The 56686-nt window shown below is 43.4% G+C and overlaps 2 protein-coding genes across 2 annotated transcripts; both read left to right on the top strand.

Moving 5' to 3' along the window:
• Positions 1-6912: 6912 nt before the first annotated feature.
• On the top strand, positions 6913-30178 carry WDFY1 (WD repeat and FYVE domain containing 1). Its single transcript, XM_063166803.1, has 12 exons — positions 6913-7076; positions 12958-13025; positions 13764-13837; positions 15003-15057; positions 16406-16556; positions 19196-19308; positions 21635-21761; positions 23275-23380; positions 24706-24807; positions 25479-25609; positions 26564-26672; positions 27353-30178. The coding sequence occupies exons 1-12, from the start codon at positions 6940-6942 to the stop codon at positions 27410-27412; spliced, it is 1233 nt and encodes a 410-aa protein (XP_063022873.1). The 5' UTR covers positions 6913-6939; the 3' UTR covers positions 27413-30178.
• A 6976-nt stretch (positions 30179-37154) lies between these two features.
• Positions 37155-54358, top strand: AP1S3 (adaptor related protein complex 1 subunit sigma 3). Its single transcript, XM_063166804.1, has 5 exons — positions 37155-37190; positions 50345-50523; positions 51702-51810; positions 52779-52916; positions 53876-54358. The coding sequence occupies exons 1-5, from the start codon at positions 37188-37190 to the stop codon at positions 53909-53911; spliced, it is 465 nt and encodes a 154-aa protein (XP_063022874.1). The 5' UTR covers positions 37155-37187; the 3' UTR covers positions 53912-54358.
• Positions 54359-56686: the final 2328 nt, after the last annotated feature.

The raw sequence follows: 56686 nt of genomic DNA, 5'->3' as shown, positions 1-56686 counted from the left end.
CACCTTTGGGCTCTTTCCTCCTGTTCCCTTGGTGCAGTTTATATGCACATGGGCATCTCTTCATGCCCCTTGCAGGACTCTCCTGAGTACCAAACTCTTTCCAAAAGATAAGCAGCAAATCCCTTTGGCTTGTCACAGATGGTTCTTTGTTGTGCTGCTTCTGTGGCAACCGAGGGACTGGGGTGGGTGAGGGAAATCTTTGGCAGCTCTGAAGGGCACGCTCAGGGAGAAGAGGCTGCTGGTCTCGGGGAGAAATTCCTGCAGACTCAGCCCTGGTGGAAGTAGGTGACTGCAACATGTGTCCATAAAGAGTGTTGAGCCTCTTGGTCAGGTAAGAAAACAAGATGAAGAGAAAATGCTTCCAGCTGAAAACACCTGAATGTGTTGTGCATAGTCAGTCCTAACCCAGTCCAAACCCCAGGCTGAGAGCTCATTACATGCTGCCAGATATTGAACCAATCTGCTAGCATCCCTTTTTCTGCTTGAGTTGAACATTGCAATCATCAAGAAGAATAAATCTGTCGGTGATTTATGGGATGTGTTAGCTGCCTACCACCCAATCCATGTAAGCTGGGGAAGGGATGCTCGTGCTTTGTCCTGAGGGCTGGGTCTGCAGTAGGTGAGTGGAGAAACTTAGCATGGCCTTGTTGTCTTCCTGTCTTGTTGAAGAGAAAGTGAACCCTGCAGTGGGGAATGAAAAAAAGATACACTCAAAAGCAACAACCAGAAAATAAGTATGGAGATCATGTAACTAAAGATTCCAGTGCTGAGCAGACCTCTCCTGGCTAACCCAACCACATCTGCCTTCAGTTCCTTGCATCTCATGGAGGTAAGGAGCACAAGTAACAACAGAATAGTTACTGGGCTGTAAACAATTACAGTGACATTTGCATTAGTTTATCTTGCATCTGTTTTGAATATGGTTTGTCCTGTAGGAATAGAGAAATGTTGCCTCACAGAAACTACAGAGCCAGGACCTGAGGTGGACTTAATTCACACACAAATTGTATTTTTTTGACTACTGGGGTGCAAGACGTCATCTTTGGGCTCTGGAGTGGTGCAGGATTGTATTTCAGAGTAACAGCTGCTGTTTTAATATCAAAATAAAATTGCAATATGAAAATTAATTTTCCAGTTACTTCTATTTAATGTTTGTGTTAAGAATTCAAGTATTTCAGGGTTGGCATTGAAACTGAACTCCCACAGGACTTACACACAGCAGCAGTGTCTGCTCTGGGCAGCAAACATTTGGGATTAGGTTTGGGCAAGAAAAAAAATGCAGTGACATGAGCTTTCAGGTTTGCTTTAGCACAGTTTCTGTGTAAACAACTTTCAGTCCCTTCTGTTAGTCCTGAAATAACTTGTAAAATAAGATGATTGCTTTAGAGCACGAACAGTGAGTAACTGGGTATTTTGTTTTTTTCCCCAAAAGTGGACAGTGAAGAGGGTGGCTTGGCAAAGGTGAACAGGATTTTTTAGCCTGCTGGAGCCAGGACTACCTGCCCAAGCTGAGCAAACTGAGGGGGAATACTACACGTTACAGCTACTCCTGGTGAGCCTCAGTCTTCTGCAGTACACGGGTGAATTATGTCACCACTCAGAAGAAGGGGAGTTCAGCTCTGCCACTTCTAGGCAGCACTGTTTTCCTTTTTTCAATGCTGGAAAAGTTTAAATGCAGGTTTGAACGTAGATGCTGGTGGTATTTGCCTGTGAACTGGGTGGAGGAGCTTGGGGTGAAAGGAAATGAGTTAAAAGCCTTGGAAGGTGGGGGTCAGCTTAGCTGCTAAAAACTTCCTCTTCAGTAGTGCTGTAAAACCACTGTGCTCTTCCATCCTGGGAGCTGAATAATATCAAATTTCCAGTCCTGCTTGACAGAGTAATGAGTTCAGTGTGAAGTTTTTGCATTAAGGCAGAGTTTAATGTAGTCTATTAACCCTTAGTGTAGCAGTCTGTTAGCTGCTCTTGGAAGGCTTTGGGCAATCTGATTGCAGTCGGTAGAGGTGGCATGTTAATTGTTTCACAGTCACCTTTGTCTCTAGGACTGTCAGGTCCAAGGAGAATGCTCACACTGCTTGGTTCAGCCTACTCCTCCTTTACTCCCAGCTGCTTCACAGTTGAACTTTGTCAGCCTGGCAAAGCTGAGCTGGTTTTGGGCCCCTGAGCCGTTCAATGATTGAGGGTAGGAGAGCTGGGATGGAACCATCCTCAAGGAAGAACAGAGACTTGAATGTGAGAAGCTTAACTTATCATAGTAATGGATGGGTAACTTCAAACAAGATTGCAGAATTGCTGCCCAGATGGTCTCATTGTCTGCTGTTCCTGGCTGCTCTCCACAGACACCTCAGTTTCTCAGTCTTTAAAAGCACAGATAACACATCCTTTGTAAACCTTTCTGAGGTGGAAAGCCCTGAGAGACTGATTGCTCTTCAGACTGAGACTGAAACCCTGGCAGGAAATGACTGGAAAATGCTTGTGATTACAGTTGCTTTAGCCTAGAGAATAAGTAGAGAGAGAGTTTGGTAGACCTTGCCATGCATTTTCTGAGCCAGGAACATAATGAAGAAAGCAGTTAGTCATGAAGTAATTAACAGGTAAAATAGCAGGCTATTAATCTGCCAAACCATGTCTTAACTTTGTTTTTCTAACTTGAGAGAGCTCTAAAAAGGCTGATTTTCTTTTACAACTTCCACATTTCATTAAGATTGTTGATTTCAAATCCTGTTTGCTGGACAGAGTGGAGAGTGTAGGGAAGGGCCAGTTCCTCAGCACGTGTACAGGGACAACTGCAGGTCACCCTTTGGCATCACAGCACATTCCCTGCTGGCAGCCTTCTTCTGACAGCAACCTCTCCCTTAAAAACATGGCTGCATTGCATCCCAGCAGCAACGTGGCATAATAAAGATGAAAATGAGCAAGAAGTTGAAATATCTCTTTTGTAAGCAACATTTTAAAAACTCTCCCTCATATTTCAAAGAAACTAAAACCCAAAGAGCTTAGCCCCACCAGTTTAAACTGTGTGCATTTATTAGTAGTAATAATATCAATACCTGCAGTGGCTGAAACTTGTCTAACATTAATAATTTCCATTGTTATGTGGCGCAAGGAAGCTGTGATGTTGTTGTATTGGATGTGACACCCAGGAGGAGACCAGCTCCTATCAAAGGCTGTAGGGGACTCTAAAGGTGGAAGCTGCAGTTGCCCTCCTCCCCAAGAGGGTGGTGCTGGTGCCAGAGTGCATTCTCCCTGCTCTTGTTTCTGGGCTTGCTGCTATGGCCAGGTGGGCACTGCTCACTCACTCGGTGACACTCTGCTGTGCTGCTGCTGCAGTAGTGATGGCTGTGTATTGCCAGCTCACAGCGGATGGCAGCTCAGTGCTCTGCTGTCCTCTCTTTTCTTCAGATCGTGCTCAAGTTCCCAGGAATGCTAATTTTTGCTTTCAAGATCCTGGTGAGGATAATTCGTACAGACTGGAAGAAATATTGGGCCCTGTCTGGGACGCATGTGCTGTGCATGGTGCATTAACACAGTGTCATTTCTATTCCAACGTGCTGCCAATGCACAGTCAACCCTGATGAGAGGATTATCTTCCCCAAGCCTTTTGGTAAGTCCATGGCATCTCCCCTGAATGCTGGATCTGGGCTCCTAATGCACCACATTCCCTGTAATTAAGTGTATAAGCTCCTGAAGGGTGTTTGTGCAATAGAGGGAGTGAATCAGATGATTTTTCTTTGGGGCACTGAGCACCTGGAGCCTGTGGCCATCAGTTAATTACACTGGCTGTGAGCCACCCTGTCCTAGACAGAAGGGCTGGGTTTGTCTCCTTGGATCACAGGCAGCATTTGTTCCACGTCCAGACTAATGTGTGCCGGCTGCTTTGGGATCGGAACAGGTGGTGGACAAGGGGGAAGGCAGGGATGTATTTTCTGCTGTATCTGACCAACCTGGGCTATTCTCCCTTCCTGAAAGGGCTGAGGTGAGGACACTGCAGTTGGCCTGTTCAAGGCTCTGCTGGCAGCTGCGTTCCTATGGGAAGCACAGCCCTGTGTCCCCTTTGTCCCTTCTTGCCCCAGGACCCAGCTGGCTGCTGGCTGTATCCAGTGGCAATGGGGCACTGTCAGTCCCTCTGAGAAGCAGTGGGAATGCTCCACTTTGGGCTTAAAAAGCACCCAAACCAAAACAACAACAACAAAATCATCATCCAAAGAAAAGCCCCCAAACCCCACTAAATCCATTCTGAGGCAAAATGATGGCGTTTGAACAGTTTTGTTCTGGGGTTTTTTGTTTGTGTTGGGGGGAGGGGGTTTGTTTTGGTTTTTGGGTTTTTTTTTTTTGTTTTTTTTTTTTTTTTGTTTAGGGTTTTTTTTGGTTTTTTTTTTTTTTTTTTTTTGGTTTTTTTTTTTTTGGTTTTTTTTTTTCTCCTGTTGGTAGCTCTTAACAGTGTCCTGTAAGCATCATGGCTAAGCAGAGGGGCTGAACAGGTGACTTCCCTGCCTGGCTGCCTCTGCACAAGGCAGTGATTCAGCCGGAGGTTCCTCATGTCCTCCTGTCCCCATATCCCCCTGTTCTATACCATACTTCCCCTTGTTCCCTTCTCCCCCTGTCCCCATATCCTCCTGCCTCCCTGTCTCACTCTCCCCAGACCCCCTGTCCCCATTACCCCATATCTCCTTGTCCCTCTCTCCCTGCCCCGTATCTTCCTGTCCTTGCCCCTATAACCCCCTGTCCTCATATCACTCTATCCCCACATCCCACTGTCCTTGTTACCCTCTTCCCCTCTCCCACTGTCTCCATCTTCCCATATGTCCATATCCTGCTGTCCCCATCCCCATCTCCCTTTATCCACTCGTCCCTCTCTCCCCCTCTCCTCCTTCCCCACATCTTCCTGTCTGCACCCCCATTTCCTCCGTACCCCTTTCCCCACATCCTCCTGTCCTCATGTCCCTCTATCCCGCATATCCTCGATCCTGCTGTCCCTATATCCCGCCGTCCCTATATTCCCGCTGTCCCCCTATTCCCTGTTCCGGCGGATCCGTCCCTCAGGCGCGGGCCCGGCGCGGCCGCAGCGCCCCCTGGCGGCCCGGCGCGCACAGCGCAGCCCGGTGCCGGTCCCTCAGCCGGTGCCGGTCCCTCACGGGGGGCGCGATGGGGCCCCGGTGCAAGAGCAGGAAAACACCGGGGATCAGCACATCCCCCGCTCCTGCGGGACGGAGGTCCCCAGCCACGAGCCGGAGGAGCTGGTAGAAGGATGTAACCCCCAAGCCGAAACACCACCATGCGTCCCTAGCCAAGGTCAGCAGGATGATGAGTAGCAGATGATGAGGCCAGAGGGAATGTCTCATGTGATAAGAAAGGAAGGTTAAAAAAAGCTCGTAACCACTAGTCATCAAAAAAAGTGTTTGGATAGTAGTTCTTGAAAACATTTCCCCGTGGATGTGCAATCCTAGAGCTGCATATTTGTTCAGAAACCCTGCTGTGAAGCCTCTGTATCTGGAGAACACCATCTTCCCCTCTTTGGGCAGAGAGCCAAACTCACCTCTGACAACTGGCAGGAGCTAAGCAGGTCAGGCTAAAAAACAGAGGAATAAGTGCATACAAGACTGAATAACCAGAGCATTGGGCAACAAAGTGCCTTTTGGTGTCTGCTTGGATCACAAATTATCATTCTGACTATGGATATGTCCACTGGGCCAAGCACTGCATTGCTATTCACAAGCACAGGGAAACCTTGCACAGAAAACATGGTCAAGGCCTGAAACACTATGTTTGAAGGATTTTAGATCCAGCTATGCCACATATTTTGCTTAAGTGGTCATTGCCTGTTGTCTTGACTGGGATGATTTGTTAGGCCAGACCTGGACTAATACTTTGTCCTCAGTGACCAATTCATTCTGGAAATATAAAGGAAAAATAAGGAAGCAGGGAAAAAAACGGAGGCAAAACAAAGTCTATTTAACCACATGTATCTTTGAAGCTTCAAGCTGGACCCGTTCTTCCTGTGCCTGTTTCCTTTGCTATATAGCCAATCTCCCTTACTGGCTTTCTCAGCTACAAAATTCCTCTCTTGGGACAGATCAGAGGAAAGACAATTGCTGTCTGCTGCCCTCCCCCAGAGTCCTGGGGAAGCCTCGTTCACCCTCCCTGACTGCAGGTGTGTGACACAGTCTGTGACAGCTTATCAAATGATACAATCCCCAGCACCCTGCTCGAGGAGGTTTGTCTGCACCTCATCTTGGAGCTCATCTCTTTGGGCTCAGCTCTGTCTGGGAGTTTTCAGTTAAGCCCAGTGTGTGATGGGTACACACAAAAGCTGGTATTTAGATATAAGACTAAAAACCAAGCACCGAGGGGTATTTAGATATAAGACTAAAAACCAAGCACCGAGGGGAGGAATTCTGCTGTTGGTTACCCAGCTACGTGGCCAACATTCCCATGCAGTGAACACAGAGAAAATAGCAGCACAAGCCAGCTGCTTAAGAACTTATAGGATGAAGGATTACAGCTGCTTTAACAGACAGAAAGGAGCTAATGTATTTCCTGTGACTACACGTCCTGCCTGAGCCCATATCCCTCCGTTAATTCCCGCAGGGGAGCAGCCTTTCCTTTGCCGCCTTGCGGTGGCCGCATGCCAGCGGGGACGGGCAGCGACTGGGCTCCTTCAGCAGGGGTCACGGCGGCGGCTTTTCGTGGTCAGAGCCCACGGGAGAGGCACAGAAACGCGTGTTTGAGCCCGGGGACACCGGAGGGGACACGACCCGCCCCGGGCAGGCGGCAGGATTGATTCCTCCGCTCTTCCATGAAATACGGCGCGGTGCCCCTCTATTCCAGGGAGTACGGCTGGCGGCCCGCCCCGCCGTGACGGCAGCGGCGCGCGTGGGCTGCGCCGCTCCTCGGGACTCCGCGGCGGGGCGGGCGGCGCCGCTGCGCGCAGCCGTGCGGGCCATGGCCGCCGAGATCCACTCGCGGCCGCAGAGCCGCCGGCCCGTGCTGCTCAGCAAGGTCGAGGGCCACCAGGACGCCGTGAGCGCCGCGCTCCTCATCCCCAAGGAGGACGGCGTCATCACGGCCGGCGAGGACAGGTGACCCGGGGCCCGCTCCCCGCCGGGCAGGGCCGGGCCGCGGGGCTGGGCTGGGAGCCGGGGCAGCGGCGGCTGCTCACGGGAATGCGGGTGCGCGATGTGCCTTTGCCGGGAGGCGCAGGGACTCCGTGCCTGCCGCCGTGAGGAGACCCGCGGAGCCGCGCTCCCGGGGAGGAAGATGCCCTCAGCTGTGAGGGAGGATCGGCTCGGCCCGGTGCGGGACGCGGGCTGACACTTTCCCAGCGGCGGGGAGAGGCTGCCGTGCTCCGTGCGCGCTGTCCTGCCCCTGTGTGTGAGTGGGTCCTGCGGAGCTCACGAGCAGAACCAGCAGTCAGGGAGTGTGTTTGCCTCGGCCTTCCGCTCTGCTGGCTGAAGCACTTGCAGGGTGTCGCTGCCTCCCCTGCCCGTCGGGAGAGTCGGAGCTTCCCGAGCTGCTCCTGAGGAACGAGCCCATGATAGTGGCTCGGTGTGCGGGTCCCAAAGCCGCTTCCCTCCGGCTGAAGCCGCTCAGGGAGTGAGTTGGCAGATCCGAGGGGAGAGGGGGTGATGAGCTGCTGTGCACGGCGCTTTCTGCTTGGAAGGGAAGGTGTCTTCGCAGTCTAGCCCTGGTTCTCGGCGCTGGCTCGTCTGCCACAGAAGCTGTAATGTCGGTAAACTCAGATGAAAGGAAAGTGGAAATGAGGAAGCAGGTAGTACCGAGGTTTGTGGCCAGGAGAGTGGTGAGGAATCTGCACTGTTTATGACAGATGGAATTTCACCTGTGCCACGTGCAAAGTGATGTTTAAATGTGAAGAGGGATGGGAGATGCTTTTTAGGAAACTGTGGCTCCATTTGAAGCAACTTTTAAAAGTACAAAAGTGCATTCTTTGAGATGTAGCTTGGTGCGGGGATAATTTTACTGTTATACCATAAAACTTTTAAAACTAAATTTGCATTAATATTTGCATGAATTTTTGTTTGAAAAGCTTGACCTTGTGAGATATAGGAGGGTATGAGTGCTGAAAATCATCAGAGCAGCAGTGTTATCTGAACTGGGTTTTCTGGCATTTATTTTTAGGTCAAAAAGTGCAAACAGATCACGTGTCTAGTTGGTCTGTGTCATCCCTTCCTCTGGAGATGGCTTTGTGCAGTACACGTTGGATAACAGCTTTTGGATGGGAATGGGCAGCTTCCTTTCATTCCTGTCACTTAGGTGTGATTGTTTGTGTTCAGTTTGCTTTGATGAGCTTCCTGAAAGAGACAAGAGGAAATGATGATTTTTAAGACTCCATATCAGGGTTCTGCATTCACATTTTCCTGGTGGAGGTTTGCCAGTGGGCAGACAGTGCCAACATTTAAACTCAAGGTCTAATGCCAAGGGTTAAGCAGTCTGCATGCTTAGACTGCTGATAAGAGCCAAGGATGGAGCTGCATTTTATATGGGCAAGTTTTGATGTCACATACACACCCGTGCAAGCAGAGAGAGGCCACCACCCACCTCTGGTGTGTGTAATTTCCAAGTGGGTCTGTGGAATTGTGGCTGAGTTTGTGTCACCCACCTTACTGTGAGAAATTAAATCTTTAAACTTTCAGAAACCTGTATTTTCTCTAATCTGGGACACCTCCCACAGTTCATCAGAGCTTTCACCTGCAGTTCAGCATGTTGTCAAACAGTGCTCCCCTGTTTGCTCGCTGCAGGTGGGTGTGGGTGTTAATACTGCCTGACTGCTTGTGCTGCTGGCAGCAGAGTGCAGAGTACAAGGAGCACAAGAGCTGCTGTGTGTACTGAGAGCAGGGCTGAAGTATTTTTTATTGCATCTTAATGCAGCTAAGGCTGTCAAGTATTTCATAATAGCCAGTCAGAGGAATGTGTTTACAAGTTGGGTAGTGAGGAAAACATTGGTGCACAAACATTCCCTGGGAATGTTGTAGATTATTTCTCATTAGAGCTACTCATTGTAGTTCTTCCTATCTTAAATTATATTTCCTAGAATGAAATGTAATGGTTTTATTTTTTCAGAGGATACAAAATATTTCATAGTCGATCTGTGAATGCCAACCAAATTCTACTATTTTTTTTAAGTTTTAAAGAGGAAAAAAGAATACCTGCAGGAGACAAGGAGTTAATTTTCCCAATGGGATTTTTCAGCAGGACACTTGCCATCTGGGAAGCTTTCTCAGAACTTATCTAGAGAGGATGATTAACTCTGTGTCCCTGTTGGCATCTTGTCTGACCCTGGCTGCAAGACAATGTTGGGAATTGTTGCAGTGTCCCTCAGCACACAGACAGCTCAGGCAGGAGCAGTGTTTCCCAGCTGCAGCTGGGAGTGCTGGGGCATGATCAGCTGTGTACAAGACCCTAAATGCAAAATGAAGGTTGTGTATTCACTACAGGCTCACAGGAGCTCTGGAGTCACTGGCACATTTCAGTGCTGCTGTTTGGTGACCATCACTAGCTGCTTAAAGTACAGTATCAGCTTTTGTGAGATTTTTGCTAATGAAACTTATATATTGGTCAAAACATGGTTTAGTTTTAACAGAAATTTGATTAAAACTATCAGCTGTGTCTTTGAGCTTCCATTGCACTATGATTAAACCAGATTCCTAATCCTGTTTTGGGAACAAGTTTGATAACAGTATAAATATTTTTTATTTAAGCTACCAGAAAGAGGCAGTGTTCTGTCCTTGCTAGGAAAACAGCTGCCAGTGGCTGATTTTGGTAGGGAAGCAGTGGTGGTGGTTTGGTGGTGGTTTGAAGAGTCAGGAAGGTGCAGTGCTGGGAGCAGGGCTGGTGTAGGTGTGCAGTAACCTGCAGCAGTGGTGGTACTGTAGCAGGGTTGGATTTGGCTGTTGGTGTTCCATCATCCTCCCTGCCCTGGCTCTCAGAGGGCAGCTGGTGGAGCAGGAGCACAAACACTGCTGGAACACAGCATTGTCTGCTCTCAAACCCCTGGCTTTTTCTCCAGCACTGTTGGGTGCTTGCTCACTCTCTAAATGAAACAATGATTGAGAACAATAAAAACTCTTAGAAATTGGTAAACACAGTCAGTGTTGCTTAAAGATGGCTTTTGAGTGTCTTTCTTTATATTACATTAAAAATCTTGTGCCAAAACCCCTTTGAGTTGTGCTTTTATAAATGTGCATGCTGCCCTAATGAAAGCAGCTTCTGATTCAGTACTGAATGACAGGGAAGTTTGGAGGTAATTTCTAATATTTTTTAAAAAATGTTTTGCTTCCTCCTGCCACTCTCAGAGACATGAGTCTAGAATTTTAAAATCTCTCTCTGGGTGCTTCTTTATGAGTTTCAGCATTTTTACATCCTTGCTGAGACTGCTGTCAAACAGGGAATGCTCAAGGAGAAGTGAGTGGTAGCCAGCTCTTCTCAGGTACTGAGCCCAGGATTCTTCATTAAATACAGACCAAGTTTTGAGGAAGGTGCTACAGACTCTAAGGCAGTTGTCATAACAAAGACATAACAATGAGTGGTTGAAGGAGATTGTGGGAGCAGCATTACTGGAGGGCTTCTCTAGTCCTTTAAGAAGTGGTATTTCACAAATTAATTTATCCCAACATAAGGAGATGCATGACAAAACCAGGTCTGTAGGAGGGAGAATCAGGGAGAAGTGGCATTTTGGCAGAGGTCACTTGCTGACTACTATGAAATGATCTCTTCAAATTTTGCTCAGTCAGAGCTTTATATAATTAGATATAAAGCTGTCTGACAGCTTATCTTTGCAAGCATGAGGCGAGCAGAGTATAAATCTTACTTAAACCAAAATAAGAAGCTTTCAGAAGTTAATTTTGTTAACTCTTGCAGCTATTTGCTTAGGCTCTCAACTCACTGAGGGGCTGTACCATTGATGATCAACACAGAAGTTACACTCCCATTAAATAATTTCTTAGAAAAAACAAATCTTTGCTTCCTTTATTCTAGTTCAGTACAGTTAACCACAATACTGAGAGAAAGCTAAGTCTGCTTTTGAAAAATCAGCAATGCATGACTTATCATGTAAATTTTAAAAATAAAAGATGATTACATGGCTTTGCCTAGAAGTGAAGAATTGAATTAGTAAGGATGGAAGCCACCATCTGAAATGTTCAGAACAGTTTGAGTATGATGGAGCTGCTTTAAAAAGCAAGTTAAAAAGCTGATAAAGGTGCTAACCTGTGCTATTAGGCTGGCATCATTAGAATATTTTGAAAACATTGTTTTTCCCATATTCTGTTACCAAGAAATAGCAACTGCTCTTCTGAAGTGGTGACTGCCATAAGGTAGGCTGTTGATTATTGTAGAGAGGAAGTGATAGCTTTTGAGAGACAGTCTTCATGCAAAACATTTAATGACTAATAATTACTAGACTAATGTACATATGCCCCTAAACTGGTCAAAAAGTAACTTGGTTTAAAAGCTGAGAATTATGGTTTTGGGGCAGTGTATGCTCACCTGTATTGCTTCAAGTTTTCAAAAAGTAGTTCATTAAGGGTGGGCATTGTCTGCTTTGTTTTTGAGCGGTCTTTTAAAGAAAAACCTTTAAATGGATTGCAAAATTAGAATGCTGCTGTTGTCTCTTGAGCAGTAAAACTTCTGAAAAGTTCTTGTGGTTGTGGTGCAAGACACTGGTGCCCTTCTGTGCTCTTTTTGTAAAACTTTTTACTGTTGATCCTCCACGATGTCTAACTCATCACTCCCCTAGTATTTTTCTAGAGAATTCTAAATGCCAGAACTTTCATTAGCTGACAGCAAATAGAACAGCACACCTCAGGGAAGCCTCTTGACAGTGTTTCCAGGTACATTATTTACAGATCATTTAGGAACGAGGAAGTTGGATTTAAACAGTAACAAAAAGGCAAACAATGGTTTGGAGGTGAAATTTCAAGAGGATTTAACTTAACACTGTCTACATGTGTGCTCTTAACTTCTTAATGTAGAATCCCTTCAATGTGTCTGTTGTAGGAATGTTTTTAATTGACAATAGCTTTCCACTTCCTTGCTGATACTCTCACATCCCTCCTCCCAGGATTTGACAGCCAGCAGAGTAGTATAATGCTAAATGTTCACGAGACCACTTATCCTTTCCTTCCAGGAGATGATTCTGGAAGGTTGCAAACTGAAGCCAATTTTATAAAGGATCTTGGCATGCTGCCCAAGTCGTCTTGTCAGCTTTTCAGTTAACGTTTGACTGGCTCATCAATCCTGATCATATTTAGGGCAGAGAAGCAGTGCAAACCATCAACCACTAGTGTTGCTTGTCCTTTGCATGTCTACATGAGGGATTAGAGGAAATAATACTGAGTTAGATATGCTGTCCTCTGATTATTCATATTTGGGGATGGAGATGTCAGTAATGTGCTGGTCTTGAAGATGAGGTGCTTCTGTTATTAATATTCAGTATCTGGCTTGCTGAAGGGTGAGTTACACAGAGATGCTGTAAAAAGTTAAAAAGTTTGGACTTCCATAAGAAATTATTGGCAATTTTTTTAAATATATCAGACACTTAATCTGCTATAAACAAACTGTGGTTTGCTCTGCCAGAGATAGAAAGTTTCTGCAGTTTAAATTTGACTTATATCAACCGAGCCAAGGAGGAGGTAAAGGGATGCAATTTGTAGCAATTTCTGAGGTGAGCTGAAATAGTATTTCCATTTCATACTATTGAAACTCCATGTATAAATAGTTTTGAAGAAAGCTTTTCCAAATCCAAGGGTGCTTATGCTTAGTACCAGTGTTCTTGTTCTGTTGGAGCAGTATTTGAGTGCTGTTATTTCTGTTATGTTGTTCCTCTGTTCTATTTGGGTAGCACAAAAGCTGAGGGCAGTGGAGCTGAGCCATCAGTAGTGCAGTGGCTCAGATGTAGGGGGTGGTGCACTTACAGCTGCCTCTCCCTCTCTTCCCATGGCACAGGACAATCCGAGTATGGCTGAAGAGGGACAGTGGGCAGTACTGGCCCAGCATCTACCACACCATGGCCTGTAAGTACAACATGGGTGTTGTCAGTGGTGGCCACATAGTATGGGCTTTGCACCTGTGCTGTGTGTAGGAACACCTCCTTCCTATTTCCCCAAGGGCTGGATCCCCTCAATGATCTTGATTTTGGGAGCTTTGCAGCAAATCTAGCTCAGACTTTGATTTAAAACTAGCTGCATGGTGGATGAGATCTGTGGCAGTGTTCTGTCAGAACCACACCCTTCACCAGGTGAATCATTGTGGATCTGCAGCTGGAGGTGCCTGAAATGATGGCAGATAACTTGTCTGCCAGTTAAGTGAGCTTTTCCAACCACTAGCTGACAGCTGAGATGTAAGAATACTCCCAGCTTTCTAAGGTGTGCATTTTTTTCTTTCAGGGCTGCATTTGAGATAATTTTAGTGAGCTCAAGTTCTTAGGTGTAACCAGCTGTTGCTGTTAGCTCAGCTTTCAGCCTGTGTAAAATTCCTCTTGCTGAGTTGCACCTTGTGGCAGGACATCATGTTTGCATATGGTTCCTGTTGGTGTATCTGAGTTACAGATTGTGTTCTGTTGTGTTCCTGTCCTCAGCTTCACACGTGGGAATTGAACTGTCATTCCAAGGGATGTTAGTTAGGCAGACTAGTTTCTATCAAACTATTTAAACAGCTTTTGTCCTGAGTGAAAGAATTGACTTTTATTAAAGTCATGTTTATCTAATACCTCTATTTAAATACTGTGATGTACTTGTTTTGTTTTTTGACAGCACCATGTTCTGCCATGGCTTATCATCATGACAGCAGACGGATTTTTGTTGGCCAGGATAATGGAGCTATCATGGTAAGTTGTTGTGACTTTTCTTCTGAATGTAGGTTAGAATTGCTCAGATTGTCCATGTGTTGCTGGCAGCTGATAGTCTGTTTTCTTTCCATTCATTTTGGAATGCAGCTACTGCTAAGTGGCTGAGCTTCTTGGCAGCTCAGCTGAGATGTATGTGGGATCTGCAAAGCAAAGGTTCTTCTGGCTAGATGTGAGCCAGGTAGCCTCAAGAAGGCCTTGAGCTATTTGTGCAGCAGTGGGCCCAAATAATTTCACTTCACCAAGGAAATGTTTTGAGGGCAGTACAGTAAGCTGGGCAGAGTGCCATGGTGGTGCTCTGACAGGGGTTGTGAACTGCAGCTGGTATGGATCTGTGTATCCTGCCATGCACACATCTCTGGATTTGCTTGCTGCACATCTTTTTATGATGTAGAAATTTCAACACTAGCTCTAAAATAAGAGGCTGGGTTCATCTCTCTTCTTGCTGGGAATTCTTTCTTCTCTCTTTGTGTATTCTTGCTGTAGTTGCTGTCCCTGTCTTGGAGAGCATACACTTGGCAGAACAGAAACTGGGTTTTATTCTTCCCCCCCTTGGTAAAGGAGGGAAATCTTGTGACTCTCGGATGCTTTAGTGGTTTCCTTTCTCTATGAAAATAAGGTCAAATTAATAACTGCCCCATAAGGAGCCAGGGTACTGCATGAGTGTCATAAAGAGTGATTCTACAGATAACTGCTACAGATGAATAGCCTACACAGAACTGCAGAGAATTCTAGTGATAACTACTGGAAATTGCAAGTTGAGACTTCTAAAATTTCATTAAGTCTATAGAGAACTCTTTCACTTAAACCTGTCCTTTGTGGAGTCACAAACATGCAAATCTTAAGTACTACAAGATAGTTTTGTTTGCTCCTGCTGGGGAAACTGAGATCTTATCTCTTTCTATAACCTCCCTTCAGTAAACTCAGTTCTGAAAGCATGTTCCCTGTTGAAAATTCAGTTCACTTAAAACCTTAGTTACAGTTGGTATTTCAGTGTGCTTTGCTCCAGCCTGAGAAGCTGCCTGTTTTTTTGTGGGATATACTGCTGCTATGCAAATTTCAGTCTATGAGGTTGCTGCTCCTTTTTGGGTATCAGTGTTGCTTTATGCCACTGTGGTATCTTCTAACAATTTCCTTTTGCTTTTAGGAGTTTCACATTTCTGAGGACTTCAATAAGATGAACTTTGTGAAAACCTATCCAGGTAAAGAGTTAACTATCTACACTAACATTTGTGTAAAGGGAAGGTATCTACAATAAGGAAACTGGGCACAGTCACACATGAATCAAATCCAGATTTGCTTTAACTCTGACTGACCTTATAGTTGGCAACTTAGTTGGGGGATAACTGCCATAAGAAGAGTGTTCTGTCAGACAGCTGAGTACAAGTTGTACATGAACATTTAGGTTCACTACATCATTAGCCTGCAATGTAATGAGCCAGAACTAGTGAGCCTGGATTTTGCTCTTCAGCTGCAGTAGTTGTACTACATGAGTGTTGGTGTAAGAGCTTTATAAAGGTGATTTTGGTATTTGCAGTTTCTCTCCTTACTTCTTGTAATCAATGTGCTTTGTTACTCCTAGCTCAAGGTAAGAGTCTGTACCTTCTCTGTCATCTTAGGAGGGCAACAGGGATGAAAAAGAGCAAATTTTTTCCAATAGGTGGGAAACAGGGTTTGTGGGATTGTTCTAATATTTATAGAGATACTAATTTCAGCATTTGTCTATATTTCATCCTTTAGAGAAATACAAAACTCCATTGTTGGTTAAAATTGGAATATTAAATTGAAAGACCTGAAGGAAGCTCTTAAAGGCTGCAGATTATGTAGCAAAACAAAGTGCAGTTTGTCTTGTGACTCCCTGACACTGATAGAAGCAATGTTCTTGCTTGGGAGAAAAAGACCTTGTTCTTAAAGCAACAAAACCTCCCTTTATCCTAAGGGAGATGATTTGACAATTCAGTCAAGGGAAGTGCTTGCATCTTGGGGGGCAGGGGAGGCTTCTTTCTAAAGCATGTGTAACTTCTTGCTTAGTGGCAGCATTCTCAACAAAGCTGGGTGGGATTTGGTTTATGTGGCAGGAGGCAGTTTGAATGCCATGGACTATATATCCTTTTAGGTGCTTAGAAATATGAATGTCAGCATAGCTCTCTGGGGTTAGGAAAAGATGGGTTTAGTAAAGCAATTCAAGTTTCTAGATGTGTTGCATTACTCCCCAGAAGTCCTGAGCTAACTAGAGGAGGCTGAGGGTTTGCTTGTTCCTTTACCTTGGGTATCTGGACTGAACTCAGCTTCTCTCTCTCTCTCTGGGGAAAGGTTTACATCACCTGAGTGATGGGTTTGGTTCACTTGAGCTATTCAGAAGGCAAATCCTAAACAGAACTCTGGGAACTTTTTCATTCAGCCAAGATGCAAGTATAATATAATGGTGGAAGGTCTCCTTGGGGCATTGCCTAGATATCATCTTCAACCTCTGTCTGTCTGAATTAGAATGGAAGTACACAGCACTTTGATTTTGGGGAGAAAATAGCCAGAATCTTTTTCTTGTTGCAGCTCACCAGAATCGAGTGTCTGCCATTACTTTCTGCCTGGCATCAGAGTGGCTTATCAGCACAGGTCATGACAAGTGTATCAGCTGGATGTGCACCAGGAGTGGGAGCATGCTGGGGAGACATTACTTCACCTCTTGGGCCTCATGTCTGCAGTATCCTTTAAAAATGATTGCTACCCTGGAAATGGAAGAGTACTTTGTTCCTTTACCTCAGTTTGTTCCCAACTTTCCGTGTATAAAAACTAGAGTGACATCTTTTTGCAAGTCTGCTAACTCTTATTCTCATTAGAAGTTTCATACCTTTATTTCTGTTAGTGGTTATTAGATAGCAGAAGAGACCTTGAGCTGCAGAAACCCCAGTCTGTACTAGTTCCTAATTTTGAGGTGTCTGTCATTAGCATCTTGTGGCAGTGACAGTACCTACAGCCTGGCCCATAGACTTCCTGGGCCAGTCACTTTGTTCAACAGATGCCAGTGTGTCTTTGAGTCCTTCTAGGGCATAAAACATCATGAAACCCCTTTGGACTGCTTTAATTTTTCTGTCTTTGTTCACGTTAATATTTTCTATCTTTAAGCTACTGAAACTTTATTCACCAGTAGTAATTTGTCTGTGTACAATTTGCTTTCTGTAAACTATATTTAACTGCAGCATTTGCAGCTTAGACACCCTGTCTCTTCAGCTGTAAGTACTTCAGGCATTCTTTACCCTATGTAAAAGACTTACAAACCCTGTAGCTTGAAAGGTAGTTCACATATCAAAGTTTTTGAAAGCAAACTAAACTAAACTAAAACTGCTTTTTTAGCACTTGTTAATGGTGGCAGTTTAGATGTGGCCAGACAGTAATTGAAGGCAATTGGTTGCTGTAGGAGGTTTGATGGCAATAATGTTTTAGAAGTAGCAAGATTGAAAAACTGAAACACATCAACATCCTCTATTGCAAACGTGAAGCCCTCTCTAGAGTGGCTGTATACCTGTGTCCTGGTAAGAAGCTGGAGGAAAACTCAGTTGCCAGCTGCATGTCTGTCCTTCTGAGGTCTCCCATCTGTGCAGACCCTGCCTTACTGGCTGAAAAACTGCCAGGTGTGTACTGTTGTACTGCTGCTCTTTTTTAGAGTCCAGGGGAGTTGTGTCCCGCAAAACATTCCATGTGCAGCTCACCTCAGCTAAATGCAGCACAGAACTGGTTAAAGCTGGTGTGTATGTTGGAGACCAGCTCACAGCAGTCTGGGGAGCAGTCTGAGCCTCACTGAATTCAGTGGCTTCTATAGCTAATGCAATTGCAAACAATGGCACAGTTTATTGTTAAAATGGAGAAAAGAATATGACCTTTTATATCAATATAAAAATAAATTTCCACTGAAGAACTTGACATTTGAAAATCCATTTTAATTTATCTGCCTTTGGATTTGTGTTAGGAAGAAGCAGCTTGCTGGTGTGTGTACCAGGTGCTTGGCCTCCCCATCAGGAGGTTCCTTAGAACATTGTTTGTTAGTGATCCTGTGTGTAAGCTTCTGAAAAACACAGCAGAGTGCCTATTCTTTACTGGATTAGTGGGGATAAGGCAAGCCTGAACTTCAAGATGAAGAAAGGATCACATGTTCAGGGAGTTAGAGGATTTGTTGAAAGCAAATTGTTTATCTCATGATCCTGAAGGCTTAAGAGACTTTGGAATGTCATCAGATGGCAGAGCCTCTGCATTTTCACTTAGAGTGGTGGGCTTTTGGTAAACTATCTTCTTAAAGTTAGCCTCTCTTGGATACCAGAGGCTGCTTTTCTAGCTGCTGCTTGTGTTTTTGTGTGGTTCAAGGAGGACACCTAAATTTATATGCAGCTCTTGGGTTATGTGGTGTCAGCTACATGGGTCTTTCCTAGCTCTTATTTATATTCTGAATAACAAAAGTCTTCTAAAAGCAGAAAATTATTAGTTCCATTGACTTGCCACACTTTGGTTTCTGGAGTTCATAGTTGCATTGTGGCAAAAACTGAGTATCAGAGCTGTTGTGAGGAGTAATGCTTTTTCCCAAGGTGCCACTTGTTAATGGATCAGTGTGGCTTTTATCTCATTGCTAACTGACAGAATCCTTGCTGAAATTAGGTCAGTTTTCAATACCACACTCAAGGACCTGCACTGGTAAACTGGGAAGTCCAGAGAACAGGACAAGAAATGGGACAGCCTCACCTTGGCAGTAGCCAGAACATTGGGAGTGTACTTCCACTGCAAGGCAAACTCGCTGTGGAGGGTCAGCATCCTTGTGTCTTGGTTTTCCTCTCCTGGGGATATCAACTACAACCATGCTAGAAAACAAAAGATTTATTGGAAAAGGTAGTAGGTAAGAGTGAATGCAGCCCAGTGTCCAGTGAGATGCTCCTAATGGTTGCAGAGAGCTCTGCACTGCAACAAGTAGCCTGATGAGTTTTGGCATCTTGTAAACAGCCATGAATGTGTTCTGTAAATAGCTACTAGAAATGGCCTGAAGCTACTTGGCTTGTCTTAAACTAGGGCATGGATTATCTCATGGCTTTCTCCAGTAGCTTTCTAAAACTCTTCTCTTTTTTTCTATACAGTTTTACTTGCACATATTCCTATATGTTCAGGGACTTAAGAGTGTGATGAGAAGGAAGGAATTAAAAAGGTTTATTACAGTCTCCAACCTCTTTAAAAGTAATTATGTAAATATTTATCTGGCATATTAAAATGTTCTTTTCCAGTTTTTTTGACTCTATAGCCGATTGTTTCAGTCATGTAAAATACTCTTTGAACAAATGAAGCTTCTCCTTGACTGGTGTTCAGATATGATCATGAAACTCAGCATGCATTTGTTGGTGATTATTCTGGACAGATCACTCTTCTGAAATTGGAGCAAAATACCTGTTCAGTTATCACAACCCTTAAAGGGCATGAAGGTAAAGTAACTCTTTGTCTTAAAGCCACTTGTCCCAGATACAGTACCTCTTTGTAAGTTGGGGTGAGATGTTCAATTGCATATCTGCCTCTTAAGGGTGATACTGGCTGAAAAACCAGTCCAGGGTAGTGGTTATGATAAGCTGTTAAAAGCTGTACTTGACTTCCTGTTAAAGAGCAAACATTCTTGCTGAAGGCAAATCTTAGCCTTATAAATACTTACAGGTATTTTTATTATAGCTGAAAAACAAAAGTAAAAATATGCAATGAGTTAAACACAAGTTATCCACTAGATGGCCACCTTTAAAAGCTTTAGTCTCAGCATTGGAGAAACTGCCGAGTCTAAGGCAAATGTCTCATCCTCTACAGTACAGCTGAAGTCCTTACATCAAATGAAGAATCAGGTGATCACTAACATGATACAAAACCACTGTCTGCTCCAATGAGTAAGGCAAGAATGCAAATTACAGAATAATGTGTAACTTAATAATATGCTGAGAAAAATAAACAAGAGAATGCCTTTTCCCATGTGATATTTGCAACTTTCAAATCAGCTGACAGTTTGCATGTGGGTAGGGATGAACTACTGGGTCATGAGTCTCTGACCCACTGGAAAAGGCTGCCTTGTTTAACAGCTGGAAATATAAAGTAGGCTTTGTTAAAGCTGGGTGGACTCCTGATCTACAGATGACTGTAAAATGATACAGCTGGTTTTGAATGCAGGAGGCAAGTTGAGATTTTCAAGTGATAAATGTCTCTTCTGCTTTCAAGGAGAATTTCAGATTGTTTAGGTTTAGAACAAAATAATTCTCTTGGCCCTAGAGACTCCATTGCCTCTCTATACTTTTGCACTGGTCTGTGTTCAAATGCAACTTCTTGGTAGATGTTACAGTTAGTCTGAAAGCAGTATGTCTGTGTGGCACTTCCTTGTTGTGTTCTGTCTCTTGAGTTCTGATGGGCTTCCAAGCACCAACTTCAGCAGTGTGGCCACACAGCAGCCACCTTTGGCTCATATATTTCCAAATGGGGACTGTGATCCTTAAAACGAGAATTGAGCCACCATAAAAAATTAGTTCAGGGGCAGAAACAGATTTTTCTTCAACTGATATTGTACTATTTATTTCAACTTCTTTATTTTTTTTAAGCAAATCAGATTATGTGTCACTTTTTTTCTCACCATATTTGTGTAATATTCTCGAGATCTAGTAACTCTGAACTTAAATGGCATCTAATTCTCCTTTGAGTGCAGTTGTGTTTGACAGACTTTAAAAGTCTGATTTAAAAGTCTTGTTTGCTTTCTAGCTCTTGCAAAGTGTGATTTCATAAGCAAGCAGTTGCTTTGCAGTTTAAATGGTTTCAGAGTTTGTTCTCAGCTTCCAGAATTCACCATGCATAACAGCCTGCTCTGTGCAATGCTGAGATAATACTCAAAGTTAATGCCTTTTTGGTGCACATGCTATTTCCAAATGGGTCAGTCTGAAAACAGCATAGCCCCAAAGGAGGAAAAAAAAAAAATCTTGTGCTTCAGAGTATTGGGAAGAACTGATTTGGGCTCTAATTTCCATTCATCATCTTGGTTTTGGACTAACAAGGCTTTTGATGACAACTGAGCAATAGAAGGATTCTTTAAAGGGAAGGATTTCTGCAAGGAAATAAAATGTCCCAGCTTCACAACTATAGGTGGCATGAGTAACAAAATTACTCCTTTAGTGTACTGGCTACGTTACCATGGGTATGGGTTAGCATAAGGCTGCTACTGTCAGATGACTCATTTCTTTCTATCCCCAATTCACAGTTGCACTGGGCCTTCTGAAATCTAGTTTTGTAATTTAGTGAGTAGTGGCAGATTTGCTAACAGCAGTGAAGTTCTCACTTTGTTTCTTAGTCCAGCTATTTTAGGGTGTTGTGGTTATGTGAGGTAGTAGCTTTAGCTGAGAGCACTGTGAGCTGTGCTGCAGCCACTGGCCAAGCACCTCACTGTGTTGTAGATCCTGGTTTCTGCTTGGCAGGTGCTGCTGCTTCTATCTTCCAAAGCTCATGTAGCAGCCTGGCAACTCTTAAAATCACCTTCCTAAATTCAAGGGGCACAACTCAGACTTTCTGGCTTATGCTATATCTGTCTTCTTAGGGACATCTGTTCTGTTGTCCAGTACTCCTTGCCCCTCTCTCAGGGCTGCACTTTGCTGTTGGATGTTTCCTTTGCCTTAAGGCTTTCAGTATGTTACTGGTGTAAGGCAGTACCTCAAGTTTCACTTAATTGCTCCAGGAGGACATCACTGTGTTGGGGAGCCAGTCCCTTACATCTAACTGCAGAATGTTCTCTCCTAGGGAGCATTACTTCCCTGTGGTGGGATCCTGTCCAAAGGCTGCTCTTCTCAGGTGCCTCTGACCACAGCATTATCATGTGGGATATTGGTGGAAGGAAGGGGAGAACGCTGCTGCTCCAGGGACACCAGTATGTAATGGACTCTTATTTTTCATCCTGTAATGAACACACAGTCCCAGGAAGATTAAATAGCGTGGCAAGACATTTGAATCATTGTGAAAAATGGAGAAAATTACTCTTTGCAGAACCCTGAGTACTTTGAAGGGAAAGAAGGATAATCTGTACTAGGAAGGCCTTACTGATAAAGCTTTTTTCTTTTTCATGTTTAATATGTTCATTTTACCCTGGTTTAGAAGTAACACAGAAATAGTTTATAGAAAAAGGTGGGCAGAAATCCTAAATCATCTGATTTGGCCTTTATGTAAAAATTGCATGTGTCTGTATTGTAAATACTGCACTGAGTTACCTTTGAGAGGAGGGCTAGAACCTTTTATGTATAAGCATGTTCATGTGTGCATATAAAATAAGCTTCAATATGTTCATGTTCTCTGTCTTTCTATCAATGATAACTGATAGGTGATAACTGATTGGCTAAATTACAGGGGTAGTTTCTTAACTTCAGAAAGTGTCATGTTTCCCCTCCTCTGAAGGCGGAAACTCAACTCTTGATTTTTAGACACCCAACACTTGCTGCCATTTTTAAATGTAGGGCTCTTATTCAGTCTGACAGGCAGTTCACCACAGAAGATATATTCTACTTAGAAATGCACTGGTAGTAGAGATTTTGTTTATATTTAAAGATATTTGTATAGTGTGTTCTCCTCTTGTCTAATTCCATAGATGCCTCCATCCAGCTTTGATCAAGACTGATAGCTTTAGCTCTGTAACTCTTGTTAAATCTTGAAGGTTTATTCTTATGGCTAAAGAATTAAACATAGAGCCTTGGTTACAAAAAAGTAACTGAAGTAACTGGAGGGCTTCATACTGCTGTTACTGCTGCCTCATGTGTCCTGGTGAAGACTTGTAACAGCTAGGTTCTCTTCTGAGAAGCAGAATGACTTTTTAATTCAATTTAGATGTTGCAAAGCAGTTTGATACTACTCTCATTCTTTGGTTAAATTCTCAGGGCAGACTTTTGTTTTGATATGACTTTCTTTAGAATTGTCTTATTGGTGAATGCATACTTTGCTTTGCACCTACAGCCTGACTTACTGTGATTTGTTAGCAAAAGTGGAACCTGCTGCTTAGTAGCACCTTGAAACAAATATTTCTCTTTCAGTTGTTTCTGTTTTGACAAGTGGCTCTCCTTGCCAGCACAGAAGAGTATTTGCACATGCACTCTGAGTCAGTTGACCCTCAGTTCACCATCAGGGCTTATTGCCAGCAAATGTTAACATGGAACTGTACCTCTGGTATTCTGGTCAGGCCTGTAAGAACACCCTCAACATCCTGATGCTAGGGTAGTGCTCAGGTGACAGCATCTGTTCACTCATCCTCAGAGCTCTACTTAGTGGACTCAGCAAACTGAAAATCAGTTTTGGCCTTCCTCAGTAGCTTTATTTACAAGTAGGAATCAGGGTTTGCTGAGAAACCAAGCTTTGTTTAAATGCTTGTGGGTAACTGGTGTGTGCTTTGTTGGCAGTGACAAGGTGCAGGCTATCTGCTACATCCAGCTGACACGGCAGCTGGTGTCCTGTTCAGCTGATGGGGGAATTGCTGTTTGGAACATGGATATCAGCAGAGAAGAGGTAACTTCATGTCATAGGTCAAAGATTTTTTCTTTCCCCTTTTCAGAGACTGCTGTGACTTTCCTTAGTCAGTTCTGCAGGCTGCTTTCCTCATGTTGTCTGACACTTTAAAGCTGAATGTTATTATTGGAACCTGTTCTGTTCTAATGGCTGTCCATGCTGCATTGTAGTAAATGGAAAAGAGCAGGAGATGCTTTGGACTGCCTGGAGTTTTATCTCAGAGAGACAACAGATTCACTGGAATGGCTGTGCTCTTTGTTTCTGGAACAGTCTAAAGCAATCAAACTCTTGCAGTAAAGAAACCAAAGGACTGTGCTTCAGTAGTCTTGAAATAAGGTCTCAATTTGTGTCAAAGCAGGTAAAGAAGTGAGAGGCAGATTTTGAGATGCAGTTCAGAAGGCAGAGGTTCAGTCCCCAGACAACATTTTTTTTAAAGTTCTCAGTACACAGCAGTTGACCCAGCCAAACACTTTCTTTCTGCATCAGTTCATATCCATGGTGGTGCAAGTGAGAATGCTCTTGTTTTCTTACTGTTAGCCATGTAAGTGAATTGAAAAGAAAAAATGCTTTGTTGTTCCAGCTTTCCTCCTGCCAAGTTTCAGGGAGACTTCCTCATGAGATGTATAAAGTTGCATAGAATATACACGTTCAAATTCAAGTCCATGTACTAAAAATATTGTGCCTCTCTTTCTATCTCTTACAGGGATGTTCAGTTAAAGTATCTGAGAGAGCTGAAATGTGTAAAAGCTCTATTTTCATTTGGCCTAGTCCATTTATGGCAGGAAAAGTGTGTGGGTGGGAGAAGGGATGCTTAACGAAGATGGGGGCAGGATGGAAAATGCAGATGAATTACTATTTATTTCAAACTGCAATCCCATGAAAGTAGAAAAGATAGTTACTCACAGAATTTACTTCTGGACACCCCCTTTCTTAAAGGGGATTACTGCCTCATAGCTTCTGCAGTTTGGACTACACTGGTCCCCAAAAGCCATCCAGACAACCAGAGCAGCAGTCTTTGAATGCCTGCAGCAGGTTTAGTAACGTAGGTGTTTGAATGAGTTTTCTTATTAAGGCAGTAATATAAATATTCCTGGAAGCTTAAAAAGTGTAGGAGGTGTGTAGATAACCAGTAACTGTATTCTTGGGTTTGAAGTTTTTGTGTTAAACTTTCTTTGTACTATGCTCTAGGCAATTTATTGTTGTAATGTCCACAACTGAACCAGGGCATCTTTCCAAGTAAGACTTTACTTTGGGCTCTTAAACTTCCTTGAGTGTTGTGTGGAGGAAAACAATTCTGATTGCTTACATTTCCTGCTCTTTTCTAGGCTCCTCAATGGCTAGAAAGTGATTCCTGTCAGAAGTGTGAGCAGCCTTTCTTCTGGAATATAAAGCAAATGTGGGACACAAAGACAATAGGGTTGAGACAGGTGAGATGGCTGGTTTCAGTGCTTAGCTGTACTTCAGCACTTGAGCAAAATGTAAACAGAACATCACTAAGCCTGGTAGATCTTTTCATCTTGGTATTTTTGCTGCTTTGAAGTGAGGTATATTGAGAAGCTACAGCTTCTAAGCACTGCTAAGATATTTCCAAATTCTGTGAAAGTGTTGCAACAAACTGCTTTCACAGGTCAAAGCAGGCTGTGCTAGGCATGCTGTGCTGGATTTCTCTGAATGTTCCCATGCTTTGGAACTATGGACAGCTAATCCTCAAATGTTGTGTAAAATGGCAAACAGTGCTCCATAACTGAGAATGTAGATGCTCATTCCAGTGAAGCACTAATGGCCCTGTTCTTACTGCACCAGAATGTTTTTAACTGGGGTCCTTGTTCAAGCCTCTTTTTCCCCTTCTCCCAGAAGGAGCTTGCCAGAGAAGAGGATAGACACAGAGTATGGAGATAAATCCATAAATGATCCAAGTGACTGCTCAGAACTCCAGAGATGTTGGTCTTTGGTTGAAAAAGCAGGGATTTCCTAGCAGGTTGCTTTCTAACAGGTTGCAAAACAGAAGATTTGTTGTTTTGGTTGTGCAGTGGACACTTTTATGGTGGTCAAGTGACTTGGTATAGTGACTTGTTGATTTTCTTCTTCCTCCATGAAGCATCATTGCAGAAAATGTGGGCAGGCAGTGTGTGGCAAGTGCAGCACCAAACGGTCGAGCTACCCAATCATGGGATTTGAGTTCCAGGTCCGTGTCTGTGATTCCTGTTATGAGTCCATCAAGGATGAAGAGTGAGTATGAGGGAGTAATAAGCTGTAGTAACGCTGCTGGTGTGCAGAAACCCTTGGCCTTGCTCCACATCCACACACAGTGCTACACTGAGCTGACTCTCTGCTATTAGGCCTTGGGGACTGAAAGCACTGTGATGGCAGAGATGCCCCATCTGCCTCTGCAAGTGCATTTGGATCAGATGTAGAATTACAACATTTATATCCTTTTTTAGTTCTTCTTTTCCAGGAGCCCAGATCTAGACTTGAGATATATTTGTCTCAGCATTTTAGTTTAGTTAAAAGCTATTGATTGCACTTAACATTGCTAAGTGGGGGCCAGGCAATGCATTTCAGCTGCCAGGACGTATATGCATTAGTTCATGTACACTTTTTAAAACTTTGGGAATATTCTTCAGAGCTCAACATTATTTTCACCATTCAAGCAAATCAGGTTAAACATCATTTGCTGTCTTATTAAACCTGCCTTAGAAATGAAAGAACCCCTTTTCTTTTGGTATGAACAGAGTAATCAGATGTGAAAATTTTGTGAGTGTTTGGGATTTTCTGTTGTGTTATTGGATTTTTCATTATTGGGACTTTTTGTTTGCTTGGGGTTGGGATTTTTTGAAAAGTAGGATGCTGTGCTCTAGTTGGCTTCTGTAGCCAGCAGGGAAAAAATGAACTTGACTTTGTTAACCAGGAATTAGAAGTATTTATTAATTCCGTGTCTCACTTCTGCTCTAGTATTAACAGTCATGCTGCAGAAAATGTCACACCTGTACAACTCCACAAGCACTGGAGTTGTATGACTTGCTAATTTAATTCTGTCCCCTTTAATGTGGCACTGCAGCTCTTGGAATGGATTTATTAGTACTTAAGCAACCTAATTTTCTTTTAAGTTTATTTTGCACTGCTATAATGATGCCATGAAGCTTCATCTGATGGCTGGCTTTCATTTCAATTGTTCTTGTGCAGCCGTACCTCCCTGGCAACCTTTCATGAAGGCAAACACAACATTTCACACATGTCCATGGACATCTCCAGAGGGCTAATGGTGACTTGTGGGAGCGACCGGATTGTGAAGGTATTGCTGCTTCTCTTTCCTGCATTTCTAGGAGATATTTAATAGAGTTCATTTTTGTGTATTCTTCCTTTCTTTCTGACATCTATTGCTACAAGTTATCTATTGTGTGAAGAAGGAATTGTATTTGCTAACTTGTTCTTCTGCAGCTGAATGAGGAAATGCCTTGTAACTCCACTATATGGAGTGCTGCTGTTGTGTCTCTGAGCAAACATAGCAGGCATGGGCAGCAGGAGAATCTGCCAGAGACACAGCCCTGAGGAAATGTGCAGGTTCCTTTGCTCTGAGCTCATGGCTTGGAGCATGGCCACTGAAAGCCCTTGTTATGGGACAGTGACATGGAGCTCAGACTGATACAGAGTCTTGCTGTGCCTGGGCTCTACATTCACCATGCGTGTCAGAACTGGGACTGTGCCATCCTGTTTGGCTCTAGGCATGTTTGTGACAAACTGCATAGCACTTTTTAAAACAGACCTACACAGAAGTTCAAAACTCTTGAGCCCCAAATTTGGCTTTTGGTTTATAATGCTGCTGTAACTCTTTATGAGATTTTCCTCAAGCATAGGTTAAAAAGGAGTTGTTACCTTGTGTCCAGGGATATCTTTGTTTGCTTCTGTGCCTCTTGCAGAAGGAGCTGTGAGTCTGACACTGATGCTGTCTAATTCTCCACAATTCTCCTCCAGATCTGGGACATGACTCCAGTAGTTGGTTGCAGCCTTGCCACCGGGTTCTCTTCCCGCTGATCTCCTCCGTGGCAGGTTTATGCACCTTATGTACAGCAATATGCACCGAATGAATGGAACCCTCCTCAAGAATATTACTGCAAACACTGGTTGCTTGATTCTCCTCTTGCTGCTGTTCCAGGATGGACAGTCACCCTTGTAGAGCACAGCTTTGCTGTTGGGCTCCCCGGGATTCTCCGTGGTGCTGAAGCGCGGTTCCGCAGCCTCTCGGACTGACACAAATCTGCAATATGACACCTGGGTGGAAGGACCTGTTGTCTCTCAGTTTACATATGTAGTGTTAACAATGTGCTATCTCTGCTGATATATCTTGTACAGATACCTTGTAGCTAAAACATTACCAGAGTAAAATGAGTGTAGTAAATTCAATTTGTGCAAATAGTAAAATAACTTATTCTCTCGTCCAAAAAGCAGTTCTGTTGAAATGTTTTTGAGCAGTCACTGTCTAAATTGCCTCCAAAAGGTATCTTGGTTATTCCTATGGAAGGAGGAGATAGTTTCAAATGGAAGGTAACTTCTTTCAGATGAGATAGTAAGAGAACCTTTGATCACACAAGATCTTTTATTGGCTTTCTTGTAGTGTTTGTCTTCAAGTTCAATTGTTAGTGAAATCTTTTGTGGAACAGCTGTTCTGTGTAGGTAGCTGGTGAGTCTACAAACAATCCTGGGCTTTTTATGTAGTGTTTTAGCATAGCTGATAAACTTCTGTAGTTATGAAAACGTGCAGCCCACCTACTCTAAAGACTGGCCACAGGTATGAGCCATGTACTCTGACAACTGTAATGTTGTTAGAATGGAAACCTAAACAGATCTGCCTTGTTACTAGGAACAGTTAAGAAAAAATGGCCAGCTAAATTTTAGAGATTTTCTGTGGAAAGGCTGATGTTCTTTAATGTTAGGGAACCTGTCTTTGCTAAAGTACAGCATAAATTCAAATACTGTCTTGATGTTGCTTCAAACAGATAAATACTGAGCAATAATTACTGAGGTACAGAACAGCTGCTTTTTTCCCTGCACCTAGGAGTGTTAATCCTGAGATACCTATATTGATCATTTCCTGTTTCAAAGCTGAGAAGTATGAAGAATAGCTGTGAGGCTTTTATGACTGTGCAGTTGGCACATAAAGGAAATAACTGGTGAGATATACTGTCAGTAAACTGGTTTGTCAGTTGAGTGAATCTCCTATATTTGAATACTGTAAAGAAGAATTTATTTTGTAACTTTGGAAGTTAAGGTGATATGGCGCAGAGTTTAAGCTTGGAGTGTTAAGATTTATCTGAAAACAAATGCAATATGTGTGAGGACAAAAAAAGGTAGGTCAGCTGGCCTGGAATAGGTGGTGTTACACAATTATCAAAGGTAATGTGCTCTTTCTGGCAGAAGAGTTGAGGGTTAGACTGTCTTTACTTACAGCAACAATCAAGTGGTGCTATGAGTGTTAGTGAATTCAAGTCCTAGGTGTGTAACTTGACACTAATAATCTGCATTGGACCATGCTGTAGGCTGAAATAGATTAAGATCATTAATACATGGTGATTCACTTGCATTTTAAGCCAAAAATCTGATAGTCTCCAAAGGGCATTAGAATCCAGAATATGATAGTTACCGTTACTTTGTCTGCTTTTCCATGGGCCTTCTCTGGAAGTTTTGTGAAGAGTTTTTATTTCCTGGCCTTACTGGGCCACTGAAGAATAAACAAAACCATCTTTTGTGGGGATCCCAAAACTTGTCTTGCCTTCAGTCCAGGATTTAGCACTTGTCACACCCATTTGATTCAACTCTGCCTACATGCTGTATAGCTTAGGTTTTTTGGGAAGGCTTATTTCTAAGATGTTGAGAGAAAGAACAGTTGCTGCTTTATGTTCTGAAGGCATTCACCCTTCTAAACCAGGAAGGGAAGTGTTGTGAGGTGAATAATCTCTGGAAAGTCTCTGCATTCACTTTCAGGTCCTCTCTGGTTCTGGAAGAGAACAGAAGCCTTCTCCCTCACAGCATGTAAGGCAGAACATGAATTACAGTGCTAGAATTGTTTAATATCCCACTGTAATAGGTTAGGAGGATCTAGGGTGTGAATTAAGGTGGGAGATTGATGTAGATGTGCAATGAGTACCATATTTTTCAACCCAGACATTGTGAAACCTATACTCACGATGCTGAGGTGTGACTCCTTTGCAGCTAGCACTCCAGAACTCAACTCTTTTAGTTCTGATTACTCAATGTGCCCCTGCTTAACACACTCCCTTCCCTGTGAATACTTCCTGTTTCTTTACATTATATTTTTGCCACTAGATAATATATTCTCTACTGCCTAAGGAATCTATTTTCTATAATTGATATACTTAAAGATTGTGTCAATTCAGATATAATGACAGTTATGGCCACTAAATCTTTAGTCTTTTAAGTATACTCTTGGTGTTGAATGAGTAATGCTCACAAACCACTAAAGAGAGAGTAGTTTTGTTTATAAACAGCTACTTGGAAGGCACTCATTCTCTCATCAAACTGAACATACTTGGCTATGGCAGCTCAAGTGTGCAGTTACTGAGAAGCCTTGATTTGAAGCATTACAGATCTCGCTTGTGTAACCTCTTCCATTGGGGCAGGGAAGGGGAGCAAAGGGTACTAATATGTGTTAATTCTTTCCCAGTTGTATTTCTGTACCCTACATAGTTAAGAGAATCTAGATAAAACTGTCCTTTGCTCCTCCTTGTCTGTTTTTTAAATTTTGATTACATGTACAATAAAATATTTCTTGATATTCACTTAGTCTATTTGGATGATCCATCTTTTTTTTTCATCCTATGAAAACATGATGTGCATTTTGTGCTGTGGCTCTTCCTTTATATGCCCCATGTACAAATTGTAGAGAGAGCTACAATTCTGGGTTCTGGGAGAGCTTGTTGGGTGTGTTGTATTGGAACTGAATGAGCTGCAGCAGGTCAAAGGCCCACAATGAACCAGTGAGCTGAGACATGAGCAACTGCTGTGTGATCCCAGTTGGGGATGTGTAACCTATCTTGTGTTCTGCTTGCCAGCTCATACGGACATCATCTCTGCTTCATCTGGCTGCCCTTCAGAGCTCTGCAAAGGCTCTTACCTGCAGAGTACCACAGGGTCCTTTCCTGAGATGCCTTGGACCTGTCTGAGGTGCCAAGGAAATGCTGATTTTGCTGGATGGGGTGAGCACAGCCTAAAATATATATACTGAGGACACAAACTGCAGCCACACAAGGTGGTTGCTCTTGTGTCATGATACTTTCTCACAGGGAAAGGATGGAGATACACTGGAAAGCATCCTTATCCCTCACAGCTGCTCACAGGCTCAAATTCAGCACTGGCTAGCTGTGTAACACTAGGAATGTCTGAATGTTGGTTGATCAGTATGTTGTGTGGCTCACTGCTTCCTTGGGGTATTTGGGAGCCAGAGAGGGAATCTGGAAGGGTTTGACAAACTTTCACCTTTGAATGAGGACTGAAGAGCCTGTGTGGTATATAATAATTTTGTAGAGTTGTTTGGTTTTTTTTTTAACATGGTATGTCTCATTTTGAACTGCTTAAACTTCTCACATTTCCAGTGAAAAGTGACTGGAAAAAATGAAGCTGTTGCTGATTTATAGTCAGAAAAGCCTGCTTAGATGTCTGTGTAGATAATCTTATGTTTTGAATAAGGCATATGAACTTTAGTTAAAGTTGAAGATGCTGGAAAATTGCAAATGGTGTACTTGTAGTCAAAGCACAAAAATAGATGTATTGGTTTTCTAACTGAGAATGCACAGTTGATCACTTCTCAAATTCCTGATATTGAAAACTTCATTTAAGTTTCAGATAGCTGTGCCAGGTCTTAGTACCTGTAGTGTTGACTTTACTCATTGAGGAGATTTAGAATACATCAGATGCAGGAAAAGGACAGATTTTAATGTTGATAAGATTTACTACTACAGTCAGAAGGAAAGCTCTCTAAGGTTTTTTATCTCTGTTGACCAAGTCCTCAGTGATGAGTAACCTGACTAACTGTGAAATGCCATGATCAAATGCTACAGAAAATGATGAATTTCTGCCAGCCTAACATTTAAAAACTGATTTTGTCATCAATGAACTATCTTACAGGAAGTTTCAATGTGGCCTTCATTCCCAAAAGGCAAGGATCAAGATCTCTTAAGTGACTGCTATCAAGTGATCCTATAAAGCTTTTTGCCCCTTTGGAAGATGTAAGGCCATGGGCTCTAGGCAGCTGTGTAGTCTGCTCAACTTTTAATATGCAAAAGTTAATTGTTGAACAGACTCAAAGACAGCATTACTTGTTTTATCACTCTGGCAATGGAAGTATCAAAATAATATCAGTAATAAAATCTATACAGTTTTTTTCATAAAATTAAATATCAAATCATAAAGTGAAATATATGGGGTCATTAGAAATTCTTATTTCTGCTTCTAAGCATGACCCTTTTCCCCCCAACATATCAGCAGCTCTGAGTTGCTGTAGCTACCTGCTGTGTGACTCACATTTGTACTCAGGGTCTCTGACAAGTTTTAGTTCATAATCTGGTCACACAAAGAAGTAGAAGCATATTCTTTTACTTACTCTTGATGTAGTATATTAATTTTGGTGGGACTGACTGGTTTGTCTGCAGAAAATTTGGTACATTCATTCCTAAATTGCTTTGTATCACAAAGATGATATGGGTTGTGGAGGTACATGTTTTTCTCCTCTTTACCTTGTTTGTAGAGAAATGCACATTAGAGTTTAAATTGCTCCTGGCTTTGCTACTTTAGCTGTCTTTCAAGTAAAGATTCTGTGCCTTGCAGGATCTATACTGAGTCTTCTTTCTGAAGCCTATTTTCAGCTGCTCTCAAATTCTACATGTATATATCTGTCAAAATTCTGAGTTTTCATGAGCTCAAGTGCACCTGTGCAGCTGATCAAGGGTGGGCACTGCTTGCCTGTACTCCTTGATGGCATTGCTGCTGAGCCATGGCTGGCTGTCAGTTCTGGTGCTGTCCTTGGTCTTTTCTGTGTTCTCATTCATTTCTCTTTCTTTCTTCTTTAGTATATGGCTCCTTCTCCAGGTTTCCTCCACAGCAGCACATCCATGTTGGAGTCTGGCTCCCTGAGACAGGTGACAGCAGCTCTTGAAGCACAACTGCCCTGCTCACCAGAGCCTCCTGATCTCTCTTGCAGTGCTTGAATGAAGGATGGCTGTGGCAGCAGACATGGAAGGTGAGTGTGGTTTAGAAAACCAACCCACTTCCTTACCCTCAGTTACAACACTCCATCCCATTAGGCACCCACAGCAGTGCAGCCATAACTTGGTGACTGGCAGGAAGGTGTGGAACAGAACTGTCAATAGTCAGAGTTTGGAGAATGTCAGGGTAATTTCTGCAAGGATAGAGAATTGTACGTGTCTAAATGGTATTTGTGGGACACTCAATTTAAAACTTGAACTCACAGGCATTAACTGAAAAAGAGAAACAAGGCTGTAAATTGTGTTCATTACAGTCCTTTTATGGAGAAGAAATGCTGGGAATATCAACATGCTCACAGGCAATGAGAGGTTCTTTAGTCCTCCTACTCCAAAGCAGTGGTTCCCTGTTTATGGTATGAATACACCAACTGAGCACTCAGCTGTTTCAGGAGCACGGGAGCCTGAATGGGTTTTGATTTTAAAACCAGGATGGAAGGAGGAAAACCATGAAAGAAACCGAGTGAAGGTGTACAGGACAAAGAACTGACTGGCAGTGTGGTTAAGGCATGCAGAGCTGTGATTTGGGGAGATAAGGAAGGGTGCTCTTGCTGTAATAGCTGTTAATCCTGCTGAACACAAGAGGGCTACAGGAACAAGTTTTCTCTGGATTGAAAAAATTCTCGATGGAGCTTTGGTAATGCCTGTCTACCTTTGGCCTGCTTTTAATTTTATACAGCTGGGAAATGAAATAAAATGCTACTTGACACTCTTTAAATGCTTGTGTACACCTGTCACTTCAGGCTATAATTATTTGGATTGCTATTTTTAACACTTTTCTAATACTTTATAAATGCTGGGACTACTTACTGAACATGTCGTTGCTGATAAGGTACCAACATCTATGGCACTGGTACATGATTTGGTATGTGCTCTAGTGATATGAGTACTTTGTTCTGTACTTAAATTGTGGAGAATCCAGATTTTGTGAGCAAATAAAGAAAAAGAAACATAGGAAAAGCAGTCTGGAAAAGTACAAATGCTGCCTAGTAACCAAGTGCAAGTGTTAGGTTGCTTCTCTATTGATCCAAAGTGCAATTAAAAACTACCTCCTGCAGCTGAATTTAAATTGGGCTTTTAAAGTTTTTTTCTTTCCCCCACAGATCTAGTATCAAGTGGTTAAAAACCTGCACAGCAGGTCTCCTATAAAATCACCAAGTGGAGTGTTCATCAGCCTCAACTCCTTGGTTTGCACAGGGCAGCTTACCTGAGGGAGTCTGTGAGCTCAGTTCAGGTGCTGAAAAACAACACCAAAGCATCTGCCGGCTAGAATCAGAATAAGTGTTCAGTGCTCTGTCTCATTTATTGTGGTACTCAGTGTCAGTGAAAAGGCTTCTTCCTGCAGTAAAAGGCTGGTTTGGGTATTTTTCAGAAGGAAAGCTTGTGCATTTGTTAGAAGGAGAACATTAGATTTTGTTCATTCCCTGCTGTTCTTGAGACAGTAGTTTGTGTCTCCTAATTGAAGCTGACAGGATTTGTTCCTCTTCAAATGCACAGGAAAATAACTTCCCAATTAATTGTAAATAACTGCTGAATTTATTGGTTCAGTATTAGCTTCTGAAGTGCACAAAGCTTGCAGAGATTAGGAGGACCCAAGACAAAGCCTGTTGCAGATTTAGGCATCTGACATTTTAGCAATGACTTCTTTTCACATTAAAAATCCCCAGAGCCACCAAAACTGCTACTTAGGAGCTAGGAAAGTTTTTCATCAGGTGTAGGCACTCAAAGCTCACTGAATCCACTGTAACTCTTGGTGTGAATGTTTTCTACTTCTGAACATGACAGGCTGCTAGGAGAGTGGAATATAAGCAAAGAGGATGAAATATGCCAAAGCAGTAAAAAGCTCCTTGCTTCTCTTAAAAGCCTGTTTCAAAGAACCCTTAAGAAAGAAAATGTTTGTACTCCTTCCATGTAGAAAAGGAAGCCAAAAAAGAAGGGTCTCAAAACTGCTTTTTGCAGCAGTTTTGAGTTGGAGAAATAAATATGCATTACTTTGCAATCATTCATGTTCAAGTTAACTAACTGAGCCTAAGGGAAGCAGTGCAAGGAGTTCATGTTGTGGCATTTAACTGACACAAGTTCACCCCATTGGTTCACCTGGCACAACTGTGCCTCCCCCTGCTGAGTGACACTAACAGCTCAAACTTCCCAGCTAGGAACTACTGATGGTTATCTTCTTTATCAGGAAATTATGCAGCTACACAGTGCTAGTGGCAGAGAGGCAAGGAGGGGAGAATTCCAAATCCTTACCATGGCTAGTTAGGCAGTCATTAAGTGCAGCCTGGCTTTCTGGGCTGGATAGCATCTAATTTAGGCATGATCCTGTGTCTGCAGGCTTGTTTCTGTAGGGCTTCTTTCTGCCAGCTTCCAAGATTGGCCATAACGGGCTGACTTTGGCCACTGCTCTTTATGTTCACTCTATGCATGTTGTGTTTGCTGCTGCTGCCACTTTTTTTCTGATTACTTGCAAAAACACACAAGCAGCAGGCTGGTTCTCTTGAGTTTATGGCCTAATTAGGTAAGATCTCTGCATAGAAAAGTAAAATTACTGCGGAACAGTTGTTAAGCAAAAAAAAATATTATTGTCCATCACCTGAGTAAATTAGACAGGTGAGAAGTATGTTCATCCCTTAATTTTAAATTCCCTTTGGAGATGCAAGTATTGATGCCTCACATCTGCAGTGTGGTGTCCACATTCTTGTGTGTTAGGCAAACCCAGTTCTGAGTTCTCTGGCTTTCCCAGAGCTGCAGTGCTGTTGTGAGCACTCCCTGTTCACCAAGGCAGTGTTTGGGGTTTAAGTGCAGTCAGCCCTCTGTTGTTCTGCACAGGCCACAGCAGGCAGAGCTGGGGGTGCAAGGGACAGGAGTATGAACATGGTAATGGGGAAAGTAGACATTTATCTCCTGGGAGAGGCAGTGTGGCTACTTGTGGCACTTTGTGTGGGTCCTTCAGAGAATGTGGTAAAAGGTTTTGGTCTGCTTCAAGAGACTCTGATTGTACTAAGTATGTCTTTGGCAGGCTCACTGAAGGCAAGGTGGTGCCCCAGTTAAACCAGTGAGGCCAGTGCTGTCTGGCAGCACAGCACAGTGTGTGCTGCACCCCACAGCAGGAAGGGTGAGATGTTCCTGCCCTCTGCAGATAGTGCTGCTCTATGGGCCCGGGATGTGTACTTGGGAAGGGCAGGGACAAGTGAGCAGATGTATCTCGGAGATCTGTGGGGCAGCTGGGCCAGTGAAGTATCTCTGAGTGTGGTGCACTCCAGAAGTGAAAGCAGAGCACTGGGCAGCCAGCAGCATCACGACACAGCATGCCATGTGCTGCCTGCTGGGCTGGGACTGGAACATGCAGAAACCAGAGCTCAGCAAGCAGCAGTGAAGGACTCCAGGAACAGTGGCATAGATCAAACCAAAACTAAGGGGAGGGCTAAGGGGAGTAGGGTCATGCACAGTTAGAGAAATGTGGAATTTACCTCCACGCTGTTGACTGAACATAAGGAGCACACACCTGCACTTGCATTCTGTTCCTGCAAATTTGCATTTCCAGCTGGGAGCAGGTTTCAACCCAACTGTGCAATTACTTTTGGCCAGGGATCCGTCTCCCTTCTCTGAAGCCAGAGGCTGCAGAGGGGTTGTCACTGACACCTCAGGGATCCCTGAAGTCCCCAAATCCCTTTGGATTTCTTTCCTTTTCTCACTGATGGCTCACAGGCACCACTGCACCCAGGACCAGGGCACAGTTCTTCCCTGTCTGAGCAGTTGGGATCCTTATCCTGAACTGATACATGCTGTGCTGTGGAGATGCCTCTCCTTTAGACTACAGACATGGGATTTAAGCTTGCTAAGTCTTTTCACTTTATGCCCCTGTGGTAGTTTGCATCTGGATCAGACTCCTGGTACAAATCTGAGAACCCTTAGGCCTGGATTTAGAGCTTTTGATTCAAGTGCTGAGTCTGTGGATGTTACACATTCTTTTGGCACCAGCTGCTTATCAGCAAATCCCTGCCACAGGTTAGGGGATTTGCTGATGCCTTGCCCTCTCATGCAGCTGCATCACAAAGCACCGCTCAGCCAAACCCATCCGCTGAAAGTATTTAAACTATCACAGTTACATTTTGATGGAGATGGGCAGCAAAGCAACCATGCCTGTAGATCTACCCGTGTCTTTAGGGCATGAATGCTTGACAGGGGAGTAGCTGGAGCCAGTGAAAACACGAACTGTTTTATTGGTGTCGGGAATGCCGAGGCGGGGAAGGGACCCTTTGAGCGGCTCACGCTCGCACGGGGCAGCAGGTGCGGTCCCCCCGTGCGGGGCCCGGCACACGCGGCCTGCCAGCACCCTCACAGCCGGGCCCTGCCCTGCCCGGCCCCAGCCCGTGCCCCGCGGCGCTGCCCGGAGCGGCGGGAGGAGCGCCGGTAGTTCCCTTTCGGGGCATTGTGGGAAGGGAAGGCGATGCGGCCCGGCCTCACCTGAGCGGGGCGGGCGGGACGGAGGCGGCCGGGCCGGGCTGGGCCGGCTCCCAGCCAGCCGCCGCACCATGGTGAGTGAGCGGGGCCGAGCGGAGCGGGGCCGGGCCGGGCCGGAGCAGCCGCCCGTGGCCCGCCGGAGCCGCCGTGCCCCTCGACGGGCGCGTTGTCAGGGCGCGGAGCGAGGCCGGGCGGAGCGGGGCTGCCCTCGGCAGCGGCACGCTGAAATCCATTCCCGGGCGGGTTCGAACCAGGTTTGCACCTGTTCGGGGAAATGAAAGTTCTCTTCCGCTTTGTTTTCCGACCCTCGGGATGAGCCCGGGTCACGCCGAGAGCCTTTCTCAGGCAATCAGGAAAACAAGGCTGTTACAGAGAAGCTTTATTTATAAAGTCTTGCTGTAACTCGAGGAGCTGAGGCGCAGGTCGGCTCCAGTGCCTGCAGAAGGATCGAGTGAGGTTTCGTGTGGATGTGTCTGTCCCTAGGCTGACTGGGGGCAAGGCGGGTCCGTGTTGGGGATGGGTTTTCCTGTGACGGGATCGTTGGGAAGAGCTTTTCCCCAGGTGTATTCCCTGTTGTCAGGTAAGTGGAGGGCTTGCTCTGCAGCCCGGGTGCTTCTGCACCACTGCCGGGTCTGATGGGGCTTGGTGGGATTTGGCTGCACCTTTCTATCAGGTAATGCATCAGCGAGAGTGTGTGGGTCTGGTTCTGAACCGTCTGTCGGTCACCAGTGTCACTGTGCTGCCCGGCTCAGGGCTGGCAGCGGCGAGTGTGAGCTTGGAAGGGGCAGCAGCACTTCGGGTTGAAGGGCTACGGGCAGGATCCGCGGAGGGACCCTTTGCCTCTCCAGTGCTGCCTTGGTGTTGGTTTGCTGAGATCAGAAAAGGTTGCTGTGGATGCTCTCTTCTGTGAAGAATGGTGGTCAACATCCAGAGAACAATAGCTGGATGTTCCCCGCGGGGTGGGGGGGACTGCCTGCTCCCAAGTAGTGAGATGGGCAGTGATGCCTCTTAATAGAGAAACCATCTCAGTGCTTGATAATTCAGGCTTGAGGCAGGTTCTGCGGGCATGCCCCGAGCTGCTGTCTTGCACAATTTGCCCATTGTGCACCTGTAATACCAGTTACTGGCAGTGCAGCTGAACAGAAGCCTCTCAACTCCTTCAGTGGAGGCCAAGTGCTGTTGTTTGTCTCTATCCTCAAAGGCAGAGCTGTGTTGTTTCTCTTCAGTGGTTAAGCCAGAATGCTAAATATGTGTTAGTCTCCTGTATTTAGAAAGGTGTACCTGTCATTATATTTGCAAATAGAATATGCACAGTAATGAGTTTACAGATGGCAGGGCAGTCTCCACACCTTAAGTCCCTGTAGAGATGTAACTTTTCTGGTTACACCCCGAGACAGCCCTACATACCCAGTTCCCTCTGGTAAAGCTTATGTAAACAACTGGAGTTCCTATTTTGCCCTTGAAGGTCAGTAAATATGGGAGCTGATTTCAGGGAATCTGATCTCAGAACTCTCCTTGATGCGGGTGCTTCACACATGCCAGTTTTCAAAGCACTCACCATAGTCCCGGGGGAGCACTGCTTTTACAGCAGTGCTGCTACTGACGATCTGGAGTCTGCCTGCTGTACTGATGGTTAGAATTTTACAAGGTGAGTGTGCATTCTTACAAGTAAGAATTTTATTTTTCCTTTTTTGAGGCCATAGTACAAACGCTTTCTGGCGTTCCTGCATTATATTAGTGCTGTCAGCTTTACCCTGTTCTTCTCTTGAGGATCTGGTGCTGATGAAACAGTGCTTTTGTCAGGGAACTCTGGCTTTAAAATTCTCTATAATCTAGTCTCTGGGAAGGGCTTGTTAACACTCGGCTGTGAGTCAAGAAAAAAGTGTTTGCTGGGTTACAAACCAAGAGTTAGCCTTATCCAGGCTCATGAGTGATGAACTTTATATAGGTAATTTAAACTTTCCATAGACTGGTTCCTCTGTTCTGAAATTTTGGAATGAGTTATGCTTGCCACAACTGTGTTTTGGGATGGAATTAAAGGTGCTTGTGGAAATGGTACCATGTCTTAGCAAGAGGGTTGTTCCTATTGTTTGCTCTCTTGCAGATTTCCATGTAAGTTTCAGGGAAGAGTTTGTTTAGCAAAACTGACTTCATATCCAGCTGAGAAACAAAGCTTTTATGCCCAGCTTCTGCTTTGTGACATGGTTTTTTAAAAATTACTTTTCAGAAAGACTAAATTCTGCTTCCTCTCATATGTGGGTGCAGCAGAGTTACATGTCATGAGGGATTGCTGTCTCAACAAAGAGAGTGGGGAGAGAGCAGAGAGGAGAAAAAGATAAGTCTCCCCAAGGACATGTGTTGCTGTTAGTCTCTTGTGCCTGTAAGTGTTGCAACACCTCGATCCTACTGCTGCCTCCGTGTTATCAGGATTACTTTTGTGAATAAATACAGGGCTCTGCTTGCGTAGCTCTGCATGCAGAATTGGTGCCTCTGTAGTAAAGGGTCTGATTCCCTCCTACGTGTGCTACTCATCACTACAGGGAGACAAATGAGTACTTATGGGCATGATCTGAAACCCTGGAGAAAGATCAGAAGAATCCCATTGAGCACAGTTGCTCTAAAAATGTACTTGGCCTGAATAGAAAAGGAGTTGGCAAGCACTGTTTCCACTTAGCAAGTCATTTGATAGCCAGTCACTGATCTAGAAGCTGGGGTGGAACTATCAGTTGCTGTGACTGCAGCTGTGACACCTCCCTAGTGTTTGGAAATGAACTCTCAGCTCTTCTGAATATTGATCTCATCAACACCCTCAATGCCCTTAATTGTGAAAATTGACATAGATCTGCAAAAGACATTTTCAGTGCTGCACAGAATTTACTATTTACAGTTCTAAGAATGACTCCTTATGTTCCACATGATACACCTGTGTATTGGTCTCAGTGGACAATGAACTTTGCCTCTAAGCATTTACCTCTGAAGGACGGGGAGGGCACGAGATTGGAACAGATGAGAGGAGACAAAATGACAAATAAATTAATGTGTTGTTGAAGGCAGCAGTTCTTATGCTAGATGACAAAAAAAGTTCATGTGGTATTTCTTTGTTAATTTGCCTTGTAGTGAACTTTTACTGTGGTGGTACATAATGGCAAAGGAATTATGTTAGAAGCCTGTTAGAAGATCCTGAGTTTGTAGACTTTCTGCTTGCAAAGAGGTGACTGCAGGGGAAGTGATAGAAACACGTGAAAGCATGAACACCGGGAAGATTGGTTGCTACACAAAGAATCAGGGTACATCCTGTGAAATTTTTAGGCACTAAATGTCTAAAAAATAAATAGGAATACTCTTTCCCACAGTGTAAATGACTGTTTTCAGTTCACTGCTGTGGATGTCCCAGTAGTTAGGCAGTTCATGGAGGGTGGGGCCCAGGTGGGTTGTCTGCATGCAGTTTCTGTTCCTTATTCTTAAACCTGTGATTCCTGGAGGGACTACCAGATGCTTTTACACATGCTCTGCTCATTATGCTTGTGCCCTTCTGGAAGCTGCTTAGAGCAGAGTACAGCTCAGGGGCAGATCCATAATCTCACATTCTGTTACTCACTGTCATTGAGTTGGATTTTGGAATAGAATTTTGTGGGATTTGTGAGGAAAAATGTTGGAAGTGTGTAATCACTGACTTGCCAATTTTGGATGTTCCAAGTGCCCATGACCATTACAGATTGTCACTGTTTAATACTGGAGCCCACTCAGACCATGCAGGAAGTCCCATTCATGCTTTACTGTCCCTGGATATTAAGTTTATTCCTGGAAAGCAAAATAAATGTTATGATAGATCATCTGCTGATTATTTTCTTAATAATCAGCAATGTAATAATTCTTGTTTTTCAAAATATATTTATTTTTTGCTCAGAAATAAGGAAACTGCAGGCATGTCAGAGCTAGGAGTTACTAGGATGTGGGATGGCTTTAGGGAAAGCCATGGCATTTAGGGTGGGCAAATGGGATAATGGGCAGCTGGGTCTGTCCTGAGGCAAGAAAATCCATATCTTTAGTTACTTCAAAATCCCATGCTTTGTAAATGATCCCATGGACCTTCTGAAGCCATCAGTTACCTGCAAGAGCTGCAAAAGGACAATGTGATGAAAGTACTGAGGAAGCTGGTGAGTTGGGGAGGGCAGATAGAGCTGCCCTTCCCTCAAGTACTTGCAAGATTTCTGCTTTGGCATCCACATCAGGCATTTCTGTGAGCCAGCCATGGTCTTGCTAGTGATGCCTAAATGAAAACAATGCTGCTTGTGTGAAAGGATTCTGTCTGTATCACGTGTGCCCAGTTCCTGATTTCCATCCCTGCCCTTTCATTTCCTGCTGTCCCATTCCTGCAGGCTGTCCTCTGCAGGAGGACTTGGCTGCATTGGCTCTGTGCTTTCTTGAGTGCCACCCCTGGGCCTTTGCATTTCTGCAGATGTTGCAATGTAGAGAGGGAGTTGCAAGATCCAGTCCTGCAAGCATGGCACTTCATTTGGGAGTAGGAGTACAAATGCAAAGGCATTGGGCAGGATGGGAAGGTGCAATTTGCATTTGTGTGTTTGAGGGCAAGCTTGGCGTGCCTGTCTGGCCTGGAATGTCCTGAAGTGTGTTTCTCAGTATTACAGACATAACCCCAGCTACTTCATTCACCAGTGTTTTTCTCTTCTCTAGCTTGCTGAGTTTGTGTAGCATGTCCATCTGCTCTCCTCTCTTAGGGAGGGCATTAAAGTCCCTCTTCACTAACCAGTACATGCCTGGTGTTTCCTTGCTGCTTGCCTTTGGAGCTTGGGATACTTTTGCTCAGACACTCAAGCAGTTCTCAGCAGCACAGGAGCTCTGAGGTCACCATCCCCTGCTTAGCCCCCTGGGGTAAGTGATGGGCACAGACTACAAAGGAATGAGAAACAAACCCACTGTTTGAGTAAAATGCAGAAATGTACCATGTTGTGCCTTTGTTGTGCAAGGCTGTGTGCTGGAAGGAGAGCAGGTGAAATGTTGGGTGAGTGCCTGTGTGCTCTGAGCTCAGGAGAATCTGTGGGAAGTGCTGCATGAAACTCTCAACAGCCTCTGGGCTCAGGAGATGGGATGGGAAAGAGGCAGTACCTCAGGCATTTCCTTGCTTTGAAGTCCCATGACAGAGCTTGGAGAAACAGCAGAATGAATCTGTGATCCTTTCTCATTCTACAGGCTAAATGTTGGGCCAAGATATAAAGCAGTTTGGAGGATTCTCTGCTCTGGCCCCTCCTTCTGTAAACAGTGGTTGCTGCTTTTATGTTTATGCTTAGGTTAAATCCATGTTGGTTTTTTACCTTAAAGAAAAATTGCCATTTTAAAAGGGAAAATGGAGAATTTCTCAATTGAAAATGCCTAAGTTAAATGCTTCAGTGTTTCCATAAGATTATTCTGTGCTCTTTCAGAGTTATAAACATGATCTGAACTCACATGTATCTTTAGTCCTTTTGGAGCTCAGGAACGGGTGTGAGGCTGGAGCAGTGTCTGTGAGCTCCTGAGGAGCCAGCTTAGCTTGTCGCCATCTGGGTGTGCCTCCCTGTCCCAGAGCAAAGGTTTTTAACTTTGCTCCTGGAGAGGTCAGAGGCAAGGGAAGTGCCTGCAGTGCCTCCATGTAACAGGGCTTTGCAAATAACTGATAAGGCAAAGTGGAAATGAAACTAAAAGAGCTGCACCTTTTGCAGCTCCACTGGGTGAGATGTTAGCTCTGTTTCTTCACTTGGGAGTTCAAAGAACAGGCTGGAAAAATAGCTTCTTGTGCCTTTAAAGTGCACTGGGGTTGTAGTGAATTAGGAATAGCTCTCAGCAGCTTGTTCAGCCTCTCCTCTGGTCCTTCCTCCTTGTAGTAACCTAAGGAAGGGATCCTCTGCCTCCCAAAAACATGTAAGCAAATAAAAACACCTCTAAGAGCCCAGCCTAGGAGGCAGAGGGGATGTGATAGCCGAGTTAATAATTGTTTCAAATCTCTTCAAACTGCTGCTTTCTGTGAGCTCAGCCAGCTCCCATCCCTGCTGTGTGTGTCCTGTGGTGGCACTGAAGGGACAATGCTGTGGCTGCTTCCCTGGCCTGCTCTCCTATGGCAGAGCCTGGGCCAAACTCCAGCCTGGTCTGTGCTTGCTTATTACCTGAAAACTGGAGTAATTCCACTGGCAGGAATAAAAATTTAAGAAAATTAAGAGTAATTATCCTCTGTAAGAACTGGATGCCATTGCCTGCATCTCCCCCTTTGGGGCTGTTTTGGAAAGCTGCCTCTGCTCTCCAGAGCACGAAATCTGTGCTGTTGGTGGGACAGCCCAGCCTGTGAGGAGGAGGCACAGGCATGCCTGTGCTGTAGGAGGACACTGGGCAGGAATGTCCTGTAGGGAGGACACTGGGCAGGAATGTCACCAGTCCATGCCTGTGCTGTAGGAGGACACCGGGCAGGAATGTCACCAGTCCATGCCTGTGCTGTAGGAGGACACTGGGCAGGAATGTCCTGTAGGAGAACACCGGGCAGGAATGTCACCAGTCCATGCCTGTGCTGTAGGAGGACACTGGGCAGCAATGTCACCAGTCCATGCCTGTGCTGTAGGAGAACACCGGGCAGGAATGTCACCAGTCCATGCCTGTGCTGTAGGAGGACACCGGGCAGGAATGTCACCAGTCCATGCCTGTGCTGTAGGAGGACACCGGGCAGGAATGTCACCAGTCCATGCCTGTGCTGTAGGGAGGAATTGATTCATAGGTGAAGGAATGTGACCAGTTTATGAGGGATGAGCCAAGGTCAGAGGACTGGACCTGCTGGATGTAGAGATAAGCTGGAGCAGAGCTAGAGGGAGCTTGGGCACTTAGAAAGCTCGTTGAGCTTTGTTTTCTGGTCCTTAGTTAGGGATCAGGAGGGAGCAGCTTGAGCTCAGCCATCCTGTTTTGATTATAGTTTTATTTAACTCAAGTGAGGCTATTGAGAAGGTTGTTGCTGTCTGGATCGATACCATGTGTTATAAATATCCTTCAAATGCTGGTGTGCTGGTCCATTTAGAATCTTCTGTAATAAGATAAGGGTGAGTGCTGCATCATGAAAAGCATAAAATCAATGTGTAACTATGGTCACGTGTGCCTGTAATGATCTGGCACAGCTTTTATTGCATGGACTTTGGATGTATTGTTCAGGGGAAATTGCTCAGAAATATTCCTAATGGAGATTAAGTGAGGAAGAATCCTGTGCCAGGTAGGCAGCAATGCACTGCTTCAGAATTTCTGTGTTGCTGGATTTGTGCATATTTTCTTTTTCCTTATTTGCTTACATCATGCAGACTAAGTATGTGTTTGAAATTTTAAAGCTGAGAGCCAACAGTATTTAACAAACATCTGTCAGCTCCTGTGCTGCTCTGAATAAATGTTTTAGTGACAGAACAAACAAGGAAATTAATATTTTTAATAAAGTAGTCTGTTTAGAATTTTACATATTTGCTTTAGGTCTGAAACCCCAGAGTGTGTATTAAAAGTCAGTAGTAGCCAGATGGGATTTCATGTAAGAGCAGAATACCAAAACACCTGTACTCGAGTGTGTTAGTATTCTGTCTTGTCCTGATGTGGGTAGATTGTTAATAGGTCAATAGGTCTGTTCAGTGCATGCTTCTCATTTCACCCTAAACACCTGGCATTCCAAACCAACTGTATGTTCACTTTTTTTTTTTTAATTTCAGTATTTACCTCCCCCCCTCCTCAAAACAAAACAAACTCACTACACAAAGCACAAACTAAAAGGAATTTTTTATTCTTGAAATGTTTTGGAGATTAAAAAAAAAAGCAGATGGCTTTTGAATAATGTGAATATTCACATTTTTTAAAAGTGAAAATTTAATGAAAGTAGGTTTTGTTCATTTTCAGTTGTGATGTAAAAGTAAATACTGATAAAATACTGTTGTCTGTGTTGGGAAATAGATTCTTTCATATCAGAGGAAAGAATGAAGAATAGTAAAAGAAAAGCAGAATATGAACTCTGTTAGACTAAAACAGTGGCAGCAGATGAAGCAGACTGCAGGGGAATCAGAGTAAGTGAAAAAAGAGCTTTCACATAGCAAGTTGCTTCCTCTCCACCAGGTACAGCCAGTCAGGCTGGTTTTCCCCAGGCTTCTGCTGGCAGCTGAAGTTCTGGATTTTCATACCACTTCCCATTTTATGTGGTCTGGGAAATTTCATTGATTAGCATGTCTTGTATTGTCTGTTGCCCTAGAGAAAGTTTTAAGGAAAGCTGAAAGTTTCCTCACTTTGCCAAGATATCTGTTTAAGGATAGCAATTCCTAATTTGCAAATTTTACTTACATGTGCATTTCAGGTGTCTGTTTTATAAAGGTGGCTTTGATTTTTTGAGGGCTTTTAACCAAATTTGGAGAGGTTACAGCTGAAGCAGAGTGTAAGCCCAGAACTGCCTCACCAAGCAAATCCTTGCCCAGCCACACACCCAGACAGGAAAGAGGATTCTTGCTCTTTTTTCTGCAGTCTTCCTCTTGTGCCTCCCCTCCCCTGAGGCTCCTTGGTGAGTTCCCATCTCTGTCCTCCTCTCCTCCCCCAGGGACATGGAGAAGCCAGATGCCACAGAACAGGTTTGGAACCAGTCAGCAAATGTTATGCAGGTTGAATTACAGGAAGAGGAGCAGCAGTTGTAGTGCACATTCTTCTTTCTCACAGTGCAATGAATTAGAGCTTCTTGCACAGCCCTGGAGATCACCTTGCAGGAAGAAATTTGGCATCTTTTACATGTTTGTGTTATTAAACAGTGAACTGGAGAAATTACTGTAGGAAAGGAAAGCTAGGAAAGTCTCTTTCCCATGTATTCATTTTTATCTGCTACCCCTGCAGGTGGTTTGTTGTGTATGGAATGAAATGCAGCCCTTTAGACAATTGTACTAGTTGTTGCAGATTAGGTTAAATTTTAAACCCTCTGTAAAGGCAAAAATGATCCAAGTTTGAGCCTACTGAGCTAGTTGTAATGGGTTTGATAACTCTGAAGTGTGTAATGGCCAAACAGTGGGGAAGGCTGCACCAAAGGGGATCTGCAGTCCTGGCAGGGAGCAGGCCAGAAGACAGGCTTGGGTGAGCTGCTTATCAGATTGTTACAGCCCATTAGTTAAAGGAGGGAAAGGTCTCCCAAGGAAGGTGGAAAGAAATCACAGTGTATGTTAGTTTCATTTGTCTCTCTTGTATTTGTTGTTCATGAATATGCAAACCTTCTGTATTTTGCCTTTTTGATGTCTATTCTGTTTATTGGTAAATTATTTCATGTCAAAGTCTAGCATTTGATTTTCTTTTTGTAGCCCTGAAACTAAGGGTGTTGGTTTTTATCCTGGTACAGTTGTGTAAATCTTGATAGAACAGAGGGCCATAACTTTCCAATTTGTTAGGTAACTTACTGCTGCAGTTGATTCATAGATGCATGAGAAGGGGGTAGAGTTCCATGGTTTAAAAGCTTGATATAAAAAGTACCCCAACAAACTATTTTTCCAATAGCCTACAAATAAAAAATGCTGTCATTTGGATTATTTGCTGACGTTTATGGAGGTCATTTTGCACAGTGCTGTGGGTGGTTTGGTCTGATTCAGTAAAACAAGTTAATAAAATTAGTCTCAGCTCCCAGACCAAGCTTGTCTCCACAGACTCCACATGTGAGGTAAGCTAATGCTCTCTTAGGAACTGTACTCTTCATCCCAACCCACTCAGTCTTGGACCTAAAAATTCCCTCTGGCATCAGCCCTGGCTCTGGTGATTGTTAGTCACAGCCAGCACGCCCTGGGATGGTGAGAAAGGAAACCATGCACTCTGCTTTCTGAGATATTCTGCTTGTAGCAAGTTATTTACCTTTGTTTTCCTCTGGAATTAGAACTTTTAAAGATGAGTAAAGCATTGCAGGATAATCTACTTCTCTTTGCAGTTTGGCTGCTGAAAACGAACCAAAAATTTCTTAATCAACATCTGTCTTGTCATCAGCACTACAGGAAAGCAAATATGTTTTCACAGTCAAGGAGCAAGGAACAGATGAGCTGTTAGATCTGTGTTTGTGCAGTATTTCAATATTAGCAGGTTTATTGATGCATCAGAGTCTTTCCAGTGGGATGTAATGAACAGAGCAATGAGAGTGAGGAATGTGTTGTGTGCTGACAGTGGGGCTGGGCAGAGCAAAGCTGAACTGAATGGAGCAGCACTGGATCTTGAAACTGAAAATGCTGAAAACCATTTAACCTTTTAAGAATGTATTTACCTCCTACAGAGTTCCCCAAATTGAAGGGGATATTTTTGCTTTTGAGTACCTGCAGCTTTCTAATAAGTTGTTTTATTACAGTAATTCTTAGCTGGTCAGTGATACGTACCTAGGCTTGAGGGTGCATTATTTTGCCGCAGACTATAAAATTTAGAATTGTGCCATTTTCTACCTGTATATATTACTTTAATAATAAAATTGCCATGTGAGGTATGCAGTTACAGTCTTCATATGAAACAATGTGGGACAGGAGACCTAAACAATGAGATTTTTGGAGCTTGTGTATGAACATTTATGCATTTAGGAGCATTAATGGATATTTTCTGATTGCAAAAGAACATTGCCTCAGCTCATAAAAGTGATGGTGAGACATCACCTGCAAGTGTAGAAGAAACAGTGGAGTTCTCAAAGCAGTTTTAAGTGGAGAGCAGCTCACTTTCCTATGGATGAAGCATAACATCCTGCAGTAACTAATTGGCAGAAAGTGGTGGTAATAGTCACAGTGATTCCCTGGTTTGTTGGTGTTTAACCTTTAGAGGCATGAGGTTTAAAAACTCCAGTTTAAGGTCTCTTGGGTCCAACAGCTGACCCTAAACCAGAATACCTTTTAACTTCCTTTTCCTATTGAAGCAGGCAAAGGATGCCACAAAGCTCACAGCCTTATGCTGAACATACTTTTGATAGAGATTCATTGACTCCTTCGCTGCATTTTCAGTCAAATCTGATCATCCTCTCCTATCTGATGTTTCACCATATTTATAGTAATTTGTTTATCAAAGAGCTGCTACCTCTACCCCATGGCTTATAGATGGACTCCTGCTGACCTGCTGCCCTTATCTGTGGAGCCTATGCTCTGTTTTCAAAACACCCTCATCTGTACAAGGGCTTTGGAGTTAATGTGCTGTGCAGCAAGCAAAACAGCCTTTCATTCAGCCAGCTCCTCAGTGTGCAAGTGTGTTTTCGGTGAGTGCTGTCCCTACATCACCTGGGAAGGGGTAACCCTGGCAGCTGCAAGATTCCCATGTTGAAACCCAGCTGGTAATATGAACAGAGAAAGGCAGAACCATGGTGCTTTGCTCTTCGCTGTAATCAGGCCATGTGCCCTGCCAGCAGCATACTTGTTTTTATTTAGCAAGCTTGTCTGGAGAGTATTATATGACTCAACAGAATGCAGCTACAAAATCCGTGTAATTTTATCGAGCACATTAGACTAACAATGGCAAGAGCCTTATATCCAGCCAAAGACACACATGACTAAAACCTTCCTCCTTTCCCTAAAATGAGCCCACATTTGAAGTCTTTCTCAGTATAGTCAGAACTCTTATCTCCAGATTACTCAACAACTATGCAACTCGATAGCTAGAGAATGGTTCTGAATTATGAATGAATGCTTTGTTTAAAATCCAGTAGCTTTTTCTTTTTTTTTTTCCTTGTGTAGAAACTTCTCTGACTTCTCTACTCAGACTTTGCCAGTGTGGAGTGATTGTATCTTCACAGAAATCTGCATTGTGATCTTGACAGTGATTGTGGAGACTAACTTTATAATCCTCATTTGGAAATGTAGTGGTGAAGTATAGGTACAGCAATATACTGGAACAGGAAGCAAGGAGCAGAAGGGATTAGGGTAGAGATTGAAAAACCTCTAGGGAAGGATAAGGTCAGGCTAATGGTCACGGATGTGGTAAGAGACCTGCTGGATCAGGGCTTTGCAAGGATTGGGAGCAAGTGAGGAAAGTGAGGCTCCTGTGCTTCTCCCTGGTCCCCCCAGGATCAGGGGAAGCCAGCAGTCACTGTATGGACAGCTGGCAGTGTACCTGTCACACACATGGATACAGCTGCAGACACCTGGGGCCTGGTATTGGTACTGGTGAGAGCCCAGTCAGGATGCCTGGCAAGAGCAGGGCACTCAGATGTCTTCAGCCATTAAACACATCTCTATCTCCCCCCACCCCCCAGTGGGTTTGTAGGGTTTTTTCCCATTTAGCAGGTGTCCTGTTGGAGAAGGATGTTGTGCTCAAAGTGATGTCTTGCATTCTTAAAGCCATTTTCATGCTCTGGGTGAATGGGATACTGTACTGCTAATATACATTATGGTCAGTTATTTTAACCTGCTAATAGTACTCTTTATAAAAATGTGAATTGATACTTTTCTCTCAAAGCCCCGCTGGCATTTAAAAGCTGGCTCTTGTGTATTTCAGTAATACTGTTTATGCTGGGCAGGAAACAATCATAGGTCAAACCTTGTAAAGTTATGACTCACTTTAAAGTGGAAAGTTTTGAACAGTATAGATACTGTCCTTTATTTAATACAGTATCACTCACTGATTACAGTTGTCTGAGTTTCATAATATCCCTATTTCTTCAATAAAACCAGTCAAGCTTCTTTTCCAAAGTAGGTTTTTTCTGCCCCTTATTACCTCTTCTAGGAACCTGTTGTTTTGTGATCTGAAATAGTGCAATATCAGAGTTGTTAGTGATTATGATTACCATCTCAGTCTTCATATTTCTAGCCTTCTGCCACACTGACCCTGATTTCCCTACTGCTGTTGTGGATGTCTTTATTCCCTTCACTGAGGTATCTATTTTGCTGGAGGAGGGGGTGGTGCCCTCTTGTCACCACTGCAAAGTGTTGGGGCTCCTCCTGTTCCCCAGGGCAGGGGCAGAAAAGGAAGCAAAGCTGCTGTTTGCACAAGGTAAGGAGGATGGGTAGGAGAGGATGTGAAGGGTTTACCTAGGGAAGATGTGCCACAGGGAGGGGAGAGCTGCCTGGGAAAGAAACAGGAGAGAGGAGAGATCTTTCCCATGCTGAGCCTCCCCCAGACCTCACTGACACCGTGTCCAGCCATCGTGCCAGGCCAGGAGGTGTGTGGCCAGGACTCGGATTTCTGGTGCCAGGCAGAGGAATGCTCTTCCCTGGCCTTGGCCCTGGTGTTAACCATGTTGCTTTGTTTACCCTAGATACACTTTATACTGCTGTTCAGTCGGCAGGGGAAGTTAAGGCTTCAGAAATGGTACACGACGCTACCTGATAAAGAGAAGAAAAAGATCATTCGAGAAATTATTCAGATTATTTTGTCTCGCAATCAAAAAACAAGTAGTTTTGTTGACTGGAAAGACCTCAAGCTTGTTTACAAAAGGTGTGAGTAATTTTGTAAGAACGTATAATCACTGTTCATATGAGTAACACATGCTAGAAGAGGAAAAACAAAGGCTCACCTAAGGAAAAGCAGCAAACAACGCTCGTAGAGCTGGGCTGAGTTAGGAGCCTGCCATTGGCAATCTGGGTATAGCAAGGCAGTGTCCCTGGACAAACCAGCAGGGTAATTGTGGGGTGCAAAATACTTGTACAGTCTGTCAAATGAGAAAAACATGAGTAATGTAATGGGTATTGGTGTTTAGAAGGCATTAGACCTCACTGCCCCTTCAAATTCCACAGGGTAGCCTGGCTGAGATGTGTGTTCTGGATTTTATTATCTGTGGAGACTGGAGAAATTGTTCCAAGGCACTTCCATAATTCTGTCAAATTTGGTTATGAAATATTTGTTGCTCTGGAAAGTGTTAATTCTCATTTCCTTCTCCAAAGAAATCACTGATCCCCAGTTACACAATGCCCAATGTTAACTGCCTGTTTGTTCTACAGTTGCAGCAAACAAATGTAGCCTTAATGTGTAGTACACTGAGTAAATTAATCATCTCCCAATAAACTGAGTTCCCTGCTGTGATGGGAAGCATATAAACATCTGACCAGAAGCTGTGACAAGTTGGCCTCCAGCCACAGTATCAGCAAGCTGAATAGATCTTGGGTTGGTTTAAACATAGTTTTGGTGCAAGTTGGTTACAAAGCTTCTTTGGTCTAAGCAGCTTCATGCATTCTGGCCCTCTGTAAAACACTGTCATTTGACAGCCAGCAGATGACAAATGCTGAGATGTAACTTCTTTCACCTTTGCCTTATTTTTATTTTTTAATTAGAAGGGGTGGCTTCTCCTACAGTCTAATTAACCCCACTTACTGCAGTGCTATTGCAGCAGGAGGAGGAGACCTGAAGGAACTACTTACTACTGATTTATTGCCTGTTTCAGTGTTACACGTGTCCCGCTTTACCAAGAGTGGAGTTGATTCTTCTAACTAAAATAATAATTTGTTGAAATAATTTGATCTTTGAAAGTGTCCTCTGGGACACTCTAAGAGTGACAGAAAATGTTTACTTTAGAGACTAGATAAGAATTAACTATCAGGTGAATGACCTGTAAGAGAGGAGCAGAGCACTGAGGTCCCAGCTGTTCACTGCCATGTGTTTGCTGTGTTTTTCCCCAGGTATGCTAGTTTGTATTTCTGCTGTGCAATAGAAGACCAGGACAACGAGCTGCTGACACTAGAGGTCGTTCATCGATACGTGGAGCTCCTGGACAGATACTTTGGAAATGTAGGTTTCACTTTCTCCCATGAACTCATTCCTGTCTGTCTGATAAACAAAATTATGTGGAGCTGATTTGCTTTGTGTTCCATCTGCTGCACTTGCCCTGCATGAACTCTCAATCCAGCGTGAAAATAATTATTAGAGTACTTTTTAAAACAGTGCTGAAATGATCATAAGATTGTTTTCTCAGCCTTTTCCCACTCACCCAGAATTAATCTTGATGCTTTGTATGTCTGTTTTGGTATAGAATTTGAAGGGAAAACTTCAGGAAAGATTATTAAAAAGACTCAAAACAGGTTTGGTTTTGATTTGTTTTGTTTGTTTTAGTTTTGTTTGATTTGTTTGGTTTAATTCTCTTTCCTGACATCTTCAGATATACCAGTTTTGTTTGTCTCATAATACTGTGTAAGAATTAAGGACATAGAGGCAAAAGATAAAATAATCTTTTTTAAAGACTTAGAGAAGGTCCTCATAAGTCTTTCAGTAAGTCTTTAGAGAATACAAGAGACCCATCTTTTCTCTGAATATTTTTTAAATGATCCTGCGTACCTTAATTCATAACTTAGTTAAATCAATGTGCCACGACTCGTGTCTGTACTGCCTCAAAACTAAGAAGCAGTTGGTGGCTCCTGTTGGGCAGGGAATTTTCTTGCTCTGTGAACCCAGATAACCCATACTACAAGGGCTGTGTAGGACCTGTGACAGGGTTAGTGGGCCAGGAAGTCAGCTTGGATCTCTGACAGCCAGCTTGAAGTTAATAATAAGTGGAATATCTCTGCTGTAAGTGTATATGTGGAGAGAACATGTGCAGAAGCTTCAATATTACATAACATGCAGTTTGTTTCTTCACCCTGCTACCTGCACAGGGCTGCTTATGCTGAGGATATTTGATCATCACAAGAGCTTTTGGCCTAGAAGTGCTTATGATACTGTAAAAATGGTTTAAATCTAGTTGTGGCCTCTTGTTCTGGCAGGTGTGCGAGCTGGATATTATCTTCAATTTTGAAAAAGCTTATTTTATTCTTGATGAGTTTATAATTGGTGGAGAAGTACAAGAGACTTCAAAGAAAACTGCAGTGAAAGCCATAGAAGATTCTGACATGTTGCAGGAGGTAAGGCAGAGGAGGACAAAAGGCAAACACCTCATCTTCTTAATCTTCCTTGTTTGACAGGAGATGAAAACACAGCTAAGCACTTCTGGTGCTTAATTATCCAAGAGTGTCTTGCATTCAGTTTCAACAGGTACAGCAGTGCAGTTACATAAGCTTTCAATTCAACCCTTTTGGTATCATCTGCAGGGTCTTCATAAAAAGCTGTTGCTCTCTTGCAGCTTAACTGCTAGAGTTTATTAAGAAATAGTTTAAGATGTATCTAAGATACTTCTTTAATAAAGGAACATAATCTAAGGTTATATTTTAGGTATGCATATGTATATGTAAATACAGAAAAATCTCTTCTATTTCACTAATAGCATTGGAAACATGACCTACTATTAACATTTAAAATTGGAAAGAATATTTGCTGGCAAACTCTGCTTTCATTCAGAAGCACCTGGGTAGTTTTTCTGCAGGGCACAGATATGTAACCCTTATTCAGAACCCTGCAGGAATTCCATTGTAACTTGGAATGTAATGAGTAACATTGAGGCAGGAATGGCAAAACCAGTTGAATGTGATGGGTTTCATTCATTTTTTTCCTTGGAAGTGAAGGATCCATCACAATCCTGAAGGGAGCAGCACAGTAGTAGAACTGGCTTGGGCTGTGCTGTGGGATTTGAGCAGGTTTCACCTGCTCTGCCCTGGGCACACGGAACTCAGCCACTGTGTGCAAAGGCCACTGGCATGATGAGTTTAGCCACAGCTGTGCTATGGCATGATTTAAATGGCACATTTTAAACCACTCTGTTACATGTTAAAGAAGAATTATTTCTGCACTTTAATCGATTTTATATAATTTCCTGCAAAACTATAGCAGTCCTCAAAGAGGACGAAAGGATTTCTATGAATATTACTGTACCATTCCATAATGCAATGCATCAGGGTTTTTTTGTTGTTTTTATTTTGTTTTCTAGACAGTGGAAGAATACATGAACAAGCCTGCATTTTAATGTTAAACTACCTGGAGAGAAAACTGCTGTATGCACCTCTGAAGTGCACTTCCTGAAATTCTTCCCAATGTGCCAGATCCTCAGAGAAATACCAAAAACCAATAACTGAAGGGGTTTGTTTGTATAATGGTGAAGATGAAGGTCAGCTAATGTAGCAAAGGGTTTAACAATTCTGTGCTTTGCATTACTCTGTACATGAGTTTCTCAGAGTTGTTATTTCCCCAGTCTAGTTTCTCTTCTCGTTGCTGGACTCAACTCTTGTTTTGTACCACATCTTTTAGCTACGGGTTTTGTCATCACAAGATGCTCCTCTGACAGTACTTTAAAGAGGTATTTTTACTAGTTCTGTTCACTGCTGACTGTATGACTCTACTTTTGTACAAATGTCCATTATTTTGACTGTAATGGTTATTCTGCTGTAATAATAATTTTTTTCTAAAAGCCAAATTGTTGTGGGCCCTGATTTCACAAACTTGTTGTGACAAGGTTAACTGTTGAAGTATATGAGGAAATATGCATCTCTTTGGGGCAGCTCCTTTCTTTCACTGTCTTCCTTCTCTTTTCTGCTCTAGTCTGCTAATAAGACTGCTCCAACTGCTCCTAGAGTGCACTCCATGCCTCCTTTTAGTCTGGAAGACTGTTTGAAGGTAGGCTTCTCCTAAGTTTAATGAATCCTCTTTTTGCTGCTGCATGCAGATGCCGTGTTTCTGTCTTTCCTCTCGTTTTCCTATCCCCTTCCTAGATCCTCTCCAAAGGCTCCAGACTTTGAAATTGTGCAGCATGAGTGCAGGAGAAAATCTGAAGAGAACAGATCAGCCTTTGGAAGATAATATTTTGCATCTTTTGATATCCCAAACCTGTATTTCCCAGTAGAGTTTTCCAGTCTCAAATTCACTCACCTGTTGAGATGATCAGCTTTCTAGTAGTTGAAGATGCTCTGTTTTTTGAAGGTTGAGCAATTTAATCAGCTTTTTATAACTTTGCAAGCTGTGAAAAGGATAACATACTAGAGAGGAGTCAGCTGGGCAGAGTGTTACAAACCATTGCAGCAGAGTGTGTGTGGAGCCAGGTGTGCTAACTCACCTGTCAGTGCAGTTCAGACTCTATAAACTGATTGAACTGGCTCCCTTAGAGAGATTGTCCTTTAACAGAATCCAAAGCTCAGAGAAACTCTGTGTATCTGAGCCAATAACTCTCAGCTAGATGTTTTGTTTCTGTCCAATCATGAAATTACTCTACACAAAAATTAGGGAAGTTATCAGACAAATATGCCAGAATGATGTAAGAATTGTTGCCTTTCCCTTCAACATTCCCCTTGATTTCTGGGATGTACAATCAATACTTTCTTTCAGAGGTCTTTCTAATCTTTATATGCCCTTTATAATCTTTTAAATGCCCAGAATAAGAATGCTTATTCTGACTTTGGTATTGCTCCCTCCTTCCTCATCAGTTTGCATATTCCTACAGAAGGGACACTGGGGTTTTTTGGAAAGTGGGGGCACTTTCACACAACACAACTTTGCTGATTGTCAGCCCACTATTCTGCCTGTGCTTTCCAGTCTGTTAGTAAAACTGTGACAAACTGGTTCGTAGCATCATGTTGCTCTTTTTTATAATTATTTTATCCATCTGTTTTCTCTGTATTGATGTCAAAAGCATACTTTCAGCCTGGAAAAGACAGTGAAAATTTCTGAAGGGCCTTTAATAGCTCTGAAGACAGCCAATTTAATAGTAAATTAATGAAATTATGTTATTAGTATATTATTTTCTTATGGTTTGAAATTAAGTTTTTTAAAGTACAGTGTTTAATTGATTAAGAAATCACTTCAGAATGTGCAAAGAGGCTCCTTCTGCTCTTTGCCTTTATAAGTGACTTCTACTAACTGAAATCATCAGTAGTTTGATTTTACTCCCTTTTGGAGCTGTGCTGTGATTCTCTGACTCTTAACAGCTGTCATGTTGGTTGAATTCTGAATTAGATCAAAATAGGAGTACCAAAAAGATTTCTTGGTACAAAAGCCTTCTTTTCAGTCATTTTAAGGAGAGCTAGAAGGCTTCTTGCTACATCATTTCAAGTTGAAGAGAATTCCTGATGGAAGAAAATAATGGACTGGGTAGAGGTACTTATACCAGCCATATCAGTGTAGCATCTGAAGTAAATAGCATTGCCAAACTGGTGTATCCAGTGTCAGCTTGAGAAGTGTGAAGGAGTTAGTCTGGTTTCCTCACCCTAGTGCAAAAATTCCTGGGAATATGGTGTGCCTGTTGTGCCACCTGCCTCTGTGCTACAAAGATGAATGGAAAGCATGTTAAGTACTCTAAAAGAACTGCTGAATTATGTTCATGCTTCAAGAAACATCTACAGGCTCCTGCTGCTTTTGTGTGTAGGAGAGCTGCACAAAGCAGGAGGTGATGTGACTTTTGCCTGCATATTTAAAAACAGGTGGGTTTGAAACATAAAACATGTATTTAAACTTCTTAGAACCTTCAGTGAGAAAGAGATCACTCAGGTAAGTAACATTGTAATGGAATTCAGTTTACCTCAGGTCTTTCTCCAAAGGGAAGAAGCCCAAATGAAGCCCAGTTGTTGTTGGGTCACCTTTAGGTTGCTGTCAGACTGCACCTGTTCCCATCTTTGTGAGCTTCATTGCCACTAACTGAACCCTAAACAGATTGGTGCACTGCAGTGCCTAGCTCATCAGAGGATTTGTGTCTCCTGATGTCTTAGTTCCATGATTTTTCTTGGAGCAGGAGATGCATATATCTTGGTGTACA

Source organism: Melospiza melodia, chromosome 12 (genome assembly GCF_035770615.1).
Source record: "Melospiza melodia melodia isolate bMelMel2 chromosome 12, bMelMel2.pri, whole genome shotgun sequence".
In the NCBI taxonomy this organism is placed as follows: Eukaryota; Metazoa; Chordata; class Aves; order Passeriformes; family Passerellidae; genus Melospiza; species Melospiza melodia.
This window is presented reverse-complemented; position numbering and strand designations above follow the sequence as displayed.

Excerpts from the sequence above, each read along its gene's own strand:
- WDFY1 (XM_063166803.1), top strand. The coding sequence starts at position 6,940 with ATGGCCGCCGAGATCCACTCGCGGCCGCAGAGCCGCCGGCCCGTGCTG. Across the intron at positions 7,077-12,957 it reads ATCACGGCCGGCGAGGACAG|GACAATCCGAGTATGGCTGA; the intron begins GTGACCCGGGGC and ends CCCATGGCACAG. Across the intron at positions 13,026-13,763 it reads CATCTACCACACCATGGCCT|CACCATGTTCTGCCATGGCT; the intron begins GTAAGTACAACA and ends GTTTTTTGACAG.
- AP1S3 (XM_063166804.1), top strand. Across the intron at positions 51,811-52,778 it reads TGGACAGATACTTTGGAAAT|GTGTGCGAGCTGGATATTAT; the intron begins GTAGGTTTCACT and ends TTGTTCTGGCAG. Across the intron at positions 52,917-53,875 it reads ATTCTGACATGTTGCAGGAG|ACAGTGGAAGAATACATGAA; the intron begins GTAAGGCAGAGG and ends TTTGTTTTCTAG.